The sequence below is a fragment of the Vicia villosa genome, linkage group LG3, assembly GCF_029867415.1.
Source record: "Vicia villosa cultivar HV-30 ecotype Madison, WI linkage group LG3, Vvil1.0, whole genome shotgun sequence".
Taxonomy (NCBI): domain Eukaryota; kingdom Viridiplantae; phylum Streptophyta; class Magnoliopsida; order Fabales; family Fabaceae; genus Vicia; species Vicia villosa.
Window position 1 is genome coordinate 33,185,930 of NC_081182.1, and position 70,302 is coordinate 33,256,231.

Sequence of the window (70,302 nt, forward strand, 5' to 3'; positions counted from 1 at the left end):
GGATATTTATCCGGATATCAATATTTGAATACGCCTTTTAGAAAAGTCCGAAGATTATAATTCAAACTGACAACATTTGTTCATAGTTGTTTCTTAAACCCTTTCACTCATATTCATATATTCTATATGTTCATTTTTAAGTGTCATTTTAGCATAAAACTCTTCAACCAAGATAGTAAATTATTAGAGTTATTTTTTTTCATTATATCCTCATTTTTTTTTCTCTTCCTAAATAAATTTAATCATACACTCTCTCTCTTCTTCCAATAACTAATTGAGAAAATAATTAATTTTATGGAAAATTTGAAATGGAGTTATTGAGAAAATAAGGGTATAATTATCAAATTATAACATTAAACTATAAAATATGATACTTAAATAGAAACAAAGATTATTCTAAAACGACACTTAAAAGGAAACGGAGGGAGTAACATTTTTCCTTAAGCCTATCAAAATTTCTTGCATTCATATTCATTAATTTATGTTATGGGTAGTATGCAAAACCCAAAGGTGAAAGGCCCAACGGTAGAAGTGCGCATAATTGGTAGGTTTTCTCCCTTCTAGAAAGAGATGATTTCACCCAAGGGAATCGTGGTCATATTTCACTGCATTATAACTTATAATCCACTGAACATATCCAAAATCATTGTCCAAGAAATTCAAGTTTGTTCCAAGAGGAAAGATGGCATGATCTACTTCCCTTGTCTCATTATTGCCTTATGCAAGAGAAAAGGAGTTTCTGAGAAATTCACATATGAGATCAGTCATCCACAAGTTGGGTTTGAGAAGGAAGCAATCATGACTTTGTTGAGGCCAAAGGGTAAGACGAGACAAAATGAAGCACGCTATATGATGTCGGAGGGTAGTTCTTCGTTTAACAATGAAGAACTCTTGTGAGGGAATTTTGCTACAAATACAAAATGACCAGCGAGAGTTCTTCTGTTTAGTGAGAGACCAGCATACATGGTACAAGAGAGTGTAATCCCTTCATAAGGGTGGTGTGATGAGTAGGCCATTAGTATTCCTTGAGCATATCTTATGGGAATTACTGAATGAAGAAGATGAAGACAACCAAGAGAACCATTCCAAAAGGACTGAAAGATCAAAAGAAAGTTGGGTGAAAAAGGACAAGATGAAAAGAAAGAAAAAGGTGTCCTTTAAAACACAACCAAAGAAGAGTTTTGGCGTGATTAAAGACGACTCCCCTACAAAGAAGAATAATGTTAACAAAGTCAAGAAGGTATAGAGCCATGTTAAGAAAGCTATTGAGGAAATGAGTCCAATGAACGCATTCAACATAATTGAACCTGTTGTGGATGACCAAGATAACGATGACAAAACCATTAATGAATTGATCAAGAAGGTGACTAAGGATTGTGAAAATACGCGTAAGATTGAATCTATTAAGGAGGAAGGGGTTGAGGAAGATGAATCTGTAGAAACTTGTTAATTCTTTATTTTCATGATTGGCGTTATGTTTGGTAAAAATAACTTATAGAGAAACATGTTGAACAAAATGTTCTATGAACTAGAGCAACATGTCGAGCGAGATGTCCTATGCAAGATCATACGACATCGCATCTATGAACAACAGTTGGACGTTTGGAATTTGTAAGTTTGTTACTGATGCAAAATATTCTAGGTATATTATGCAATCCTAGGTGGAGCTTAATTTGAGGATAAAATATTTTATTTGTTTTCAAGATGTATTCTTAGTTTCTAAATATGGATATTATTTGGGAAACTAATTATGATTGAAGCCCTATCTTTATGGAGAAAGTATTGGAGATTTTTCAGCAGTGCCCTGCTGCGAATTTGAAGCTTAATTCAGTCCATACTATTATTTTAAATAGAAAGCAACAAACATAATCGGGAACCTTTCTAATATCATCTTGATAGAAGAGTAGGACTGACTCATTTGAGTAATAAGTTTTGTTGATCATTCATACTCCCTCCATTCCTTATTATAAGCAAAATTCCACTTTTTAGATACATTGAATCATTAATGTATTAGGAGTATATGTAGTCTAGATACAATTTAATGTATCTAAAAAGTGGAATTTTGCTTATAATAAGGAATGGAGGGAGTAAGCTTTTAGCATTGAGTAACTCTGTGTAATTTAAGTGTGTCTTCTCAAATTTGTAAACGATTATCACGGTTGTGATTGAGGGGGTTGAGAAGGGTCTCATACCTAGGTGATTCTTAGGTAGAAGTGTAGCACGGGTAATGATTAAGTGAGAAGGCAGTAAACCAGAGGTTGTTTTCATAGGACTTTGAATTGATACTATCATAGTGGACTTATCTCTGGCTTGGTAGCCCGCAGAATAGGTGTTGTTGTACACCGAACTGGATGAACAATTATGTGTGTTCATTTAGTTTTCAGTATTGTTTTATTTGTATTTATGTTAACCCACATTTTGTGAGTTAATACATACCTTAATCTTTGTCTTTATTAGGTTATAATTTACTTTTTATTTATTATTTTATTGCATTTTAGATGTTTTTATATGAATTAGGTTGGAGCACAATAGGTGCTCCCTTTTGGTGTTTTAATGTGTTTTTGCTTGTTTTAAGGTTAATTCGGTCGAGCTGAGGAAAAACTGTTGTCGTCTATAATGAAGAGCACAAGCTAAATGAAAAAGGACTTAGAAAAAGAGAAATTAATAATGAAGCAAGTTGAATTCAATGGCAAACATGGAAGGAATAAATCATTGGAGGGAATATTTGTTGTGCTGGAAAAGAGGAAAAATACCATTCAAATTCAAAGGATAACGCTTAGAAGCACTACAAGACAAAATTCTAAAAAGCTGCCCCACTGCTGTTACTGCTGCTACAACTTTGCTATTGCTGCTATAATTCTGCTGCTATTGTGATAGTCTGCCACCAAATACTTTGTCCCCACATGCCTTGTACGAGATTCTTTGTTGACTAAGTATAGGAAATGTGGTGATGGGTTTGATGTGATTTTCTCATTTTAAGCCCATGATCCAATACAAGAAACTCTAGCTCAAGTCTATAAATAGGACCTTGATGAAATTGAGAAGAAGTTGAGCATTCTAAGAGAAAATACAGAAGATACAAAGTGTGAAGAAGTGGAGAGTTGATAGAGTTTTCTTCTTCTCACCCAGTCCTATACGTGTTGACGAGCTCTAGCGCGACTGGAAGCGTCTCTTGAAGATTATCCATCTCAAGAAGCTTCTAAGTTCCTCTTAGGTTTATATCTCTTTTCCTATTTTGTTTAGAGATGTTGCTTTTGAGAACCATGCTTGTAGTTTCTACTCAGCTCATCATGAGCTAAACCTTTTGTAGTTGAGCAATGTGAAGTTAAAATTAAGTAGTTTTTATGTTACATGTTGTGTGGTTTATTAACTTTCTTTACTATATGTTAACTTGTTATAAATATTTTTCTTTGTCTGGCCAACTTAGGAATAGATAACAATTTGTTGTTGTGAGAGATCTAACAGTAAGTGGTTTTCTTGATAAAAATGGTTGAATGAGTAAGATAGAGATATTCACTTACCTAGCTTGCATAGATATAAATAGTTGCAACTATTGAGGATTTCAAAATACAAATAGACGTATATTAGGGTTATAAGTGAGGCTTAGAGATTTGCTCCCTTTCCCTTTATATGCATGTTTTGATGTTGTAGAGATACACCACTTGATCACTCTAACCTCACATGTCACAACACTGCTTATCATTATACACATTCACTTCTAAAATATTAATGGATTATAGCTCGCCTCAGTCACTCTTGATATAGTTCCACTCTTAACTTGGCATTATTCTAAGATCTGTTTTACTTGAACATTGAACTTAGCAACACCATTATTATTTCTCTTTTTGCTCATGTATACTTTACAACTTCTTGTATGAAAATCATTATGCTTATTACAATCCCTGTGGGATTGATACTTTTTCTTATCACTTGCTACTAATTTGACCGTGTATACTTGCACGTACATAAATTAGCCCACCCAAGAAAACAATTGCTAAGAAACCAACTGATGGTGCACCAAAGTCACAAGGCAATGATGGAGAGAAATATAGCAGAGCTAATAATTTTGTGAGAATTAAAACATGTCATTTTTTAATAGGGGCCAAAAAAAATTTTTGGAAATTTTATAGGGACCAAAATCATGTTTAACCCTATTTTTATTCAAGAACTTATTAGGTTAATTTTAGTGCACTTTTGTTGTTTTTAAGTAAGTTGTAAAAAGTTCAATAGGGTCTCTCATTTGTGAGTTTTTTATGTGTTTGTTACATGTATTGGATGATGACTTCTGATAAGTTTTGACACAAAAGAACTAGAACAACACCTTAACCCCAATTTTGAGATGAGAACAAAATGCAATATAGGTTACAAAGAATGGATATTCACAATTTTAACGAATATGTGGCATCAATAAACCATTCTCCCATTTAGGACTCGTGAAAGGCATGCTCTGGCAACACACCCAGACTTGTACGAACCTTTCCCTAATTTGGTTGAGAATCTTTCATTTTAGAGGCACGATGGCTGTCATACTTGATCAACCAAGTAGACTCCCCCCTTAATGAAACATCATTTTTTTAGCTTTTCTGTCACTTTAAAAATGTTTGTGGTGGAATAGTAGAAATACCTCTCTGTAAAGATGATTTCATGTCTTTTTATTGTAAACAGAGATTTAATTCAAAGCTTCAACCTTGAGCTTCAAGCAAGGCACCAAAAATCGTTTAAAATCCCTAATTAGTTCCCCAAACTACATTAAGCTCTGACTTCCATTAGAGATATGTAGGCATGAGGCTCACAAGGAATCTCAGCGAGCTAATAAAATACCAAAAATAGTCAGTTTGTCTGTCTTTCTTTTTTTAATCAATTCAATTCCTTCTCCTAACATAAAGGAGAAATTTTCCCAATCATTAGCAGTAAACACAATCACAATAACACAGAGAAGGTTCCCGTAGAGTACTACGGATATGTAGGGTGCTTAAACTCTTCCCTATGTATAACCGACCCCCCGAACTCCAGAATTTCTAGTCTAGGTGAATCCCCACACTTAGCAAACTCCTAGGGTTAATTTGAGATCTTTTTCCCCTCTCCTACTCGTTAGGACAATTAAAAAGTTCGTGTTATATCGTAGGAAGAACTGAAACAAAATTCATCCCGCCCCGGGCGCATTCTCCGTCCAAATTTCGCGTGAAGGGTCTAGCGTGTCGTCCTCCCAAGTGAAACGGGGAGGTAAAAAACGACACCACAGTATCGTCTGACACTAGTCAAACTGCCCCATGACGTGCTCCGGAAGATAACAAACAATGATGGTCGAACAGGAAGCCAACCATCCAGAATATATTGTAACGTCATCCTACGGAACCGTCTCACGATGATCAACGTAGCAGTCGTAGAGGACGTCCTCGAAAGCCAAGCAGTCGAGATAGTTTCTGTGCAGATTCGGCATCTGGTTCCCTCTGAGGGGACGAAGGCACTAGTATGCAGCATGACCTCAATGTATCCCGACACTTCTCCCCGACCAATGATCATAAGGAAGTGTTGTAATATCCAACCCTAAAATGTAAATAAAACACACAGGAAACAAACATTATCACGAATATAGAATGAATAAATTTGAGAAAAACAAGAAGGATATAAGATTATTGTCACTAAGAGTGAACATGTGTCTGCCACAGTCCTTGCCTTGGCATCCCTCTCCGAGTCTATAGTAGTTGTATGCCAGTTTTTCCGGTCCCCAGTTGTATTCATGGATCCGTGCGGTATCTGATAAGTACCTCGGGTGAACGGCATATATGTACGAGGAGCTCGTGTCCACAAACAGCTGAGTGCTTACCAAAAATAGGAAGTAACATCTCGACACTCGTTGTCTGTCTATCTCCACCTCAAATGGGTCACTAGGAGCCTGGTGTGCTGCAAGGAGCTCGACATCATATCTACAGGTCAAGAAGTGAAACTTCACCTACGCGTCTCAGGTCCTCTCCACCTCCTCAAGTGCATCCTCTGGATCAGCCCTAAGCTCCTCAATCAGATCCTCCCTCGCTTCTTCCTTTGTCATCCTACTGTGACCAAGGAGGGTATCCCGTATAGGTATATGCAGGAGACATGCGATGCCGTCCAAAGTGATGGTAACCTCACCATGACGCAGATGGAATGACGATGTCTATGGGTGCCACCTCTCTACAAATGCCATTAGTATCTCGTTGTGTATGATGGAGTACCCAATCTTTGAGGACATCCTAGAACCACGACTTTGTAGGATGCTGCTGTCATACCCCAAAATTTGCCTCCCATATTCCATCTACAATGATTCAAAATTCAAGATCCACTCCCAAAGGTTATTCATTCAAAAGTCCAGATGATCCACAGTCAACTGGTTTGACCTAAAAGTCAACCATAATCAGAGCATAGTCAAAGCCTCCCAATTTTGGTCAACATCAAGTATATGAAGCATAACCATCATTTGATCAAAGATTGATCATGATTCCATTAATAGAAACTCAGAGATGAACGAATACAAAAAGGTTCAAATTAGGGTTTCTTAGGAGAAAGTCAACCCAACTTTGACTGGGCATAACTTTCACATGGAACATCAAAAATTCCCCACTCAAAGCCTAGTTTGAAGGAAATTGGATTCTCTACAACTTTGTCTCTCACAAGCCAGTGCTAGAAATGATTCATTTGAGAGATACAGTGCAAAAGATTACAGGTCATTTTCAGGCACCCTTCAAAAGCAGTTTTTTGTCAGAGAAGATATGATCAAGATAAAAGCTCCAAATGAAAAATATGTTCCAAAGTGGCTTGTAGAGGACACTTTGAGGTTTCCAAAAAGTCTTAGAACTCCCTCATAGCTTAAAAATTGAGTGAGATATGATTGATCAAAGTTGGGTGATTTTGGAGGACTAAATGTGAAAAGAGAAGGTTCAAATTGAGAAATTTTGCAAATGGGCCTATGGTTTTATGATACAAACTTGATCCACAAGCTATCCAAACAACATGCCACGAATTTCACCCTTTATTTAATTTATATATAATTTTATTTCATTTTTTAAATGATTTAAAATAGTTTAATTAAAGAGAAAATCAAATTTTCTATTAAAGAGGTGCATATGGATTGATTTTAATCAGCATTTATGGCAAAATACAATTCAATTTCGTGCATATTGATTTGAGAAAAAAATCAACACAAAATAGGGCCAAAATAGAAGGTTTCTATTTGAAAACAAAATCAATTTTCACAAGAATGGCAAGATTGGATGCAAAGGCTTTGGGCTCTTTTTGTTGACCTAATTTTGTTCCCTATAAGTAGTAAACACGAGCCAATGGAATAGGGGAGGAGATTCTGCAGAAAAAACCATCATCAAGAACACAAAAAAAAATCACTAAAAACTTCAATTCGGTTTCGGAGATTAAGGAAGAGTTAAAGGATTCTAAGGCTTGTTACACGTTCCTTGGAGAATTCTGAAGCTATTGGGATACTCACACTACACCAACAACCCCAGAACATTCTCCTATAAGCCGAGGTAAGTGACTCTAAACTTTGAGTCGATTAACATGATTCACGCATTTATATGTTAATTGGTTTATGTATTATGCTTTGTGCAATTGCTGTGAACGTTTCTGGGTCGGTTATTCCAAGCTTGTGCGTCTTAACCATGTTCTGCCATTAAAGGCCGTTTGGAGTTTTAGGGTTTTCGTTTGGGGCTTTTGGGTTAGAGGTTAACTTAGGCTAAAATAATACCATGGTTAGACTCGTGAGAGGTAGACGATGAAGGTTAGGGGGTCGCGCCATATTTATAACCGCACAGGGGCTATTCGCTATTTCATCAAGTTGGTTTTGCTACGAACGAAAACCATAGCCATATCGTAGCTATTTCATTCTGGAAGTTGCAGGTCAAGCGAGGAAGATGAATGCGTGGCATCATCGTATTGGTTGTTTTCAAATTCGCGCGCGTTTTCCAGTTACTGTTTTGGTTATCATATATATTATTTTGAAAGCGCACTTTGAACGCGTATGCATCCTAGTTGAGTTGGCAAAGAGGGGTTTTGACCCAGGGGGCGTGGGTTCAACACCCAGCTCCCACATATTTTTTTCTGAAATTCTTTTCCCTGATCCCATGTTGCGCCTGCCACATAAGACCACCATATACTTCAAAAAATCCAACCATTAGATCATCACTCAGCCAAATCCAAAGGCCTTAGAATGAATCCCTATAATATGCACCCTCAAAGCTGCCACACTGAATCTAAATCCTAATTAGCCTAAATAATTTTAATTATTTATTTTGTTTTAATTAAAATATCTTTTAATATATATTAATTGTATAATAATTATTTTTTATAAATAAATTATTATACGATATTTATATTAAAATGCCAATTTATTGTTCGTGCCGATTAAATCGATTAATCGCTATGGGCAATAATAATTTTAATTAAAATTTTATTTAATTAAAATGCAATTAATTTCTATTCGGTTAAATGGTTTCGACTATCTTATTAGTCGCGATGATTAACCTTTCTATTTTCCACACTTCAATTCGTTACTCTTTTTAATCGAATCAATCGATTGCGAGGGGTAATGATACAAATTAATTATTTAAAATTATTAAAAAATATCCTAATTCGTTATTAGTGATAATCAAGTCAATTGATTAAAATTGGTAACGATACAACTTCGAATCTGTTAACCATGGTAATTGAATCAATCGATTATTGCGGTTAATAGTGCATACTAAAACCAGGGTTGTACAGGCATTGTTTCAATTCCTAAATAACAGAGATATAAGGATGTTAATCCCTTGTCAACCCCTTCGAGCCTAAAGAAGTAGGAGTTTTCCTTCATATAAAATAAAACCCTTAATACATAACCTGGGATAGGGTAGTTGCTCAGTTAACGTAATTATTCCAAGTTGTTCCTTTGAACATAATCACCGATGGTTCCCCGTCATCATTAAGTCCGGCAGTCAATATCCGCAAAGAAAAAGAAAGCAATGCAAAGGCCTGCTGAGTCAAAACCTATTAAGGAGACTTAGGCAAAATTGGGGCATCCCGCTGACTGTAGTTTTAAAACAAACAGTTCAGGTAAAAGTTAGGGATAACAAAGTCGAAAAGAGGTCACTATGTACCTTCGACAAAAGGAAAGATATTACAAAAAAGGAGAATGACTACCTTTGCAGATAAACCTTTGGTTTTTGAACCATCATAAATGTCAATGTCATAATTCCCCAAATTATTTTGGAGACTAAATGCATAGTTAACTGAGCATAGGACTGGAGAACATCACGAAGAGGGGGATGGGTACAAATAAACTTTGAGCCTCTATCTTTTGTTTCTTTAAACCGTGAACCAGGCCACGTTACAACCCTTAAAAGTCCTAACTGAAGCATGGTTAGTGCGAAAGCATATCGTTACCAAAGGTATCCCGACTCCTTAAGGTCTACTATAACTCTTGAGTTGATATCACTTTCTTACAAAAAAAAAAACTTTGTTTTACTCAAAAATGTTTTTAAACTTTCAAGACAGACATATGCATTCGCATCTTATGAATTTCATTACAAAGTACACTTGTCTATGTGGATTCAGATGTTTAAACATCAGAGAGAAGTTGCATGGGGCATGGCTAATGGCTAAAAATCCTACTGACTGACGAAGTAGCTTTAAAAACTCGTCAAAAGAAGAAACATCCCTTACACATGACTGGGATGGCTAATGTGTACACATGGCATAACTCGTCATCATACCATTTACATGGGGCAAATCTAATCAAGATCCATAGAATCTCTCGAAGACGCTGAATAGCCCATGGGGCAAGCCCATTACCTGGGGGCACGTTGCAAAGATCACTCACTATTAGATGGGGTCAATACCACTCTCACATCCTTTCCAGGAACCTTTATAGGATATTTCTCAATCTGTCCATATAGTCTTCTTTAAGACATGTTCAAATACTTTTCACCCTTTCTAGGAGCCTTTTTCAGACAGTCTTTTAAAGACCCACCTTCTTATCCTTTCTATTTTCAAACCCTTTCAGACAGTCTTCTCTAAGACATATTCCTGTCCAAGAACCTTTTCTAGGTAGTCTTCTGTAAAACATCTCTTAACTTTTTCCAGTTAGTCTTTTAAGACATATTCAAACTTCTCTTACGCTTTTAAGAACCTTGTCAAACTTTGTTTAAAGTACAGAGTCTTTTCTAAGACAGTTCACTCTCCTTTCTAGGTTGATCTTCTTCAAGATGTTTTTCCTAAATTTTGTTTAAAACCCCACATTCCATAAAACAGTCTTTATCCTTCATAGGAATATTTTTGACCCTCTGCACAAACATATCCTTTGAGCTTTGTTTAAAGCACAGTCTTATTTAAGACAATTTCCCATTCTTTCCAAGGACCTCTTCAGGTAATCTTATAAAAAAGACATCATCTCATTCTGAGTACTCAGCAAATCACTGTCCGTCACAACTCATTCTGAAAAGCATCTGCTTCACATCTAAATCGACACCCAGCATTGAGGAGACCTTGAAATTGGTCTAATCAAAGACAATCATTCCTGATAAAGACCCTTGAATGAGGAAACCACGTTCAGAGGGTTTTCCTAAAACGGGGGCATACAATCAAGGATCCTATTGACTAGGGGCATATCTTTCAAGGATTCAAATACTGGGGCAATGCATATCAGGCAAGACATGGTGAAACTCGAGTTCTCTCTAAAGGTCCTTCATTCAGGTTAAGGGGCACGTTTCAAAATTTCTGATAATCGGGGAGTCACACTAGTATCATACAAGGAGCATTGCTGCATAATTGATCTTCCCACGCCTGTACTATTTACATCCCGCAGTGTGGGATAAGCATACATGCATAATTCTCATTTATTTTGAGAATCTCATTACATGACACATGCATCATGACATTGCATAAAACTAACGCTGCCTTTTCAGGTCACTCCATAATTCAAAAGGATGTTATCATCCAAATTACAGCACAGATGCGATCGTGTCCACGATTCAATCTTAACACACACAGATACAATTCCAAATACCTCATTCCAAGTCTTTCTTCAAAGACAATCCAGAAGCAACCAAAGAATTTCTTACCTCTCCAGGTAGTCTTGTCCAAGACAATTATCCTAATCTTTCCAAGCAGTCTTGTTTAAGACATATCCTAACCTTTCTAGGTAGTTTTGCTTAGAATATTACATTGTTAGAACAAGATTTGTTCTTATCAATTATCTTAGTTTTGATGATAACAATAATATGAATTTTGCTTAAGATAATATGGTACTCTAATCCAATGCAATTTCCCTTTCAGGAAATATATAAAGAGTACGCATAATTCAGCGCTCAGAAGATGTGTCTCAAATGGTTCAGCATGCAACATCAGAACATGGTCTGGCAAGACATCAGAAGATGGTCGAAGCAGAATCAGAACATGGGTCTATGGAAGCATCAGAAGAACATGAGATCAGAAGCACTGAAGATCAGAAGATGGTATCACGCTCTGAAGCACTTCAAAGATCAGAAGATCAGAAGATGCTATGCACCAAGCTGTTTGACTCTGATGATATTCAAACGTTATATTCACAAACATCAGATCAGAAGGAAGTACACGTGGCAGACTATGCTGACTGACAAAAGGAACGTTAAAGCTACTAAAGGCAACGTCAGTAGACACAGCGTGAACAAGGCTCGAGGTAGTTGACAAAAGCGTATAACATTAAATGCAATGCTGTACGGAACACGCAAAGCATTAAATGCACTCAACGGTCATCTTCTCAACGCCTATAAATATGAAGTTCTGATGAGAAGCAAGGTTAACGATTCTGCACCAAAACAACTTATATCAAACTTGCTGAAACTCTGTTCAAATCTAAACTCAGAATCTTCATCAACTCACTACATTGCTGTTGTAATATCTTAGTGAGATTAAGCTTAAACTGTAAGAGAAATATCACAGTTTGTGATTATAGCTTTTAAGAAGCATTTGTAAACTCTTGAATAGATTACATTAAGTTGTAAGGAACTAGAGTGATCGTGTGATCAGTATACTCTAGGAAGTCTTGGCAGTTGGCTGAGCAGTTTGTAACTAGAGTGATCAGGTTGATCAGTAGACTCTAGAAAAGTCTTAGGAGTGAACTAAGCAGTGTTCCTGGAGTGATCAAGTTGTGATCTGTAGACTCTGGAAGACTTAGTCGTGGACTAAGTGGAAAACCATTGTAATCCGTGCGATTAGTGGATTAAATCCTCAGGTTGGGGTAAATCATCTCTGCGGGGGTGGACTGGAGTAGCTTCGTTAACAGCGAACCAGGATAAAAATAATTGTGCAATTTATTTTTATCGTCCAAGATTTAAAGTCACACTTATTCAATCCCCCCCTTTCTAAGTGTTTTTCTATCCTTCAATTGGCATCAGAGCGCCGGTTCTAAGGTGCAAGCACTTAACCGTGTTTAGAAAAGATTCAGGAAGAGAAAAACGCTTCATTTAAAAGATGGCTGGTGAAACTCCGACAAATCCACCTGCATCTACATCTGGCTCTGCTGAGCAATACAACGGTAACAATGGTTATACAAGACCGCCGGTATTTGAGGGTGAAAACTTTGAATACTGGAAAGATAAACTGGAAAGTTACTTTCTTGGTCTAGATGGTGATCTATGGGATCTTCTGATGGATGGTTACAAACATCCTGTAAATGCCAGAGGCGTAAAGCTAACAAGGCAAGAAATGAATGATGATCAAAAGAAGCATTTCAGGAATCATCATAAATGCAGAACTGTTTTGCTGAATGCTATTTCTCATGTTGAGTATGAGAAAATATCAAACAGGGAAACAGCCTATGATATATATGAGTCCTTGAAAATGACTCATGAAGGAAATGCTCAAGTCAAGGAGACAAAAGCTCTTGCCTTAATCCAGAAGTATGAAGCCTTCAAGATGGAGGATGATGAAGACATTGAAAAGATGTTTTCAAGATTTCAAACTCTTACTGCTGGATTGAGAGTTCTTGACAAAGGATACACCAAGGCTGATCACGTAAAGAAGATCATCAGAAGCTTACCCAGAAGATGGGGTCCTATGGTGACTGCATTCAAGATTGCAAAGAATCTGAATGAAGTTTCTCTGGAAGAGCTGATCAGTGCCTTGAGAAGCCATGAGATTGAGCTGGATGCAAATGAGCCTCAAAAGAAAGGTAAATCTATTGCATTAAAATCTAATATCAAGAAATGCACTAACGCTTTTCAGGCCAAAGAAGAAGATCCTGAAGAATCAGAATCTGAAGAAGAAGATGAACTGTCCATGATTTCCAGAAGGGTAAATCAACTCTGGAAGAGCAAGCAAAGGAAGTTCAGAGGCTTCAGAAGTTCAAAGAGATTTGAACATGGAGAATCTTCTGATGACAGAAGATCTGACAAGAAGAAGGTCATGTGCTATGAATGCAATGAACCAGGACACTTCAGGAATGAATGTCCAAATCTTCAGAAGGAGAATCCCAAGAAGAAGTTTCATAAGAAGAAAAGTCTTATGGCAACCTGGGATGAGTCAGAAGATGATTCAGAAGATGGGCAGGCCAACTGTGCGCTGATGGCGACAGAAGATGACGGATCAGAATCTACATCAAAATCAGATTCTGAAGAGGTATTTTCTGAACTTACTAGAGATGAGTTAGTTTCCGGTCTAACTGAACTTCTGGAACTCAAGTCTCAGATTAGTCTCAAATACAAAAAGCTGAAAAAGCAATTTGAATTTGAAACAAAGAGGCTTGAATTGGAAAATTCTGAATTGAAAGATAAACTTTTAAAATTATCCAATGATGTTGGATCTCCTTCTGATTCAGAAAAATCCACTCCTAGTCTAAACCATATTCTGAAAGAATATGATTTAAGTTTCAGGAAGTTCTTATCTAGAAGTATTGGCAGAAGTCAGCTAGCTTCTATGATATATGCCGTATCTGGAAACAAAAGAGTTGGCATTGGTTATGAGGGTGAAACCCCATACAAACTTGAACCTGTTGATGAAATGAAAATTACATACAAGCCATTGTATGATCAGTTCAAGTATGGCCACTCTCATGATATTAGGCACACTTCACATGCACAAAGTTTTCACATAACACACACCAAGAAGCATGTGACACAACCTAGGAAATATCATGAAACCCATATTAAAAATTATCATGCTGTTCCTCCTATTGCTTATGATGTTAAACCCAAGTTCAATCAGAACTTGAGGAGAACTAACAAGAAAGGACCCAAGAAAATGTGGGTACCTAAGGATAAGATTATTCCTATTGCAGATATCCTTGACTGCAAAAAGGACAAAGCACAACATGTCATGGTACCTGGACTCTGGATGCTCACGACACATGACAGGAAGAAGGTCTATGTTCCAAGACCTGGTGCTTAAGTCTGGAGGAGAAGTCAAGTTTGGAGGAGATCAGAAGGGCAAGATAATTGGCTCTGGAACTATAAAGTCTGGTAACTCTCCTTCCATTTCTAATGTACTTCTTGTAGAAGGATTAACTCATAACCTCTTATCTATCAGTCAATTAAGTGACAATGGTTATGATATAATCTTCAATCAAAAGTCTTGCAAGGCTGTAAATCAGAAGGATGGCTCAATCCTATTTACAGGCAAGAGGAAGAACAACATTTATAAGACAGATCTGCAAGATCTTATGAGTCAGAAGGTGACTTGTCTTATGTCTGTTTCTGAAGAGCAGTGGGTCTGGCACAGGAGATTGGGTCATGCTAGTTTGAGAAAGATCTCTCAGATTAACAAACTGAATCTTGTCAGAGGACTCCCTAATCTGAAATTCAAATCAGATGCTCTTTGTGAAGCATGTCAGAAGGGCAAGTTCTCCAAACCTGCATTCAAGTCTAAGAATGTTGTTTCTACCTCAAGGCCATTAGAACTCTTGCACATTGATCTGTTTGGACCAGTCAAAACAGCATCTGTCAGAGGAAAGAAATATGGATTAGTCATCGTAGATGATTATAGTCGCTGGACGTGGGTAAAATTCTTGAAACACAAGGATGAGACTCATTCAGTGTTCTTTGATTTCTGCATTCAGATTCAATCTGAAAAAGAGTGTAAAATCATAAAGGTCAGAAGTGATCATGGTGGTGAATTTGAGAACAGATCCTTTGAAGAGTTCTTCAAAGAAAATGGTATTGCCCATGATTTCTCTTGTCCTAGAACTCCACAACAAAATGGAGTTGTAGAGCGAAAGAATAGGACTCTGCAAGAAATGGCCAGAACCATGATCAATGAAACCAATATGGCTAAGCATTTCTGGGCAGAAGCAATAAACACTGCATGCTATATTCAGAATAGAATCTCTATCAGACCTATTCTAAATAAGACTCCTATGAATTGTGGAAGAATAGAAAGCCCAACATTTCATATTTCCATCCTTTTGGATGTGTATGCTTTATTCTGAACACTAAAGATTATCTTGGTAAGTTTGATTCCAAAGCACAGAAATGTTTCCTTCTTGGATATTCTGAACGCTCAAAAGGCTACAGAGTATACAATACTGAAACATTGGTTGTAGAAGAATCAATCAATATCAGGTTTGATGATAAGCTTGGTTCTGAGAAACCAAAGCAGTTTGATAATTTTGCAGATTGTGATATTGATATATCAGAAGTTGTTGAGCCAAGAAGCAACGCATCAGAAGCAGAGCTTCTCAGAAGCAAAGAATCTGAAGATCAAGTATCAGCTTCTCTGGAGGATCTGAGTATTTTTGAAGAACCGTCTGTCAGAAGATCATCTAGACTCATCTCTGGTCATTCAGAAGATGTCATTCTTGGAAAGAAGGATGATCCAATCAGAACAAGAGCATTCCTTAAGAACAATGCAGACTGTCAATTAGGTCTTGTATCTTTGATCGAGCCAACTTCTGTTGATCATGCTCTAGAAGATCCAGACTGGATAATTGCTATGCAAGAAGAACTGAATCAGTTTACAAGGAATGATGTTTGGGATCTTGTTCCTAGACCAGATGGATTCAATATAATTGGTACAAAATGGGTCTTCAGAAACAACCTCAGAATGAGAAGATGAGAAATTCTTACGTTTGAGTATCCTTTGAAATGAGTTTTTTTTTTGAAGTTCTGATAGAAATCAATTAGAAATTGTGATTCAGTTATTACTAACGTTTCAGTGTCTAAGTTGATTCAGAATCTCTATAAAAGCAAAACAGCTATAACTGGCTATCCAGATGGTAAACACGTGTTCACTATTTCTGGACAAGCGTGCGTGCAGTTGAGGGGACGTCTACTTAGGTAACTGTGCAAATCACGTCTTTTGTCATTATTATCTCTCCTCATGTCACGTAACATTAAATGCTTTTCATCATTTACTCTCTTTCAGTTTTCTTTTTATACTCTTCAAACGTTTCTTTTCCCTCTCATATTTCTCTCTCTCTGCATTCGGTTTATTTTTCGTCTCTCTCTCTCTTTTCATATCATAAACCCTAGCAGTTTCCAACATCTGAAAATTCATCATGAATCCATCGTCAAGCTCTGGGAATCAAGACAATGATAGGAAACAGAAGAGAAAGGCATCTGCTGAACCAGAAACCAAACCTAAAAGAGTTAGGATCTCCTATGACCCTCTCAAAGTGTATCAACCCCTTGACGGTTCCCCTCATTCAACCCATTCTTCAAAGACCTCCACCACCTCTTCCTCCTCATTCATCCTCTCGGAACCACCTTCTTCACCATCTGATATCTCCTCTCCTTCAACCCTTCCATCAGATATTTCTTCATCTCTCTCATACCCTTTTCCCACAAGAACACCTAATCCCTATAGTGTTGTTCTTCCCGACTCAAGGTTCACTGTCAACCCTCCAACCCCTACCACTCAAACATATCTGGAGCTTTTACATGCTGATGTAAATGGCTGGTTGGAGATCCTAGGTGCTGCTTACCTTAACCATCTGGATATGTATGCTTTGAGCAACCTCTGGGATACCTTTCTTCAGGACTTTCTGGTGAAGGCTACTGACACTAAGAGAAGGATCTTGTCTGAAGCTCCTGGTCCTCGTGGTCGTCAGTTGGAAGTGGGTGAAAGCAGCCACCACTGTCTCATCAGGAACAGAAGCGTTCTTGAAGAGAAGATACCTGCAGATGAGTTGGAAGAAGAAAATCTCTGCAGAGATATCGTGGTATGGAAACCCCGGTCTTCTGTGCTCTGGTTTCCTGTGCTGACTGGAGATTTTCAGTGGCTGTTCAACTGGTTCAGAATGAACCCCTCTGAAAGAGCACCTCACATGGTCTTTCCAGTAGTGGTTTATCGTGCTGGAGATGCTGGTCCTACTCCTCCAACCAACCTAGCAGCTATTCTTCAAGCATTGGAAGATGGAACTTCTGAGCTGCCTGAACCAATATTTGCTAAGGCTACCTCTGAGTCAGACTCAGATGAGGAAATGGAATATGCACAAGCTGAAGATCTTCCAGAAGATCACCCTGCTGAGATTGCTGTCCCTCTGGGCAGATATACTGGTGCTTCTTCTTCTGGTGAAACCTCAGCTCTGATGGAGACCTTGGAAACTCTTCATCAGAATCAGGCTATGCTGGCTTCTCGTTTGGACGCGCAAGAAGCAGCCAATGCTGAGTTTCGTTCCTTCATGACAAGGCAAGCTACAAGCACTGACGGGATTCATGATGTTCTGGCGCGGATTTTGCGTAGGCTAGGATCTTAGTCTTTTGGTCTTTGTAGTTTCCTTTCCTTGTTGCATCTGTTTTTCCTGCATTCCCTTTTTGTAATCCTTTTTGATTATCAATGAAAAACTTTCTTTGTTTTACATTCCAGTGATTCTATTTGTCGTTTTATGCATCTGAATCTTTTTAAATATTCTTTTTGATGTTATGACAAAAAGGGGGAGAAGATAAATGATAAAAGATAAATGATAAATGATTTGATTAAATCTATCAGTTACTGGGTAAAGCTCCCACACATTCACTAACAAGAACTGCAAGTTCTATATGGTTTAAGTGTTTTGCAGGTACAGAGAAGTGAAGTGAATCTTCAGAAGCAAACACTAGAAGCAAAACCATAAGAAGCGTTATTCTGTAAAAGGAATAAGCTCTTGGAAACTGAAGCAAGCTGAGTGCTGTCAAGCTTCAGGAATCAGAAGCACGATCAGAAGCACTGATAATAGAATTTGAATATCATTGTCTATCCTGTTCTGACAAAATTCTATTTGCTCTGATACATATAATGTTATGGCTCTGATACATTATTTGCTCTGATACACGTTTTTAGCCTAAATGCTCTGATACATTTGGCTCTGATACATATCATGTATTTGGATATACATTTTATGTTCTAACTCGTTCATGCTGACTTTTGTCGTTTAGTTTTTGTTCTGTAACATTTCAGGATGTAGAGATGCTCTGATGATGCTCTGGTACATTCAACAATGTTCTGATACAAATCTAGCATGAAGTGATGTTGGTAGACATTCAAAGTTCTGAAGCTATCCGAGGGAAGCAGAAATCAGAAGATGTGAATGTTCTAAAAGATCCAGAAAACTCAAGTTCTGAAGCTGTCCTGAATGGAAGCAGAAGTCAGAAGCTGTGAATGTTCTGAAGATCAAAGAAATTCAAGTTCTGAAGCTGTCCTAGATGGAAGCAGGAATCAGAAGCTGTGAGTGTTCTAAGGATCTAAAGAAATTCAAGTTCTGAAGCTGTCCAATGGAAGCAGAAGTCAGAAGCTATGAATTCTCTGAAGACAGAAGCTTATATGATCGTCTCTACCGAAATAATCAGGGAAGTCTTTTATCAAAGTTCTTCGAGTATTTATTTCAGGGGGAGATTATTTATCTCAGGGGGAGATTGTTAATCTCAGGGGGAGACATATTCATATGCTTATGCTATAGCTGTGTAATTTGTCTTTTGCCGTCTACTCTTTCTGATCGCAAATTCATATCATTTATATATGTTTTTGTCATCATCAAAAAGGGGGAGATTGTTAGAACAAGATTTGTTCTTATCAATTATCTTAGTTTTGATGATAACAATAATATGAATTTTGCTTAAGATAATATGGTACTCTAATCCAATGCAATTTCCCTTTCAGGAAATATATAAAGAGTACGCATAATTCAGCGCTCAGAAGATGTGTCTCAAATGGTTCAGCATGCAACATCAGAACATGGTCTGGCAAGACATCAGAAGATGGTCGAAGCAGAATCAGAACATGGGTCTATGGAAGCATCAGAAGAACATGAGATCAGAAGCACTGAAGATCAGAAGATGGTATCACGCTCTGAAGCACTTCAAAGATCAGAAGATCAGAAGATGCTATGCACCAAGCTGTTTGACTCTGATGATATTCAAACGTTATATTCACAAACATCAGATCAGAAGGAAGTACACGTGGCAGACTACGCTGACTGACAAAAGGAACGTTAAAGCTACTAAAGGCAACGTCAGTAGACACAGCGTGAACAAGGCTCGAGGTAGTTGACAAAAGCGTATAACATTAAATGCAATGCTGTACGGAACACGCAAAGCATTAAATGCACTCAACGGTCATCTTCTCAACGCCTATAAATATGAAGTTCTGATGAGAAGCAAGGTTAACGATTCTGCACCAAAACAACTTATATCAAACTTGCTGAAACTCTGTTCAAATCTAAACTCAGAATCTTCATCAACTCACTACATTGCTGTTGTAATATCTTAGTGAGATTAAGCTTAAACTGTAAGAGAAATATCACAGTTTGTGATTATAGCTTTTAAGAAGCATTTGTAAACTCTTGAATAGATTACATTAAGTTGTAAGGAACTAGAGTGATCGTGTGATCAGTATACTCTAGGAAGTCTTGGCAGTTGGCTGAGCAGTTTGTAACTAGAGTGATCAGGTTGATCAGTAGACTCTAGAAAAGTCTTAGGAGTGAACTAAGCAGTGTTCCTGGAGTGATCAAGTTGTGATCTGTAGACTCTGGAAGACTTAGTCGTGGACTAAGTGGAAAACCATTGTAATCCGTGCGATTAGTGGATTAAATCCTCAGGTTGGGGTAAATCATCTCTGCGGGGGTGGACTGGAGTAGCTTCGTTAACAGCGAACCAGGATAAAAATAATTGTGCAATTTATTTTTATCGTCCAAGATTTAAAGTCACACTTATTCAATCCCCCCCCCTTTCTAAGTGTTTTTCTATCCTTCATACATAGCCTTTATAGGAACCTTTCTAGGTAGTTTTGTTTAAAATGCTTCGTATCCTCTATAGGAATCTTTCTAGATAGTTTTGTTTAAAACGTATCGTATCCTTTATAGGAACCTTTCTAGGTAGTTTTGTTTAAAACGTATCGTATCCTTTATAGGAACCTTTCTAGGTAGTTTTGTTTAAAACATGTCGCGTCCTTTATAGGAACCTCTATAGGTAGTTTTGTTTAAAACATGCCATATCCTTTATAGGAACCTTTATAGGTAGTTTTGTTTAAAACATATCATTCCCGTTATAGGAACCTCTATAGGTAGTTTTGTTTAAAACGTTTCATATCCTTTATAGGAACCTTTCTAGGCAGTTTTGTTTAAAATATCTCACATCCTCTATAGGAACCTTTCTAGGTAGTTTTGTTTAAAACGCTTTCAAATCCTTTATAGAAACCTTTTTAGAACATACTAGGTCCTTTCTAGGAACCTTCCTAGGCAATCTTGTCTAAGACGTATCATAATCTTTCTAGGCAATCTTGTTTAAGACGTGTTATAACCTGTATAGGTAATCTTGTTCGAAACGTTTTCATATCCTCTCTAAAAAACCCTCCTCAGGTAGTCTTCTTCAAGACATTCCTTTTTCTAAAGCCCCTTTTCAGGTAGCCTTCTTCGAGACATTCTTGTTTTAAGTACCTTTTGAGGTAGTCTTCTTCGAGACATTCCTGTTCTAAGTACCTTTTCAGGTAATCTTTTTCAAAAACAATTTGGCATCCTTCTCAGTCTTCTTTAAGACATTTTACGAACCTTTTTGGGTGGTCTTCTCTAAGACATTCATTATCCTCTCCAAGAACCTCTTTAGGTAGTCTTTGTAAAACATTTTCAGCCTCTTCAGGTAGTCTTCTTCAAGACAAATTCTCATATCCATTCCAGAAACCTCTTCAGGTAGTCTTATGTAAGACATTACTTCTTCTCTCCTCAAATACAATCAAATGATCAAGGTCAGAAAAGCATATGCTTTAGACAAGTATCCTGCCAGACAAATGGGTGGCATCCATAAGCCCATCTCCCACAGAGCTCTTTCCCTACGCAAGCAAATTTCAGGGCATTTCAGTGTCCAATCATCTTCTACCTCTTCAGGTTTAAGAAGATTGAACAGGGGCAGCTGTCATACCCCAAAATTTGCCTCCCATATTCCATCTACAATGATTCAAAATTCAAGATCCAGTCCCAAAGATTATTCATTCAAAAGTCCAGATGATCCACAGTCAATTGGTTTGACCTAAAAGTCAACCATAATCAGAGCATAGTCAAAGCCTCCCAATTTTGGTCAACATCAAGTATATGAAGCATAACCATCATTTGATCAAAGATTGATCATGATTCCATTAATAGAAACTCAGAGATGAACGAATACAAAAAGGTTCAAATTAGGGTTTCTTAGGAGAAAGTCAACCCAACTTTGACTGGGCATAACTTTCACATGGAACATCAAAATTTCCCCACTCAAAGCCTAGTTTGAAGGAAATTGGATTCTTTACAACTTTGTCTCTCACAAGCCAGGGCTAGAAATGATTCATTTGAGAGATACAGTGCAAAAGATTACAGGTCATTTTCAGGCACCCTTCAAAAGCAGTTTTTTGTCAGAGAAGATATGATCAAGATAAAAGCTCCAAATGAAAAATATGTTCCAAAGTGGCTTGTAGAGGACACTTTGAGGTTTCCAAAAAGTCTTAGAACTCCCTCATAGCTTAAAAATTGAGTGAGATATGATTGATCAAAGTTGGGTGATTTTGGAGGACTAAATGTGAAAAGAGAAGGTTCAAATTGAGAAATTTTGCAAATGGGCCTATGGTTTTATGATACAAACTTGATCCACAAGCTATCCAAACAACATGCCACGAATTTCACCCTTTATTTAATTTATATATAATTTTATTTCATTTTTTAAATGATTTAAAATAGTTTAATTAAAGAGAAAATCAAATTTTCTATTAAAGAGGTGCATATGGATTGATTTTAATCAGCATTTATGGCAAAATACAATTCAATTTCGTGCATATTGATTTGAGAAAAAAATCAACACAAAATAGGGCCAAAATAGAAGGTTTCTATTTGAAAACAAAATCAATTTTCACAAGAATGGCAAGATTGGATGCAAAGGCTTTGGGCTCTTTTTGTTGACCTAATTTTGTTCCCTATAAGTAGTAAACACGAGCCAATGGAATAGGGGAGGAGATTCTGCAGAAAAAACCATCATCAAGAACACAAAAAAAATCACTAAAAACTTCAATTCGGTTTTGGAGATTAAGGAAGAGTTAAAGGATTCTAAGGCTTGTTACACGTTCCTTGGAGAATTCTGAAGCTATTGGGATACTCACACTACACCAACAACCCCAGAACATTCTCCTATAAGCCGAGGTAAGTGACTCTAAACTTTGAGTCGATTAACATGATTCACGCATTTATATGTTAATTGGTTTATGTATTATGCTTTGTGCAATTGCTGTGAACGTTTCTGGGTCGGCTATTCCAAGCTTGCGCGTCTTAACCATGTTCTGCCACTAAAGGCCGTTTGGAGTTTTAGGGTTTTCGTTTGGGGCTTTTGGGTTAGAGGTTAAATTAGGCTAAAATAATACCATGGTTAGACTCGTGAGAGGTAGACGATGAAGGTTAGGGGGTCGCGCCATATTTATAACCGCACAAGGGCTATTCGCTATTTCATCAAGTTGGTTTTGCTACGAACGAAAACCATAGCCATATCGTAGCTATTTCATTCTGAAAGTTGCAGGTCAAGCGAGGAAGATGAATGCGTGGCATCATCGTATTGGTTGTTTTCAAATTCGCGCGCGTTTTCCAATTACTGTTTTGGTTATCATATATATTATTTTGAAAGCGCTCTTTGAACGCGTATGCATCCTAGTTGAGTTGGCAAAGAGGGGTTTTGACCCAGGGGGCGTGGGTTCAACACCCAGCTCCCACATATTTTTTTCTGAAATTCTTTTCCCTGATCCCATGTTGCGCCTGCCACATAAGACCACCATATACTTCAAAAAATCCAACCATTAGATCATCACTCAGCCAAATCCAAAGGCCTTAGAATGAATCCCTATAATATGCACCCTCAAAGCTGCCACACTGAATCTAAATCCTAATTAGCTTAAATAATTTTAATTATTTATTTTGTTTTAATTAAAATATCTTTTAATATATATTAATTGTATAATAATTATTTTTTATAAATAAATTATTATACGATATTTATATTAAAATGCCAATTTATTGTTCGTGCCGATTAAATCGATTAATCGCTATGGGCAATAATAATTTTAATTAAAATGTTATTTAATTAAAATGCAATTAATTTCTATTCGGTTAAATGGTTTCGACTATCTTATTAGTCGCGATGATTAACCTTTCTATTTTCCACACTTCAATTCGTTACTCTTTTTAATCGAATCAATCGATTGCGAGGGGTAATGATACAAATTAATTATTTAAAATTATTAAAAAATATCCTAATTCGTTATTAGTGATAATCAAGTCAATTGATTAAAATTGGTAACGATACAACTTCGAATCTGTTAACCATGGTAATTGAATCAATCGATTATTGCGGTTAATAGTGCATACTAAAACCAGGGTTGTACGCCCAAATCCTAAAACACTTCTTAAGACCTTTCAAAACCACAATACTAAACTATGGATTTTCATCCTCATCAATTAGACAATTCAAAAACACTTTTCAAAACACAAACAATTTCAAACACCTTCAATTCAAATTCTAAGGGCGTACAACCCTTCCCCGAACTACGTTGACTCTGATTCTCCATAAGGAGATACGTAGGCACTTGGCAACAAGGCGAGTCCCCTTCCCTAAAATCTCAATTTTAGCCCTATTCAATTCCTTAGCTATAAACCTTGCCATAACCTTCATCTTTGAAATGTTAGCCTTTAGGAAAGGGTTGAGGGTGCCTAACACCTTCCCTCGACCTGAATATAGTATCTTACCCTGATCTCTATACCGCGTAGGATTTCCTATTCGCCCTTCAGAATAGGTGGCGACTCTAAATCTTTAATTTTTAGGGCAGGTTGCTACAGCTGCATAGAGGAAAACTTTTTCCCGTGGTTGTAGAACTTCTATGAAGCCTTTTCCAGAAAATTTCCAAAGAAAACACTATTAATAACAAGCAAAGTTAGAAATACTAAATTTCCACTTAGGACAAAAAATTAATAAGTCTAAGAAATGTTACCTCTCTGTTTCAGACATGTATGGCTGTATGATCTGCATACCCTGTCAACAAAGATAAATCTGAAGGACCCCCTGGGTAGTCCACATGCGCATCAACATCCTCGTGCAACAGGTCAACGCCATCAGGAAATGGAACGGGAGATCCAGCATCGGCCGGAGGTGGCACATGGGTAGCAGAAGTACCACAGAGACGTCATCGGGTGGAGGGTGTATGTTAGGAACTCTAACCATCATCCTGACGCTTCTGGGATGAAGAAGTGGATGTGGAAGGCCCCTGTCCATTATGCTCTGGGTGAGTCTGCTTTGTGGCCCTATCACTCACCTCTGTTGGAACTGAGGTGTTAGGTACATCTGCTGAAATGGAGGATCCATCTGTCACTTGTGAGATTACCTGCATCCGTGCACGTCGCACAGAGGTATGTTGTGCAACCCTTCCACGTATAAGTCAGTCTGATTGGTCGGCCATAGCGTCTGCATTATATTACAAATAAATTCGGATTAGATACAGTTAACTTATAAATACAAAAGGAAAAAAATAAATTTAATTCTGTATGTGCAAATATGAAAATCTTCTGTAGATACATCTACGGAAACACCCAACATTTTTAAAAACTGGAGTTGTTCTGTAGCTGCATCTACGGAACTATCTAACTTTTATTTGTTTCGTAGATGCACCTACGGAACGTTCTGAAACTCTATTTTGACGGCTTGATCGTCTGTTTTACACATCAAAAAAATATTTACATTGTCTCTAAACTATGTTTCTAAAACTATTCAATCACTTCTACACTTGAAAATTAAATTCTAACTCTATTACAGAAAATATTCGAAAATAATTCAAAAAGTCGAAAACTTACCGATTAAATTGAATTTTGAAGGAGACGGAGTCTGTTGATTGTTGATGTTCCCTGACGAACTCATGAGAAAACAATGAAGTTTGGTGGAACTTTAATTTTAGAGGTTTAGAGAGTTTGAGAGGGTGAAAGTTGGAATGAGAAGAATGAGGGAGGAGAAGAATTTGGCGCGAATATAACATCAAGTTGTTTCGTAGATGCATAACTGGAAGAATTTCGTAGATACACTTACGGAATAAATGAACTTTGACAAAAAAATGGTGTTTCCAGAGATAAATCTATAAAAACAGAGAAATATTTTTTGCAACGCACATAGTGCATAAGAGACTCAAGAGATGAATTAAGAGTTTTGCTTATACAAAGGCCTAATGCTCAAATCAGGTAACTTATTGTGGTGGAGGGATAATTGTTGGAGTGTAGAATAAAATTTTCATGCCCATATGATGAAACAACCCATATTTTATATAATTTAGTTTCTACTCTAACCTTTTTTCTTAGAGGATTGTTCAATACAACTTCATGTTTATGTCAAACCCTATGAGTTTCTAAAGTCACTTCTTTCGTTTCATCTAAATAGTAAAATCCAAAGCTGAGTTTCTAAAGTCACTTCTTTCGTTTCATCTAAATAGTAAAATCCAAAGCAATGACTGTGTAAATTATTTTCACACCGTAAACCAATGACAATTATGTATGATAAATTTTAAAATGATTTGGCATTTTGAAATATTCTAATTGAGTGAATGTGTAATAATTATTTACAGGACAGTACATTGCCATTAAACTCTTATTCAAATACCTCATTTTTTTAAAATTGTTGTAGTTGAAGTTAATACAATTTACCTGGTTTAGATAATTCTATCCAGTATCCACGGATAATTTTATCCAAACAAATATTTATATGTTTATTCAGAACACTATTTTATCTACGCAATAATTTCTCACCCGTTTTTACAACTTACGCTCGCAGTCAAAGAGTGCTAACAAACCATCTCTCAATCTCATTGCTCTAACCATTCTCTTGTTGGCTCTGCCTTATGGTTTACCATTGACCACCTTAGACCATGTATGTTATGTGCAGACTTTAATTACTTTATTCATAAAATAATACAAACAATATTTTATTTTTTGTGATCTAATTAATTTTTATTTATTTTATCTACTGACTTTTAAAACTTAGATTACATCTCGTACTAGTTCTTTTGATTTTTACCGTATTTACATAGATTTTTCACTCTCCAATGTTCAAAGTTAGGCTTCCATGATATGTTTATGCAAAATGATATTTCAAATCAATCCAACATTAAGTTTCCATTGGTGTTACATTCTTACAGTAAAGATGCTCACAATTCGATTCTGCATGATAGATCCTAACATATTGAACTTAACCGTCATTTTGTAAAAGAGAAATTAGATGATTAAATTGTATGTTTACCACTTAGAAATTAGATGATTAAATTGTATGTTTACCACTTCTTAGAAATTAGATGATTAAATTGTATGTTTACCACTTCTGATCTCTGGTCAACAAAATGTAGATATATTAACCAAAAGTTTGGTAAACCTCATCATAGTCTAAACCCCCAGCTGCCATTTGGTATCTGTGTGAAACAGGGAGCCTTCAATGATCTAAACCTGTTTAGATAATCGCCGATGGTCTCAGTGAACCTTCTTTTAGATAATCGTCGATGGTCTCAGTGAACCTTCTTTTAATGTTCGACAACTCTGGAAACATCTGTTTACATCTATTAAAACCTAAAATGTTTCGTATATTCAACTTAAGATCATTTTGATTCTAAACAAATTAGATATTTGAAAAGTCCTCACAGCAAAATTTGTATATAAATATTTTTCCTAATGTGCTACCAGAACTAAATTCACTTCTATGGCGTTGCTGCCCCACATTGGAAATTATGAACCAGAGTATATATCATGAATTTACAAAACAGTTGGAATGAAAACGTTAGTTAGACAGTAGTTAAGTTTGGATTTTCAGATGTACCTCTTTCTCCAGTTTAGAATTTTCTTGAGACTGCACTGCATCATATTCCAATGATGAATGATTGTAAAGGACCTCTTAGAAACCTTTATAGAAGTGAATATTATGAAAAACAAGCTGAAAATATCATAACTTATTTTTATACTCTTACAAACACATTAACAAGTACTTAAAATATATTCAAATAAACTCTTCTATACTTCTCCTTTGATACATGGCACTAACACATAGTGGGTGAGTGGCTAAGATCATTCAACGAGAGGATTGAGCACCTGGCCAACAAAGAGGATCGTTCCTGTCAAGTCTTCTCTTATCACAAATAAGAAAGGACGGTCAGCTACAAAGTCTATTGGAGATGGAACACGCATACTCCTTAACAGTACTGTTGCTGCTGTGGCCGCAGCAGCTTCTGTGCCTTCTTCATTCACTTCAATGAAAGACTTATGAAATATATTAGAAACACAAAGGTTTTGACCCTGAAGAGAGTCCACCATTTTCGTCAAACCTCCCGTAGAGAAAGGTAGAACCACTCCTAACTCTTTCAGTACATCAGAAGTTTCAAGCCCAAATGAAATTTTGAATCTTGGAATCCTGAAATCACCTACTTCCACTTTCTCAGAAGGGAGTTTATGATCAAGTAACTCAGATTCAGAAGCCACTTTCTCAACCAAAGCTGACAATCCATCTTTTGCATTCGGAAGAAAAAAATACATAGAGAATTGACGCTTATCTTCACCTCGCTTATAAGGAAGACCAAGGACTTTAAAATCATTGAATTCTCTAATAAGCTGCTTCTTCTTGCTGGTCATGAAGGGAACCTTGACAGAGCTACCATTCAAAAGATGAAAATCGTTATCTTTCGTTGAAGAAGCATCAAACTTGTCACTCCATGCTCCTTTAAAGTATAATGCATTAGCAAAGATGAGCCTGGTTGAGCTATTGACTGATCCTTCAGGAAGAAGTTCTTTAATGAGGCCATTAGTCTCTTTTTCAGCCCATAAATTCACTTCATTGCTCACTTCAACAGCCTTCAAAACCATATCAAATTTAAAAATCAATTCACTCATAATCAATTCTTGCCAAGCAGAACCAAACACACAGTTAATCAATTTAGAATTAATCAATTTAAAATTGTTAATGACCAAAAGTCTGAACTATGAAACCCTAACACAAAATTGTTCGAGAAGGTGTTAAGAGGGAGATATCAGACATACATACCTTGTTCTGGAAATCGACGGATGACAAATTGGCTTTGAAGTCAGTAGACACGATTTCTTTGAAGGAAGGTTGAAGCGATAGGGTTTGTTCAATCCAGACACCGTCGATGAAAGAGAGGAGAGGTCCGCCGGCGGGAGCGGCATCGGAGAGGACGACGGAAACGAGCTGAGAGGTGAGGGAGTTGAGATGATCGGTGGATTTGGATTTGAGAAATTCAAGAAGCTGTTGTTGTGTGGGACCGTCGGAGCCAGCAGCGATGATGCTAAGAACAACTTGGAGCGAAAGTGGAGATAACACGACGTTCTTATCTTGATGAGATACTTTGGAGAACAAATGGTTGGCGATGGTGAAGGAAACGTTTGTTTGGTGGGTTATTGATTCACGGAGATCCATTATTTCTTGTTTTGATTTTTAAACAGATCTAGAACTTTCGAGCACTATTACTTTTCTGAGTTTCTCAATTTTGAAATTGGTTATTTAATGCAACTATCAGCGGTAGTTTCTGTGTGTATGTGCCACTGTGTTGCAGTCGGTGCTGGCGCGTTGTTCTCTTAGATCGACATTTCGTCTTAATGCTTACCGACTAAGTTTGGAATTTGATACTGTCAATGTTTTGGGCTTTTCCGAACCAGCTGTAAGCTTATGAGATTTTCTCTTCACACCCTTATTTATTTATTTTTTGGCATTTTCTCATCGCAATTTTGTTATTTCTTACTAGTCGTGAAATTTCTAAAATATTTCATGTTTTTGAAGATATATTTTTGGATGCATTAAATTTTATTTTTTAAAAATAAAATTTGGAGATATGTCTATGAAATATTTTTAAGGGTGTGTTTAGATGTGTACCTCCGAACTAAACTATTTCAAGAAAAATCAAAAGCAGAAACATTACAGAACCATTTCAACACCAATACCTACATTAGCATTGCATTAAATAAAAATATTCATTACATAGATAGTCACGAAAATAAATTTAACATTACATAACCATTTCAAGGAGACGTTGCAACATAATGATTATATAACCGACGGATCTGTGAATATTCGCATCCACTTCAATCGGGCCATTTGATTCATAACATAGAAAAATACTCCACATAACCTTTAAATCTACATCAGTCCTCCCTTCGATGCTTTCTTATTTGATTCTCTTTCAAGCTCCATCAATTTTGTAAACTCTATCATCCTCTCCAAAAATTAATCCAATCAAGTTTCTGCCTCATTTGTTGAATGTGACGTCCACTCGATCGATGTTGCTAAAATTAGACACCCAGGTTTCAAATAAACCGGAATAAAATGTAGGCCGTTTGAAAGAAAGCTATGCACATGATGCGTCCGAATAGGTTTTTAGGTGGACCACCTGGCAATGGAAAAAATGTCTTCAAGAACACATATCTTGTCAGATCAATACACTCATCCATATGCACTTGTTATAATGTGGCTCATTTTAGAGAAGCACGGTCATTTTGAAAATGGTGCTTTACCGCTAGGACAAGGAATAAATGCGTCTTGAATTGATTAAAAAAATTTGGACATGTATAACTTCATGTAAAATTCCCTATGCGTTATCAACTCTTTCAAAAGTGCAACACGGATAAGTTGGTGATTGTCCTCTCCTTTACCAAGCAATTCAGATTCAATTTGAAAACCGCAATGACCATCATCCCCAAGATTTACAATACGCTCAATGTTTTTGTACATAAAAAATGCATTTCATCGATGAGTTCAATCCCAGACATCGGTGGTGAAAGAGGTGGTGAAGGTTTACTAATGCGAGCACCTTTTTGAACATTTTTTTTGTTGAGATTTTGGAGTTGAAAAATCTTGGAAATGTGACTCAACATGTTCAAAGTACGATGAAGACCGCTTTGTTAAATTGTCATCTTGAGTCGATTTTACCTTTTAGGAGCACCTTTGATTTTACCCGATTGCGAATGAGGTTTCAAATATGTAGTTACAGAGGCAACATATAATTCTTTTATGGATGAATTTAATATACCAATCTATGCATCCATAATTTCTTCCACCACCACACTTGGTTTGACCTTTTTTATGTCTTCTCCTTTGATTTGTTTGGTGCCTACCGCGGGTTTTAGCCGACTCCTTACATTTTTTGTAATTTGATATCGACAAAGTAATGTGTATGATGTGGCAAACAGCTTTGCAATCAAATTCATTAGTGCGGTGTCTCGATCGGTGATAATTACATTCGGCATGTTTTCTTGATCATTCAACAAAATCTTGCACACTTCCAATGCCCATGTAACATTGACCTCTTTTTCGGATTTCAAAAATGCAAATCCCACTGAAAAAGTCTTCTTCGTAGAAGTAACACCAACAATTTCAAGAAGCGGAAACTTATACTTTTTGGTCTTGTACGTTGCATCAATAATGAGGAGAGTAGAAGTAACTTACAAATTTTATATAAAATAATAACTTTTTTTAAAATATTTCGATATATATTATATAACTATTAAAAAATGTATTGTTGAAAGAAATATTTTATAAAATGGGAAAAATATGTTACTAATACAAATATTTTTATAAATGGAAAATTTATATTGTTGATACAAATATTTTTATAAATGAAAAAATATATTATTGATACAAATACTTTTATACACAGAAAAAAATATATTGTTGATACAAATATATTTTATAAACAACAAATTTTTAAATACGGGAAATTTTTTACTATTTTAAGAAAAATAAAAAGTAATTTTAAAAATGTATAATTAATTTTAGTGTGTTTGATTATTTTTTAAAATAGGTTTGATTAGATCTCTAAAAGTTAATTTTAAATTAAAATTTATATACGGAGACAATTTATAATTGATTCTAATATTTTTTAAATTTATAAAAATACTAAAACAAAAATATCAAAGTGACTTTAAGATTTAGAGTTTAAAATAGCCGTTTTATAATCAATTAAAAATAAATGAATGCTTAAAAAATATGTATACTTTAAAAACTTGATAAGTGTATCTTTAATTTTTATTTTAATAAAATTAAAAACAATTTTAAAGTTGTATAATTAATTTTAATGTGTTGGGTTATTTCTTAAAAAAATATTGACTAGATCTTAAAAAAAAATTAATTAAAATTTATATATGAAAAAAATTTAAAATTGTATAATTAATTAATTAAAATATTTTATATATGAAAAAAATTATAGGCAGAGCTTTATTATCTCTTTTAAAAATAATAAACTTTTTTAATTAAGTAATTTTACCCTATTTTGTCCTTATTATTAATCTAAATATTTCTATATACAAAAAATAATATTTATGATTCAAATAATTTTTATTCAAAAATGGTATACGGGAATAAATTTATCATTGATCTAAAAATAATTTTGTATACGTGAAAAAAATTTATTATTGATCAAAATATTTTTATATATGAAAAATGGTATTTATGATCCAAAAATATTTTATTCAAAAATGGTATACGGGAAAAAAATTATTGTTGATCTAAATATTTTTAAATACAAAAATTTGTCATTGATCTACATAATAAACTTTATTATCTCTTTTAAAAATAATAATCTTTTTTAATTAAGTAATTTTACCCTATTCTGTCCTTATTATTAATCTAAATATTTCTATATACAAAAAATAATATTTATGATTCAAATAATTTTTATTCAAAAATGGTATACGGGAATAAATTTATCATTGATCTAAAAATAATATTTGTATACGTGAAAAAAATTTATTATTTATCAAAATATTTTTATATATGAAAAATGATATTTATGATCCAAAAATATTTTATTCAAAAATGATATACGAGAAAAAAATTATTGTTGATCTAAATATTTTTAAATACAAAAATTTGTCATTGATCTACATATTTTTGCAAACGAAATCTAAAAAAACTAATATTTATAATTCTAAAATAGTATATGCAAAGAAATCTATTATTGATTTAAATATTTTTCTATAAAAAAATATTTATTATTGATCTAGATTTTTTTTTACCTTCTATTTAAAATGAATATATTATATAAACAAATACGCGTACGAAACTAATATACTAATATCCATGTGTAAGCACGAGTCTGTTACTCCTTAACCAATGTATTTAATTGTATAAATATATAGATTTATTTCTATGTTAAATATGGAGTTGAAAATTGTTAGAGTTTAAATGAAATGAAAGAGACTAATTCCCTTGCACCGTATAAAATAACTCTTAAATGAAAGTTAGTTTGATTAACATTATTTAGAGAGTAGATAAGTTTGAATTTTACTGCTTTCCCCACTTCAAAACTTTCTTGAAGACCAATGGAATGCTTATTTGCGAAGGACCTCTTCCATACTCCTCTCATCCCCTTAACACATGACCGTCATTTGTGGATCATATCCAAAACGATATAGTACGGTACTATTTTCATCATAAATCTAGTTGATAAATGAGAAAACAAGTTATTTATTCATCTTTCATGATTCTAATAGATTGTGGTTGGCTAAGATCATCCAGCAAGAGGATTTAGCATCTGACCAACAAAGAAGATTGTTCCAGTCAAGTCTTCTCTAATCATAAATAAGAAAGGATGGTCAGCTACAAAGTCTACTCTTGGAACCCGCCTAGGCCTACTACGCCTAGATAATATTCTTGATGTGGCCGCCGCTGCTTCTGTGCCTTCTTCATTCACTTCAATAAAACACTTATGAAATATATTAGAAACATAAAGATTTTGACCCGCAACAGAGTCCACCATGTTTGTCAAACCTCCTTCAGAGAAAGGTAAAACCACTCCTAACTCTTTTAGTACATCAGAAGTTTCAAGCCCAAATGAAATTTTGAATCTTGGAATCCTGAAGTCACCTACTCCCACTTGTTCAGAAGGAAGCTTCTGATCAAGTAATTCAGATTCGGAAGCCACTTTCTCAACCAAAGCTGGCAATCCATCCTTTGCATTCGGAAGAAAAAAATACATGGAGAATCGACGTTTATCTTCGCCTTGCTTATAAGGAAGACCAAGGACTTTAAAATCATTGAATTCTCTAATAAAATGCCTCTTCTTACTCGTCATGAAGGGAACCTTGATTGCGCTACCATTCAAAAGGTGAAAATCGTTATCTTTCGTTAAGGAAACATTAAACTTGTTATTCCATATTCCTTTAAAGTATAGTGCATTAGCAAAGATGAGCCTGGTTGAGCTGTTGACTGATCCTATAGGAAGAAGTTCTTTAATGAGTCCATTAGTCTCTTTTTCAACCCATAAATTCACTTCATTGCTCACTTCAACAGCCTTCAAAACCAGATTATACAAATAGATCAATTGAATTATCTTCACACATTACTTACGTTGCTAAATTAGTTTGATTTTATAAAACAGTAAGGAGATGAGAATTGTTTTCATGATTTTTTTTATAGAAATTTATACTTATTGCTTCTATAGTACTAGAACATATAGACATACCTTGTTCTGGAAATCAACGGAAGACAAATTGGCTTTAAAATCAGTAGACACGATTTGTTTAAATGAAGGTTGAAGAGATAGTGTCTGTTCAATCCATACACCATCGACGAAAGAGAGGAAAGGTCCGCCAGCTGGAGAAGCGTCGGTGAGGACGTCGGAAACGAGTTGAGAGGCGAAGGAGTTGAGATGATCGGTGGATTTGGATTGAAGGAAGTCAAGAAGCTGTTGTTGTGTGGGACCATCAGAGCCAGCAGCCATGATGCTAAGATCAAGTTGGAGCGAGAGTGGAGAAAACACAATGTTGTTATACTTATGAGATTCTTTTGAGAACAAATGGTTGGTAATGCTGAAGGAAACGTTGGTTTGGTTGGTAACTGATTCGCGGAGGTCCATTATTTCTCTTCCAAGTATTTCAAGTTTAAAGTTGGTTATTTAGTGCTTACTATTAGTCCATTACTTGTAGTTTTATACTATGTAGTGTGTGTATGTGCCACTCTCTTACAAACTAAGTTTCCCCTTGATGCTTACCGACTAAGTTTGAAATTTCATACTGTCTACTTTATAGAGTGCATTTTCCAACTCTGAAACTTTTTCCTTTTTTCTTTGACAGACTTAAACTTCATGAATAGGGGCCTTAATGAGATTTTTTGTTTGAGAAAAGAAGTTTTCCATTGGAAAAGTGATTTTATGAATACTATTTTCTTATTTCTCATTGCACCCCTTCAAACTTTATTTGTGTAAAGTCACTGAAGTTACAAAGTTATCGGAGCAGTAAAGTCACTAAATCCAATCCAATTCTCATTTTCATCTTTTTTGAATATATTTATTTGTGTAAATTCTGATTTTTTTTTCCGGTTGTTTTGGTTCATATCATTACACATTCAATTGACTTCAAAAGTTATAGAACAGAAAAATATCATGTGACATGCACACTGGCGGGACTTGGAATTATTTTATGAGGGGACCAGAAAGATACATATAATATATCTATTTATAACTAATTTGTCATCAAACAGAAATTGGTACAATGTTTAATTATCCTTCTTTTAACTAGAGAATCACTTTCAAACATCTAAAAACTAAGACACCATTTTAACCAATAAAGTAAAAAACATAAATTTTGGTCAATTAGTTAAACACTTTCGAATTTTGAAAAATGCAGTAAGTAGTTCATATGTTCTAGACTTTTCGAATTTACAAAACCGAAATGTTCAAATATTTGTTCCAATGAAAAAAAAAATCATTAATCACTCGGGAATATGAAGAATGTTAGATGAATATACAAAGATCAAATTTCACAGCAATACATACTTCAGTTATCTTTTCCTGCTCCTCACATTTAAGACCAAAAAATTTATATCAAAGCTTGGGAGTGCATCAACCTTACCAATAACAGCGTGCTCCTCACATTTAAGACCAAAAAATATATATCAAAGCTTGGGAGTACATCAACCTTACCAATAACAGCGTGCACTCTATCAAGCCATTTGTATCTTTTTTTCACTATTCTTTCGAAATGGTGATAACAGCCAGTGGCGGAGCCACGTTGGGACAGCGGGTGGGGTGGTCACCCCAATATTTTAACAAATATGTTATTTATGTATAATACTTAAAATGTGAAATGGCCTCGTGGTTAAAGCTTTGTTTTACAACTTGATGTCTCCGGTTTTACACTCAGCTTGACTTGACATGATATTTTGCAACTTAATTTCAAAAGCTTAGAACTTAACCTGATATTTTGCAACTTAATTTCAAAAGCTCATACCACTACAATCTTTTTTTAGTAGAAATGCATAAAAAAAAATTTATATGGTTCTAGTATTAGTACTAAAACTATATATATATATATATATATATATATATATATATATATATATATATATATATATATATATATATATATATATATATATATATATATATATATATATATATATATATATATATATATATATATATATTATTTTATCAAAAATAAAACTATTTATCCTAGTTTTAAATTGTTGATGTGTTGTAATTACGATTATTGGGGTTGTTATATTGCGTATTGCGGCCGTTGCAACATGATTTTTAGTTGAGTGGTGGTTGAAATATATTAGTATTGTTTAAAAATATTTCATGTTAATATTTTTCATTTTATAAAAATAGAAAGTAAATTGAATTTTGAGATTCTGAAATTTTGTATTTCGACGGAAATACTTGAAGAACCATAAGCAAAATTGTTTGATGTGATTTCCAGAGTAGTCATCCACAATGACAAGAGCGTAGACAATTCCACCTAAATTTATGTTTCTAGATGGGGCAAAAAGGTCTATGTGAAGCATCTGTAAGGGCTGATCAATAGAAACTATATTTTTCGATTTAAAAGAGCTGCTTACTTGCTTCCCTTTATGACATGCATCACGTAATTTGTTCTTTTCAAAACGCAAGTTTGACAGTATGTCAACAAGATCTTTGCAACAAACTTATTTAAGTGATCTATGTGGATGTGTATTGTTCTCCTATGACATAGCCAAAATTCATCCTCATTACTTAGGAGACATATATCATTTGAAGGAATCTTGTTTAAATTTGTTAGTTCAATGGTTTTGTGATTGACATTAGTTTTGCTAAAATATGGTTCTTAACTGATGTTGAAACATCTTAATCAACTGTCAAGACAGGTTTTGCTGTCATGAGTTTTGACAGATGTTGTGACATCCTATACCAGAACATCATGACAGTGCAGACTGATTTTTCATCCTTGAAGATTTTATTGAAAAATATGAGATTTTAGAAGATTGAGACACTCATACAGGCGCAACCAATCAAGGAGTTTTTAGGACAAATGCATATTTGATTTGGTTTCAGAAAAATGATCATTGAGACTTTTTTAGAAAACTAAGATTTGATTTGTTCCTATTTTGTGCGAAGATCTTGCAACTGATTGAAAAAGGAGAATATTGGATTTGTTTCAGAATCCAAGCCCATACTGCAAGATTCTGTAAATAAGGACTTGTTAAGCCTAGTATAGCAAGCATTCACAAATAGAAACCGTGAGTGCAAATAAGAGTTGGTGTTTTGAGAGTCCTTTAAGGTTTTGTGTGTTTTTTTGTGTGTCACTCATGTATTTTCTGATACATTGAGGTGGACTGGTTGTTCCCACTCTTGAAGCTTTTAAGCAAGAGAGTTGAGTATTTTTCTTGATTGAAACTTTTAAGAAAAATCAAGTATTGTTTATTTGAAACTGTAATCTTTCTATTTTTTCTGTGAAACAGTAACTGGGATTGACACTTTTTTTATCACATAGGTGATTGGAAGTGAAAAGGAATTTCTCATATCTGTATGGTGATTTCTAGGTAGAAGTTACACGGGATAGTGATTAGGAGAAAACTCGTAAACTTGGATTGTTTAGGCTTTGAACTAATACTATTATAGTGGATTTCCTTTCTGGCTTTGTAGCCCCCAAATTAGATTAGTTATACTGAACTAGGTTAACAATTACTTGTGTTATTTATCATTCTGTAGTGTGTTTCAGTTTTGATATATTTGTGTTATTAGTCAACAGATGTCATAACATTTGTCTTGACATTGTGTGGTGTTAGAACATTAGTCTTGACATTTGTATTGTAAGTGCCAGAATTTTAAAATTCACTGTGTAGAGTTTCATTTGATTTTGATTTTATGACCCTACAGCCAGAAGAATCAAATGTCATGTTGTTGCCTTTGTGACACAATTGACTAATGTTGAGCAAATCATGCTTAAGTCCTTTTACCAAGAGGACCTCCCCAATCCTTGGATTAGGGAACTTACTGATGGTGCCAAAACCTAGTATTTTTTCCTTATTATTATCTCCAAATGAGACAAATCCTCATTCTTTAGGAAAGAAAGTGGATAATAAGGTTTTGTCACCTATCATATGCTTTGAACAACCACTATCAAGATATTATTTAGTGTTTGAGACGATAAAAAATTCCTGTAGAGAAATCGTTAGTTCTTAACTTTATATATAAATATCATCTTGGGTCCTTGTTTGTTAGTTTCATAAACATTTTTCTTTCTTGTTTTAGAGACATATGCATTTATAGAGTTAGTTGTTATTTTGGCTTTGTGTTCACTATGTTTCTAATAGAAGTATGAAGGGGATGCTCTTCTTTGCTTTCATGACTTTTCCTTATAAAACAAATCATGGCGAAGTGACCTACTTTATTGCAGTATTTGCGTTTTAATTTTTTACACTGAGATGTATTCTTGGTTTTATATATGTTCTCAAAGTTCTTGTTGTTCTTCGGTTCGTAAACTAATTCGGCTTGGTTATAGGAGGCTTTTTGATTTCCTAACAAGAATTCTAGATTATCTCTCCCTTTGGTAAATTTGACAAGTGTTTTCCAAATATTTCAAACTTCATTTTTTTAAATTGTTGCAGCTATCACACGTGTCAGGTTCATTATTTGAAGTGGAATTGTTTTGATTGAAGTTTTCTTCCTTCTCTCTAAGGCGTTCTATTTCCTTTTTACTTTTTGTTCGTTTTAACCCGAGCTCGAAAATAAAGAAACCATTGAATGGCATTCTAATCAGACCATTCCATGTGGAGACGATAATTCCCGGAGTAATACTTCCAATCTTTTGCTTGTCACGTTAGTGCGTCAACACCTCTAGCCTATAAATAGAGGTCCATTTCCACATTTCAAATCATTCAGAATTGTGTTTTTGACACTTCTCGCTCTTACTCTCTCTCTCTCTACACTTTTATTTTACTTTCCCTCACTAATATTTTAGTCAAAGTGCCTATTCAAGAAAGTTCTTTTGTGAATGAGGATAAGTTGTAATTCCGAAAGGATAAAATTGTAAAATTAACCAAGGGAATTGTTGTCTACAACTTGGTTGAATATTATCCATTTAGAGATTGTTTGGGTTAGAAGCTAAACTTGTAAAAGCTTTTGGTTTAGGGATTGTGTGATCAAACCCTTGTTTAGGTTTGAGTTCAGCCCGTGGTAAAATCTCATAGGTTATTAGTTAGCCCATGGTAAAACCAAGGCCAGGTTAAAGCTTAACCCGATATTAAAAGCTTGGATAAGTTTCGAGGTTAGGCTAGTATTAAAATTTCTTAGGTTATTGGTTAGTACGTGATAAAACCAAGGTTTAAGGTTTGTGAGCTCAGCCCGTGATAAAATCTTACAAATTTTGTTTAGAAGCTTGAAGACTAACCGCTCCAAAATTCTCGTGGAAATAAGACTAACTTCTTCTATCTACTACATGGAAAGGGGACTAACTGCTTCGATCTTCCGTTAGGAAGAAAAGACTTAAAGTGCTAAATTCCCGGTCTTATTTTTTGTTGGAATTCAACCATTTTCCTTGTATAAGGAGGTTCATGATTATTACATACTAAAAGCTCTCAACGTTATTTGGATACTCTCTCAAGGTCAATTCTTCAGGTGAGAAAAACACTATAAGGGGGGTTGAATTATGTTGACATTTTCTTCTTTTCCTTCTTAAGATCTGTTATCACATTCTGGCTCAGAATCTGATTCAGAGTATGATTGATAGCAGCGGAACATCTTGAACAAAAGTAAAGTATAAAGCAAGAAAACACATAAGAAATTTATCATGGTTCCTCCTACAAATCAGGAGTATTCCAGTCCCGTTGCACTTCCAAGAGATTTTCACTATAACCGAATATGATTACAAGTTGCTCAAGCACACAAGCAAGCTCAAACACACAAGCAAGAGACTTCCAATGCCCAAATACACAAGTAAGGGACTTTAATGCTCAAGCACACAAGCAAAAGCCTTATGATTTCTCCAGCACAAAAGCAAGAGAGTTTTACAAATGTTCAACAACACAAGCAAAAAACTTCGCAAATGCTCAAGTACATAAGCAAGAAACTTCACAAATGCTCAAACACACAAGCAAGAGACTTCACAAGTAAGGCACACAGGCAAGAGACTTCTAACAATCATTCTAATAGATAAATAACAGTGATAGAGTGATAGTTACACTTGATATAAAATCAGAGGTGTAAACAAATTACAACACAAAAAATATAAGACTTAAGAACTTTTAAGAATATACAACAGTAAGAAGTTCTAGGTTAGCTTGTGCTCTTTGTTTTGACAGAGTAACTTCTCCTTTTATTGTCAATGTGCAGTGTTGTATTTATCTCCAAATCTTCATATAATTTTATAGAGTTCCATGAAAGAGTCTTTGGATAAAATCTTCAAGCACAAGAGAGTCGTTGTAGAGAGGCATCAACAGATTCGTTGAAAAAAAGGAATTATCAGTTGCGAACGTACAGGCTTCTGCACCTTTCTTATAAGTTATTTTAACACCCCGAAAATCTATAGTAATTATTTAATTAGTTATTGAATGAATTTAGCGTGATTATATGAGTTCTTATGAAGTATTTGATATTTTGGTGATGATATGTGATGTTCATGTGTGTTATGAGGATTATTGAGAATTAAGAGTATTTTAGAATATTTAGAATAATTAAATGGGATTATTTTAATTAGTAAAATAGAATAATATTGGTAATTAGAGATGATAAGGGCAATATAGTCAATTCAAGGAGCTAAGTGAGGGAAAAAAGAGGAAATCCATATTAGGGGTCCAAGGGTTAAACGAGGAAGAGTGTGTGTTAAAGTTCATTCTGTGCAATCGTGAGATTTTTTTTGAAAGAACGCTTTGAATAGAAGCTTGGGCACAAGGAAGAACTCATAGAGGAATTTGTAGAACGCGGAGAGGAATTAGAATCAAGCTCCAAATCTAAGGTAAGGGGGGTTTATCTTGATTATTATTATAATTGGCTTAAGTGTTAGGTAATTGTAGGATTGCTTTGGGGTTTTGGTTTATGATGAATAGATGATGATGTGATAAATATTGATGAATTAGAAGTGTTGAATTATGATAGAATAGTATCCATAATGTGGAATACATAGGGATGTTATTGGATGATGAAATCTGGTATTTAAAGGATGTTTAAGGACCTATATTGTGTTGGAATCGCACAAGGTTTGGGACTAATTATGCAGGAAATCACAATAGGAAAACCCTGTTTGCATGGATTCGTCGGGTGAATTGACCCAGTCGTCGGGCGAATCGACCCAGACGTCGGGCGAATGGACTCGTCCAAGATGCGTCGGGCGAGCGAGTAGGCCAGTGGAAGCAGAGGCTATTAAATTCAGTCGCCGGGCGAATATACCCTCTCGTCGGGCGAATGTTGCTTGAATAAAAAAAATTGTAAGATTCATAACTTGAGTTTTATGACTTCGATTGACGTGCCGTTCGAAGTGTTGCGAAGCTAGAGTAATAATCAATAACTTAGTAAAATAAAATGAACCATAAAAAACAGAATTATAGGAGTTATAATGTGATGAGATGATGATGCTTAGTGATTATATACTAAAAAGCGTGGTTTCTATCGTGAATTGAGTTAATTATGCCTTGTTGTGAAGTGATGTATGTTTATATGATGATCTTGATGTTATGATGTGCGTATTATGAATATTGTGATGAGGAAAGATTAATATGATGAATGATGATGCGTTTTGACTAGTTGTGGTCGTATCTTGTGTGTTGTTGCGCATCATGCATTCATAGCATTTATCGAACAAGTAGTCCAATGAAGTTTTGCAGGATGATGATCCGAGGAAGTTAGAAGGACGATCTGTTCCAGTGATGAGCTCAATCCTATAGTGTGGATTGAGTGCAAATTGTGATGTGCTCTGGTTCCAAGTGATATGTTTGATGAATTATTGAATTGTGGTGCTTTGATGTGAGGGATTAGTGATTGTCGTTATACTATAGATGTAGTAAATGATGTCATGATGTTGTTGTTGTTCCTATGCCATGACTATTATATCTAATACTTATGCTTTTTATAATGATCGCAATTTACTCACTCTTTCTGCTTGAAAATGTTGCCTCGAAATGTAGGTAACTTGCAGGTGATCAAGATTAGTGCAGGAAGCTTAGGAGGTAGCTTCGGAGTGCACTTAATTAGTTTCCGTTGAGTCCAGTGGCTCTTGCTTTGATATGTAACATCAGGCTTGGGATCGCTTGATTGTGAAACTTGAGTACTTTTATGATTTTAAGGATTTTGTATTTCTTTCATAAATTGCGTTTTAGACCACGATGTGATAACACACGAAGTATGATGAATCTATTGATATTGAACTATCTTTCGTTGTATTGGAATTATTTTTATAAAGATGTTTTGAGACTTTTGTTTTTTGCTGCATATCCCTAGGTGTTTTGCAACTCGTGTTATGAAGCAGAATTGATTGTTATATGATATTCTATGAAGATGTGATGCCCTTTTGTGGAGTTTAAGTTGTTTTGTTTTTTGTTAATTTATTGCGAAAGTATATGTGGGTTAGAAGAGTGTTACATTAGTGGTATCAGAGCAGGTCGGCCCGTCCGGCCAGGTTATTGAGTCTGCAATTTGATGGTTGAATACTGTCAGTAGATTATTGTTAAGTGCCAAAATGTAGTTATTTTGTATATATGTTTTGTTGCACTTATCGATACTTTTTGTTAATACCGTTTGAATAATACCCCATTTTGTGTATAAATACGTATACTTTGTGAATAGATATAATTTCATATACTTTTATACTTTTTGATAGTTTTCTATTCATTTTGTAGGTATCGAGGCGTATTTGGAGCATGAGCAATAACGTGTCGAAGACACGGCTTCAAACGCGCGTCTTTGAGCATCGAAACCAACTCGTCAACGAATAAAGCTCAAAACCAAAGAATAATAAATCACCAATTTGGTTGATATGTTGTCATTGTTAGATAGTAAATTGAATAAGTTTTCCAACGCTTCGAACCGGGCGCAAATCAGAGTTACGGTTCTCAAGTTGCGCCATTTTTACTAAAAGCTATTTTTTCAATTCAGTAGGTTGGGCGCGATGCGCGCTCCTGCGCGCGACGCGCGCTGTACCAGATCCAAAATTGCATAAATAGGCGGAAATCAGATTTTTTAGGTTATGTTTTGGGTATTTTTAAACCCCAACTCATCCTAGGTCATTTTTGGGTAGATTTGGCTTGGAAACACCATTGGAGCTTGCAATCGGATGATCGGAGGTCGAATTTCTCATCAATCGGAGTTGACAAACCAAGAAATGTTTGGTTCCTCTTCTTCTCTTCTCTTTGTATTTCTCTTTTGGTGAGTTTGTATGTAAATACTCTAAACCCATGGATGTTTTTTACTCTTTGTACTAGTTGTATAATATATTTGCTTTACAAATCTTAATGGGTGTTTTCTTGATCTTTTTGCTTGAATGCTTTAGATTTGTGTTGTTGTAGAAATAGACATCACAAATCTTGATTAGGGGGATATCTGTTAGCTTTTGATTCTAGACATAGGATTGAGGTTAACATCCACATAATATCTGAGTTTAATGTCTCTGTGTTGTTCGATCGGTTGAGACATCGTCGAAAGAGCAATATAGTTGAATTCCCGTCGGTGTTGCAGAAATGGACATTGATGTGAGGGATATGTGGTAATTCTGACGAGTATTGTAGATTGAGTACGGCGGAGTGATAAATCTAAGTTTGTGAGGAGTAGTTTAGATTCAAACCAAATAAGCTATTCTCTATCAAGAATGAATTTATTTTATGTTCATATGTTATATTTTCCTTGTTTACTTAAAACCCATTTTAACCCAAACTCATAACTAAGAATCCGGTAAAGCGGCAAGCAACAAAAGTTTTGGAAATATTTATCCGGGAAATTATCGTGTCCACAGAGAGTAGTGCTACCGAATCGCCGTTCGACGGATTCTTAGTTATGAGTTTGGGTTAAAATGGGTTTTAAGTAAACAAGGAAATACAACATATGAACATAAAATAAATTCATTCTTGATAGAGAATAGCTTATTTGGTTTGAATCTAAACTACTCCTCACAAACTTAGATTTATCACTCCGTCGTACTCAATCTACAATACTCGTCAGAATTACCACATATCCCTCACATCAATGTCCATTTCTGCAACACCGACGGGAATTCAACTATATTGCTCTTTCGACGATCTCTCAACCGATCGAACAACACAGAGACATTAAACTCAGATATTATGTGGATTTTAACCCCAATCCTATGTCTAGAATCAAAAGCTAACAGATATCTCCCTAATCAAGATTTGTGATGTCTATTTCTACAAGAACACAAATCTAAAGCATTCAAGCAAAAAGATCAAGAAAACACCCATTAAGATTTGTAAAGCAAATATATTATACAACTAGTACAAAGAGTAACAAACATCCATGGGTTTAGAGTATTTACATACAAACTCACCAAAAGAGAAATACAAAGAGAAGAGAAGAAGAGGAACCAAACATTTCTTGGTTTGTCAACTCCAATTGATGAGAAATTCGACCTCCGATCATCCGATTGCAAGCTCCAATGGTGTTTCCAAGCCAAATCTACCCAAAAATGACCTAGGATGAGTTGGGGTTCAAAAATACCCAAAACATAACCTAAGAAATCTGATTTTCGCTTATTTATACAATTTTGAGTTCTGTCAGCGCGCGTCGCGCGCAGGAGCACGCATCGCGCCCAACACGCGGACTTGAAAAAATAGCTTTTAGTAAAAATGACGTAACTTGAGAACCGTAACTCCGATTTGTGCCCGGTTCGAAGCGTTGGAAAGCTTATTCAATTTCCTATCTAACAATGACAACATATCAACCAAATTGGTGATTTATTATTCTTTGGTTTTGAGCTTTATTCGTTGACGAGTTGGTTTCGATGCTCAGAGAAGCGTGTTTGAAGCCGTGTCTTCGACACGTTATTTCTCATGCTCCAAATACGCCTCAATACCTACAAAATGAATAAAAAACTATCAAAAAGTATAAAAGTATATGAAAATATATTTATTCATAAAGTATACGTATTTATACACAAAACGGTGTATTATTCAAACGGTATTAACAAAAAGTATCGATAAGTGCCACTATTTACAAACACAAAATAACTATATTTTGGCACTTAACAACTCTCCCCAACTTGAATTTGTTTGTCCTCAAACAAGGCCAAACACTTAAAGAATCAAAAGTAAAAATCCAAAGAATCAAGAATCAACAAGATTTGGAAAAACGAAACAATTGTACGGTTCAAACAAAAACGCACAAACAAAGTAAACACTTACCACAATCCTACAACGAACATGAAAATGAAACGAATCCTAAGTACAAAAATCATACAAAACATTCTAAAACAAAACAAGCTCAATCACGAATCACGCCTAGCAAAAACTCATCGGTAGATGAAAAACACCGAAAGGTGAGGACTTTGACACACACCCGACAAACTTGCAAACAAAAGACAAAATTATGCATTCATCCAAAAATAGTATTGAAAATGGAACGACACGAATCACAAGGGCTTTCAAGGTTGTAATGTAGCTCGGTTAACAAACAAGTGATAAGTCCTAAAGCTAATCGAAACAAAAACTTGCCTAAACCTAAGGGAGTAATTACTTCCACAAAGTTTCAAACAAAGGAATTTCAATCAAACTCTCTTCTTCATCACAAGTTTCACACCAAACACAAAACTTATTAAAACAAATCTTATTCCAAACTCTTTTTGTTATTTTCTTTTTTTAAACTTTTTCTCTCTCTTTTTTTTTCTTTCTTTTTCTATTCTTTCTTTCTCACATCCTTTTTTATTTTCTTTTTCTTTTCATGACCTCATAACAATCACATCATAAAGAGGCAAACATCCTCTCCCCAACTTGAATCCAACCACAATATCAAGTGAATATTCTCTACTTTCTAAGGCAAGGTAAAAATCCAACCAAACATCATAGGTGAAGGTCAAGAAAATAAAGAATCAAACATCCATACACAAATGAAAACCAAACGCTCATAGACAAGCATTAAGCAAAAACAATATGGATATTGACAAAAAGGCTCAAAAGGGGGTACTAATAGTCACACACTCACAAGGTGAATTGATATTTGGCTATGGTAGTTGTGCTCAAAATCAAACAAGTGTCTTGATCACTTTCGTGCATTCACAATCCATCCAATAGCATTTTTTGAGTGGAAAGATGCTAGAAAACACATTGGAGCTGTCAAATGGATGATTCGGGGTTAAATCCTTCATCAATCGGAGCCGACAAACCGTGAGATTTTTGGGTTTTTCTTCTTTTCTTCTCTTTGTGGGTTTTGTATATATATACTTTGATCTCATGTATATTTGTCGCCCATGGCGTTGTATAAAGTTTCTTTACAATATAAACTTGTTGTTTTTCCTGATTTTTTACATCTTGATGTTTGGGTTATGTTTGGTGGGTTGTTTTGCATCTTGATGTTAGGGGTTTGTGTTGTTGTAGAGATAGACCTCACAAATCTTGATTAGGAGAGATAATCATTAGTTTCTTGATTATAGAGATAGATGAAGAGTTAATGTTCACTTTGTGTTGGTTCGTAATGCTACCGGGTTGTTCGATCGGTGGAGACATCTTCGATCGAGCAATATTTTAATTTAACACGGTAAGCTACCGTATGTTTGATTGGTGGAGAAATCGTCAACTAAGCATACGATAGAACTCGTGGAGGTGTTTGGATACGAATGCCGACAACGGGCAACACGTGAATGGTTTAAGGAGTATAGTAGACTGAGTGCAACTTGTCGATAAGTTTAAGTTTGTGAAGAGTAGATTATATGCAATACTTGATAGTTTCTTCTATTTGAAGAATGTATTCTTTTTGTGTTGATATTTACTTTTCCATTTCATATTTAAATTCATTCAAAACCAAACTCATAACCAAGAATCCGTCGAACGGCAGTTCAGTAGCACTAATCTCTGTGGACACGATAAATTCCCGGATAAATATTTCCAAAAATTTTGTTGCTTACCGCTTTACCGCTCCAACAAAATGGCGTTGTTGCCGGGGATTGGTGTTTTTATTGAATTCGCATTGCGATAGTTTCTTTGGTTTTGAGTTTTGTGAATATCGTATATTTGTGAATTTCCTTATACTTGTATACTTTTGTATAGTGGATTGTATAGATACTTGTTCTAATTTTGTTTGGTGGACTTATTAAACAAGTTGAACTTGGATAGTTCTTTAAATTCAAATCTTCACTTTTTAACTTGTTTAGTTAATTTCACCAAACTTTTGTAAAAATTGTGTTTTTACTTATCGTTACGTGTTTGTTAATACATGTTGTTTACGTATTGTTGTATATTCTCTTGTTTCTTAATGTTTGTTCGTGTGTGGTTAGGATACTTTCTTTAGGTTCGCGTTGGGTGAAAGCATTGGCGGGTCGTGGAGAAAGCTACTACCCGAGCACAATAAAGGCGTCGAGCTTACGATGTAAAACAAGCGCTTGTTGGGAGGCACCCCAACGGTTTTGACTTTTATAAATTTTGTTAGTTGTGTAAAATGAGATGTGTAGGTGTTAAGTGGAGGCTACACCAGTTGTGCAGTCTTCTGGACTGGTTTTTGCTTTTCAGGTGTAGCGCGCGTCGTACGTGAAGAGGGCGCGTCGCGCAGCCTGGGAGCTGAAAAGCTTGGTTTGGCAGAACATAGGGCGCGTCGCGCGGTCTTGAGGGCGCGTCGCGCGCCTTGTAACTTTTGGCCAATGAATTATTTTTAATGGTTCACTTGGCTAGCCTTTTTCCCACTTACACCAAGGCTTTATAGTATAGTATTTTATAGTTTTATTTTTTTAATTCTTTTGTTGTTGTTTAGACTCAAATTTTAGGCCGATTACCTGGAGTCGCATTTGGTAATTCTCCGATTGTGATAGATTCAACATGTCGTTAGTGCGGTAATGATTGTTCAAATTTGTACGTAGCAAGGTACTCGTTTATCGCTTTCTATAGCATAACATGTTTTTGAGACTTTTCATTTGTACAAATTTCATATTACTCATTCTTTTTGCATAACTTGCTCATGACTTGAATCACAATTAGTTTTCCCTTTTTACCATAAATGTGAGGTGGCTTTCCATTGTATATATATGCGAGAGACCGACAATTCTTGTTTTAACTGGATATTATTATGTTTAATCTTTCATTTGTATTGATTTTGTGAATGCACGAAAGTGATCAAGGCACTTGTTTGATTTTGAGCACAACTACCATAGCCAAATGTCAATTTACCTTGTGAGTGTGTGACTATTCGTAACCCCTTTGAGCCTTTTTATCATTGTCCATTTTGTTTTTGAACTTGAGACATAGTTCACATTTTTGATGGATTTTGATTATCGTTTTTCTTGAACCCTTAACTATGATGTTTAGTTGTATTTTTACCTTGCCTTAGAAAGTAGGGAGTATTCACTTTATGTTGTGGTTGAATTCAAGTTGGGGAGAGAATGTTTACTTACTTTTTGGTTGATTGATTATGAGGTTGTGAAAAGAAAATAAAAAATGTGAAAAAGAAAGAAAATAAAAAGAAAGAAAAAAAAAAGAGAAAAAGTTTGAAAAGGAAAATAACAAAAAGAGTTTGGAATAAGATTTGTGTTAATAAGTTTTGTGTTTGGTGTGAAATTTGTGATAAAGAAGAAGTTAGATTGAAATTCCATTGTTTGAAACTTTGTGGAAGTAATTAGTCCCTTAGGTTTAGGCAAGTTTTTGTTTCGATTAGCTTTAGGACTTATCCCTTGTTTGTTAACCGAGCCACATTACAACCTTGAAAGCCCTTGTGATTCGTGTCGTTGCATTTTCAATACTATTTTTAGATGAACGCATGATTTTGTCTTTTGTTTGCAAGATTGTTGGATGAGTGTTCAAAGTCCTCACCTTTCGGTGTTTTTCATCTACCGATGAGTTTTTGCTAGGCGTGATTCGTGATTGAGCTTGTTTTTTTTAGAATGTTTTATATGATTTTTGTACTTAGGATTCGTTTCGTTTTCATGTTGTCGTTGTAGGATTGTGGTAAGTATTTACTTTGTTCGTACGTTTTTGTTTGAACCGTACAATTGTTTCGTTTTTCAAATCTTGTTGATTCTTGATTCTTTGGATTTTTACTTTTGATTCTTTGAGTGTTTGGCCTTGTTTGAGGACAAACAATTATTCTAACTTTTGTGCTAATTTTGGTGTGAACATATTATTCTAATTTTTCTTTTTAATAAATGCAAGTGTGGTCCTAGGTGTTATTTCAAGAACAAGAAGTCAAAAACCCCCCACTAGAGCTGAAAACTAAGTTGTTAGACCATGCGAAAAGGAAATCAAAAATTAAATTTAGCCTGGCTAACTTGACAGAAGAGTTCTGTCGTGACAGGGTGTGTTAGTAATCTAAAGAACACACGCAAATAAGATTGTGCCTTAGGTCTGAGTTGTTCCTGTTTTGGGACAAGTCCCTTGAGAAGACTTTTGAGTTTGGAGGAAGGTTGGTTCTGTTAGAAAAGGGGTGGTTACTTGAGGATTGTTATGTCTGTCTTTGCCTTTCGCATCACCTAAGGTAATGGTTCAAGTTTGGGGGTGTGTTAACCCACATTTTGTGAGTTAATACATACCTTAACCTTTTTCTTTACTAGTTATTAGTTTACTTTTTAATTCTTGTTTTAATATATTTTAGTTGTTTTTGCAAGTTTATTTGTGCTCCCTTTTGTTATTTTTAAGTGTTTTTCAGCTTGTGCGGTATCAGCGTTAGAGACGAGTTCTGTCATGACAGGATTTCTGGAACACCATCCATCAAACCTTGATCTAGAACATAAGGCTGAGTGGTGATGCTGACGTGCCAGGGATTTGAGAAGAAAATAAGGTTGAGTTGGAGAGGATGAATGGATAAGAATGAAATGCTACAAGACAAAGGAGAAAATGAATGGATAAGAATGCAACACTACAAGACAAAACTCTGAAAAGTTGTTTTTGGTGTGCTGCCACACTGCTGATACTGCAATTCTGCCACAGTGTCATGTTGTCTCCCATGTGCAGTGTACTATCATTGTACAAGACAAGAGAATATGCTTTATTCTTTGGGCTTAAGTTAATGGATCATTTTAAAGGCCCAAGAACCAGAGAGAGACAATATGCAACTGAGAAAACTCTATAAATAAAGCTGCAATGCAATGAAGAAAAAGGGTTATGAAACTTGGAAAATTTTGCATAAGTGAAATTAAAGAGGAGCCAATGTTCCCGTCGAGGAGAGGCGTGGCGGAAGACGTCACTTGATGATTAAAAAATTGCAAGTGATTAAAGTGTCATACTTAGGTTTATCATTTCTATCTTCTTACTTAGGAATGTTTAGCTTAAGATCTCTCTGTGTTGTTCTTATTTTACTCATTATGAGTTAAACTTGTTTTGTTGGATAATGTGAAGTTTAATGAATTAGTAACCTTTTGTATGGTATGAATGAGTTGCCTTGATATATTTTGTTCATGTGAGTTTATGCCATATGTTTATTTCATGGTTTGACTAGCTTAGAAGTAGATAACAGCTTGTTAATGTTGAGAGGTATTTAACAAGTAAATTTCATGACAAATGTGGTTGAAAATAGTAGGATAGAGATATTCACTAGATTAGCTACTTTAAAGATAAAGAGTTACACTCATAGGTGAAATTCATAATGAACCCAGACATGCACCAAGGTTACAAGTGAGGCTTAGAGACTTGTTCCCTTGCTTTGATGTATATGTTTATGATGTTGTAGAGATACACCTCTAGATCACGTTCTAACCTCATATGTCACGATACTACTTATCAGACTCATACATTACATGAATTCATTAAATGGAACATTGTCCAACATATTCTTTCTACGTGTTAATCCTTGATTATCTTTTTTGTTTTTTCCACTTTCTTAACCAAGTGACACATACAATTATTTTATTACCTTTGCTCATGTTTACTTTACAACTTCTTGCATGAAGATCATTATGCTTAATAAAATGTTTGTGGGATTGATACTCTTTCTTATCACTTGCTACTAATTTGGCCGTTTATACTTGCACGTACATAAATTAGCCCATCACTCATATTATAGGGCCTTTGACCGGCGCGGGGCAATGGATCTCAGATCTTTGGCCGGCACGGAACAAATAATAATAATTAATAATAAATATTAATAAATAATAATAAAATAATAATGATAATAATAAAAGTTCTCAAAGACCAAATTTATTATAAATAAGTAAATGTGTCCACTAATAGAATAAGGTTAAATTGGTATTAAAAATTGTTCTCAACCAAAGCTGGCAATCCATCCTTTGCATTCAGAAGAAAAAAATACATGGAGAATCGAAACTTATCTTCGCCTTGCTTATAAGGAAGACCAAGGACTTTAAACAAGGGATCAATTTTCTTCCATTGCAATGAATTAGCTACATGGCGAATTTTTCCATCACACACTCTTTCATTTGCATGTCATCTAGTATTATTTATGTCACTAAGATTAGCAAACAATCTCTTGAACCTTGGAGTTATCGGTAGGTACTACATCACCTTAAGCTTGACAGGAACACCCTTGCTAGTTGCACCATCGTCGTCATCAACACCATTGTCCTTTTGTTTGTAGCGTGGCACCCCATACCTCGGGCACTCGTTCATGTTTTCAAACTTTTTTCTATATAAGATGCAATCATTACAACAAACATGTATTTTGAGATAGTCCAAATTCATTGGAAACAATATCTTCTTGGCCTCATAAGTACGGTTTGACAACATGTTACCTTCAGGAAGCATTTCTTTCAACAATTCAAGTAATTAAGTGAAACTTTTAGCCGTTCTCCCACCTCTTACCTTACGATTAAATATTCATAAATCTTAACACATCTGACAATCTTGTAAAACCTTTACATCCTGGGTACAACGAATCTTCCATGTCTCTTTGCAAAGTATCTACCATATTAACTTTCCTAAAAGCACCGACTCCAATATCACGAATGATGTCTTCTAGATTATCAGTCATACGTTCATCATCTTCAATTGTTTGTGACAAAGGTCTCTTTTTTGTTCCTTCACCATGCCATACCCATTTCGTGTAATTTTGAATAATTCCATCACAACTACAATGATTGAATATAACATCCCTTGCATATTTTTTTCGTATTATAGCATTTCATACAAGGACACCAAAAAATCACATTGTTGTTAGGAAGGTTTTTTTTTCGCGAAATCAAGAAATGGTAACAATCCCTAATCTATTGGCTTTCATCCAACTACGATCGATAATCAAATAAAGCTTATGAAAATAAAATAAAAAAAGAGTACACAAATATAGCTTCTCAACAACAACAACAACAATAAAACAATGCGCGGAGAACAAGAAGAACAACAATAATGGAGAACACACCAAGAACAACCGTATTCGAGAACAACAAGAACTTATCGCAGAGCTCATTGAAGAAGAAATGTTCTTTCGTTGGCTAAGCTCCATGGAGAAGAAGTGTTCTTTCATTGGCTAAGCTCCAGAAGAAGTGTTCTTTCGTTAGGGCTCGAAAATTGAATTAGATGGACACAGGAGCCAAAATTAAAAGAAACTCTATCTTGGTTAAACTTAAAAAATCGAGGTAGATTAACCGACGTAAAATATATAAAAAATGCGCCTTTTTAGTCGCCAAAAGAATAAAAAATTAGAGAGTGTTTATTTTGGTTTTAAAAAAAATCAAGGTAAAATATCCGACGTAAAATCTAGAAAACATAATGACGCCTTTTTGGTTCCATATACAACATTAAATATTAGGAGTTGGGAATCAAACCTCAAACCCTTAGCATATATTTATGTCGGATTTATAAATATCCGAAGTAACTGTTTTATTAATATATTTTTTAAAATAAAACAATTTGTTCCTTTTACATGTACCCGCGGTTTTGTTTTGTACGTCGTGAAAGTTACGCCATGAAAAGCGTTATTTGTTGTAAACATACTTTTGAACGCAACCTCGGAAGCTTCTGACTAACACAAATACTTCTAACTATTAATAACTTCTAACACCCATGAGAATAAGAAGTAAACACCTATAACTTCTCACACCTAAATATTTCAATTAATTTATTTTATATTTTAAAATAAATATATTTTATAAATATTTTAGGAAAATTAAATTGTTTCACCAAACACATAGCGGAAAATAAAATTCACATGAATAATGCTCCAAGAATAACATTCCCAAGATTATTCTTTTAATCCATGAACCCAAGACACCCATAAGAATGAAAGTGAGATTTTGCATTAGTTAGAGAGTATAGTTAAGTTTGGATTTTCTGATGTACCTCTTTCTTCAGCTTAGAATTTTCTTGAGGACTAAAAGCACTGCATATTCTAATGATGAATGATTGTAAAGGACCTCTTAGAAACCTTTATAGATGTGAATATTATGAAAAACAAGCTGAAAATATCATAACTTATTTTTATACTCTTACAAACACTAACGGAAGTACTTAGTTAATATAAAATATATTAAAAGAAAACTCATCTTCTATACCCCTCCCATTGCCTTAATACATGACAGTTACATGTGGATCATATCCATAACGATATAGTAAGGTACTATTTTCATCATAAATCTAGTTGATCAATGAGAAACGAGTTGTTTATTCATCTGTCGTGATTCTAATAGATTGTGGTTGGCTAAGATCATCCAGCAAGAGGATTGAGCACCTGACCAACAAATAGAATTGTTCCTGTCAAGTCTTCCCTGATCACAAATAAGAAAGGATGGTCAGCTACAAAATCTATTGGATAACTTATACTCAAATATTGAAAAACTTCTGATGTAACCGCAGCAGCTTTTGTGCCTTCTTCATTCACTTCAATACATAACATTTCATGAAGTGGTGCATTGTATTTTCATGAACCATTGCAAATATATATTAAATGATATTGTTTCATGAAGAGTTGCAACTTATGAAATAGACATTTGCATGGGCTATAAATACAAGTTTGTTATTTCGGAATCAACACACAAAAATCATTATCCTCTGATATATTTTCCAGACAGCTTCCTTGCATTCGAGTTTCTTCACCGGTCTTGTGCAGACTCGAGTAAGGCTGAATTATCCTGGGTATTCAGGCCGTTCCAACTCTAAGACAATCGAGAGTGTGCTTGAAATACTTTTAAGGAAAGTGATTCCGTTCGCGATTCAGCCTGGATCCATTCGATCTCTCCGATATTTCTAACAATCTTAAAAGTATTTATTCTTCAATGGCTTCCGACGCTGCAGTTTCAAGCATCAAAGTTATGAACCAGGATCTTGTCAAATTGGATCGCTTTGATGGAACAAATTACACCGGATGGCAAGACAAGATGACATTCCTTCTGACTGCCCTGAAGATTCAATATGTCTTAGATCCTGACTTAACGCCAATTCCAGAACCAACAGATGATGATTCTGACGAAGTCAAAAAGGAACGCAAGAAACGTAAGGAGGACGAATTATTGTGTCGTGGACATATCCTAAATACATTATTTGATCGTCTCTACGACCTCTATACGGACAATCCCTCAGCGGTTGAGATATGGAAAGCCCTCGAGTTTAAGTTCAAGGCCGAAGAAGAAGGTACGAAAAAGTTTTTAATTTCTAAATACTTTGATTTTAAATTTATAGACGGCAAACCAATTCTTCCCCAAGTGCACGAATTGCAAGTCCTGGTGAACAAAATCAAAGCAGTGAAAATAGACATCCCAGAAACCTTTCAAGTTGGTGCAATCATTGCAAAATTGCCACTTTCGTGGAAAGGCTATAGAAAGAAACTGCTGCGCAGTTCCGAGGATTTTTCCTTGGAGAAAATCCAAAAACATCTTCGAATCGAGGAGGAATCGAAGGCAAGGGAGAAATCAGAATCTGCAGGTCTTTCCAAAGCCAATGTTGTGACCAACAAAGAAAGAAAGAAGCATGATGGCAACAAGCGTCATCTAGGACCAAAAAAGGAACACAACAAGTTCAAGAATTCTGGGGGTCAAAAGGGTCCAAAGACCGGATGCTTTGTTTGTGGAAAACCTTGACACTATGCTCGAGATTGCAAGCACAACAAATCAAAGAATGAGATCAATGTTGTTCATTCAAATGATGACATAATCGCTACTATGAGCGAAATTATGGCAATCAAGGGCAAAGTACAAGGTTGGTGGTACGATACATGTGCCACGGTGCATGTCTCCTATGACAGGGCTGCATTCAAAACCTATTATGAGACAAATGATGGGCAAGAGGTACAAATGGGAAATGAAGTACGATCTAAGGTTGTTGGAACTGGATCGGTTGAACTCAACTTTACTTCCGGAAAGAAAATTACTCTTGTCAATGTGCTTCATGTCCCCGACATGAATCGGAATCTTGTTAGTGGGGATTTATTGGGAAAACCTGGTATTAAATCTGTTTATGAATCGGGAAAACTTATATTGACCCGTAATGGTGTATTTGTTGGAAAAGGATATTCCGCTGAGGGAATGATCAAACTATGTATTACCAACAATATGATTAATGAAATTTCTAATTCTGCTTACATGCTTGATTCTGTTTCTTTATGGCATAATAGATTAGCACATACTGGTATTAGTTCAATGAAGAGACTAATTAAATCTGGAATGATATCATGTAACATCAATGATTTCAACAAATGTGAATTATGCGTTAAATCAAAGATGATTAAAAAACCTTTCAAAAGTGTTGAAAGAAAGACAAATCTACTTGATCCTATACATTCAGATTTGTGCGAATTTAATGACATGTTAACCCGTGGGGGAAACAGATATTTCATCACATTCATTGATGATGCTTCTAGATACACATATGTATATCTCTTAAAGCATAAAGATGAAGCTTTTAATGCCTTTAAGATTTATAAAGCAGAAGTAGAAAATCAATTAAGTAGAAGTATAAAAGTCCTTAGGAGTGACAGGGGCGGTGAATACTTCTCTACTGAATTCGATGCATTTTGTGAAGAACATGGCATAATACATGAATGTTCGGCGCCTAGAACACCGCAACAAAACGGCATAGCCGAAATAAAGAATCGAACATATCAAGAGATGATGAATGCCATGTTAATGCATTCAGAATTACCTTTCAATTTGTGGGGCGAAGCTTTACTATCCGCTTGTCACATAATAAATAGAATCCCTTTGAAGAAAACTGGTATTTCTCCATATGAGGTATGGAAAAACATGACACCAAATATTGGTTATTTCAAAGTGTAAGGGTGTGTCGCTTACTACAAAAGTATGGATCCTAAGAGAACCAAGTTGGGTCCTCGAGGGATAAGATGTGCTTTTGTTGGATATGCACAAAATAGTAAAGCATATAGACTTTTAAATTTAGAGTCTAATATCATTGTTGAATCCCGAGATGTAGAATTCTTTGAAAATCTTATCACTAAGGATAAAGAATCGGAGTCGGCCACAAATAAAGAATCTTGTGAAGAAGATTCTTCTCGGATTGTAGAAATACAACCTGAAGGCACTCCTCGGATCATTGAATCACAAGCCGAACCTAGGATAAGCAAAAGAGTCCGGAAAACAAAGAACTTAGGACCAGACGAAATTGATTCTCAATCCATTTCATTTTATCTGGTCAAAGGAAATAGTACAAAATTCGTTCAAAGTATTCCGGTCATACTTCAAGTAGGGGATGATCCTAAAACTTATAAGGAAGCAATAACTTCCAGGGACTCCTCCTTTTGGAAGGATGCTATCAAAGATGGAATGGATTCAATTATGTCCAACCACACTTGGGAACTTGTCGACTTACCAAAGGGATCAAAGCCCATTGGATGCAAGTGGGTGTTTAAAAGAAAATATCATAGTGATGGTACTTTAAACACTTATAAAGCAAGATTAGTGGCAAAGGGATTCAGACAAAAGGAATGTATAGATTATTTTGACACCTATGCACCAGTAGCAAGGACAACCACAATTCGATTGTTGTTTGCCTTAGCCTCTTTGAATGATCTTATAGTTCATCAAATGGATGTTAAAACAGCGTTCCTAAACGGAGATCTTGATGAGGAAATCTATATGGAACAACCATAAGGCTACGTACTTCCTGGAAATGAACTAAAGGTGTGCAAACTTGTCAAATCTCTATATGGATTAAAACAAGCACCAAAACAATGGCATCAAAAATTTGATTCTACAATATTGTCAAATGGATTTATTCCTAATTCTTGCGACAAGTGCTTATATACAAAAGTGCACAACAACACGGTAATATTTTTGTGTCTCTATGTTGATGACATGCTAATAATTAGCAACAAAATGAATGGAATTTTAGAAACAAAGAAGTTTCTAACTTCCACTTTCAAGATGAAAGATCTTGGACTTGTTGACACAATTTTAGGAATAAAAGTCAAGCGAAATAGTGGGGGTTATGAACTTAATCAAACACATTATATTGAGAAAATGCTTGATAAATTCAAACACTTAAAATTCAAGGAAGTAACCACTCCATTTGATCATGTAGTCAAGCTTGAAAAGAATGATGGAAGAGCAGTGGCTCAACTAGAATATGCAAGTGCAATCGGATGTCTTATGTACTTAATGCAATGTACCAGACCTGACATATCTTTTGCAGTTAGTAAAATGAGTAGATTTACTAGCAACCCGAGTAATGAACATTGGAAGGCAATCACGAGAATTTTTGGCTATTTACTGAAAACCAAAAATCTTGGTCTTCATTATGGTAAGTTTCCTGCCATATTAGAAGGATATACCGATGCGAGTTGGATATCAAATGTTGGAGATCATAAATCTGCAACTGGTTGGATATTTACACTAGCTGGAGGAGCAATTTCTTGGAGGAGCAAGAAACAAACATGCATTACTCTTTTGACCATGGAATCAGAGTTTGTGGCTCTCGCTTCCGCTGGTCAAGAAGCAGAATGGTTGAGGGATCTCCTTTTGGAAGTTCCATTGGCTAAGGATAATGTTTCAAAGGTTATGATACACTACGATAGCCAAGCCACTCTAGCAAGAGCATTCAGCGAAGTGTATAATGGAAAGTCTAGGCATATAGGACTTAGACATTCGTTCGTGAGAAAATTGATTAAGGATGGAATCATTTCACTCACGTATATACGAACAAGCTATAATTTGGCTGATCCGTTTACTAAGCCACTGGCCAGAGACTTAGTAAAAACAACCTCGAGAGGCATGGGGTTGAAACTCCTTGAGTAAGAGTTCCGACAACGGCGGCAACCCAATCTTATGTTAACAGAACATTAACTTCAAGATTTTCAATGGGTAACAACAAGTCGTTGATTTGGATAATTGTCGAACATTTCGTGATAATGTTGACTTTAAAACGAGGGTTGAGTTTACTTTAAAAAAAAACTCTTAATGAAGTTCAATACCAAGGGTACGTGTCTTGTGGAAAAGGACACAATATCAACTTCACCTATGTGAATTTCGAGATGGTGCCGTCTCAAAGTGAGAGTTGGAGTTTCTCTCATGAAAAATTCATGAAACAGGATAGCACATGGCCATAAATAAGTGCTAAGCGAGTTATGCAGAGGAAGAACCTTTAAAGAGTGTGTGTAAGGCGAAACCGGTCTAATCATATGGATTCATGGTTTAAAAGCTTTGCTACCTAATATTCCGATTAAACTTTGTGTTGTCCTCACTAAGGTTAAGTTTTAAATCGAAAGATATCTAACTGTATTAACACTCTTTATATTAAATTTCTGGAATTATTAGATTTGTCATTATTAGAACAAGTGGGGGATTGTTGGAAATTATGAGCATTAATTTCATCAAGTTATGTTCCAAAATGGCAAATGTGAGAATGGCAATAAATGCTTCATAAATAGTCCCACATAGAAAGTGGAGCAAACTTTAAAAGCATTTATAAAGTACTTGGAACAATGTACATTCCAAAAGGAGCCAAAGAGGATAAAGTGCCACATAGTCATATGTGGTGGTCTCAAGCCTTATGCCACTTGTCTCTACCAAAAATACCCTCGCCGGTGTCGCCACCGACGACACCGGCTCCGGCTCCGGGACTGGGTTCGAGGGCGTGGGCGTAGAGGCGCTAGTGGCGGCTTGTAGACGGCACTTGAGCACTTAGGCACGTCGCATCGGAGCGATCGGGCTATTCGCGACGTTAATGAGGCGGCGCCGGTGGCGCTCCGGCCGCCTCCGGCGGGCAGCCCTAAAGTTTGATTTTTGAATTTGAATTCGAAATACATAACATTTCATGAAGTGGTGCATTGTATTTTCATGAACCATTGCAAATATATATTAAATGATATTGTTTCATGAAGAGTTGCAACTTATGAAACAGACATTTGCATGGGCTTGTGCAGACTCGAGTAAGGCTGAATTATCCTGGGTATTCAGGCCGTTCCAACTCTAAGACAATCGAGAGTGTGCTTGAAATACTTTTAAGGAAAGTGATTCCGTTCGCGATTCAGCCTGGATCCATTCGATCTCTCCGATATTTCTAACAACTTCGACTTGACTTGATGATAAGGAAGCATGCGATCAAGTAACTCAGATTCGGAAGTCACATTCTCAACCAAAGCTGACAATCCATCTTTTGCATTTGGAAGAAAAATATACATGGAAAATTTACGCTTATCTTCACCTCGCTTATAAGGAAGACCAAGGACTTTAAAATCATTGAATTCTCTAATAAACTGATCCATCTTGCTTCTCATGAAGGGAACCTTGATAGAGTTACCATTCAAAAGGTGAAAATTGTTATCTTTGGTTAACGAAACATCAAACCTGTCATTCCATATTCCTTTAAAGTATAATGCATCAGCAAACACGAGTCTGGTGTAGCTGTCTATTGATCCTTGAGGAAGAAGTTCTTTAATTAGTCCATTAGTCTCTTTTTCAGCCCATAAATCCACTTCATCCGTCACTTCAACAGCCTTAAAACCATGTCAAATTTAAAAACCAATTATACAAATAGATCAGTTGAATTATCATCACACATGAGTTTGATGTTAGTAAACAATAAGGTGATTAGAATTGTTTTCATAAATTATTTTATAGAAATTTATACTTGTTGCTCTCTATAGTATTAGAACTAGAACATGCTTGACATATTAGATATAAATTACATACCTTGTTTTGGAAATCTACCGAGGACAAATTGGCTTTGAAATCAGTAGAGACGATTTTTTTTAAATGACGGTTGAAGAGATAATGCTTGTTCTATCCATACACCGTTGACGAAAGAGAGGAGAGGTCCGCTGGCAGGAGCAGCATCGGTGAGGACGTCGGAAACGAGCCGAGAGGCGAAGGAGTTGAGATGATGGGTGGATTTGAAGAAGCTGTTGTTGTGTGGGACCATCAGAACCAGCAGCGATGATGCTAAGCACAACTTGGAGCGAAAGTAGAGATAACACGATGTTCTTATCTTGATGAGATGCTTTGGAGAACAAATGGTTAGCGAGTGTGAAGGAAACGTTGGTTTGGTTTTTAATTGATTCACGAAGATCCATTGTGATAAGAGGGAAAATGCAACTATTCCAAACTAGGGTTTTACCTTAAGAGCATAAACGCAAAACGCAAAAGGAACAAAAGAATTGATGAATAATTTTCTTCTTGCCTTCCTCCTCAACAAAGGTGGCTTAAATACAAGGTTTACCCTAATGGGCTACTTAAAAGGGTTAGGCCTAAAAACAGATTTTTTTGCATTTTGAAAATGTATTTCTGAAGTATAGGGGCGTTTAAGGGTTTTCATCAGAGTTCACCAAAAAGATAGGAAGGTGGATAAGGAAATTCTCTAATTAATATTATTTAGGAATATAATCCTTCAGCCAAGTGGGCTGCTTCTTTGTGCAAATGGGCCTTTTAACACATTGTTTCTTGTTTCGAACCGTAAACAGAAGTAAAACTTTGGAACACTATAGCTCTTCTGAGTATTACAAATTTGAAGTTGGTTATTTAATGCTACTATTAGTCAACTACTAGTAGTGTGTGTATGTGCCACTGTGCCACTGTGCCATTCTCTTACAAACTAAGTTTCTTCTTGATGCTTACTGACTAAGTTTGGAATTTGTTATAGTCTACTTTACAGAATGTGGTTTCCAACTCGGAAACTTTTTCCTCTTTTCTTTGACAGACTTAAACTTCTTGAACGGGGGCGTTAATGAGAAACTTATCTTTGGGCTAAAGAAGTTTTCAATGGGGTAGGGGTGACAAACCGACATGTCTATCCCGTTTAGGCCTACGTCGCAAAAGTTCAAAAAAAATAGGGTGGAACGAAGTGAACATAATTGAGAGTTCGGATTTAAAATCTTATTCCGTCTCGTGCAAAAGTGCTGGCAGGACCGGAAATACCCGCGAGCACTAAGGCTTAAAATTGTGTTAATTCATATGCCCACAAAAACTCAAAAAAAACATTACGAAAGGGTCACATGAAAGAATGAAGACCTAACGGACCGGACCCATTTTGTCACCATTTTGTCATCCCTAATTGAAGAAATAATATCTTAGAACTATTTTTTTTTATGGTGAACCATACTTACACCCCCTTAAACTTTTTAAGAAGTTCATTGTATCCTTAAATTCATCTCCTTTGAATATCTTTATCATGTAAATTCTAATTTTAATTTTTTTTTTAATGAAAATTTAGAATAGGTGGGGTGGATGTAGTGTCCTTGACCTTAGGGTTTAAAGTGCACTCACAAAGTAATTTAGAGTTATCTCGATCCAACACTTTCTCCTACCATGACTGAGGAAAGCAAATAGTGAAGGTGATTTTAGCATAGGGAAGCAACGTTTTGATACATCATGACATGAATTATGACCCTTTTTCCGCAATTAATAATTCATAAAATACAATTTTTTGTATTTGTTTTAAATTATTTAAATTTATTAAAATAGTTTTTTTTTAATAAGTCCTAAAGCTAAACATTTAAATCAAAAGACTAATCTCTCAAACATTGAAAGCACCATAATATACAGGAAAGGAAACTCTTCTAAAAAATTTAACAATATTGCGTGTCCAATATTATATCAGAATTCAGACTTCTCATTAACTTGAAAAAGATTCTCATTATTTTATTATCAAAATAATATTATTTAAAATATAAATATAGCGCCTTCATTTATTATTTTCATCCTAGAAAAGGAAATAAATTTAGGTTTAATTATATTCATCTATTATACATCTATAAAAATTTAAGGGTTAATAGACATTTACACCCCTGTAATGTTAGCAAATTTTGCTTTTTTCCCCTCCGTTGCCAAAAACAGGTTTTGGCAACGGTTTTTTCAAAAAAATCGTTGCCAAAACCTGCATTTGGCAACGGAGGGGGAAAAGCAAAATTCGCTAACATTACAGGGGTGTAAATGCCTATTAACCCAAAATTTAAATACTTAGAACAAACATTAATACCTTTTGATTTGACTATTTAAAGGCTTGCTGCAACTATATTGATTTGATATTTAATAAGGCTGATATGTCACTCCCTCATTTTTTCTTACTCATTTTTATTTTATTTTATGTTAGAATTTTTTGGATCATACATGTAATAAATTAATGTATTAGGACTATTATTTAATTAGCCAAATTAAAATGATCTATTTAATGTAAATTTATGGCTAAGGATGTAATTGTCATGAAAAATATTGTGTAGATACCAAAAGTCTTATTTCCATTTTTTGTGATGGGTAAAATTGGAATAATAAACCTTGAATAATCATGACATTTCATGGAATGGCAAGAGATTCTAAACTTGAATAAACATGACTCTTCATGAAAGGGCATGTGATTCTTATAAATAAGGGGTTATGGTCCCCAATTGTAGACACTAAGAAAAGAAAATATCAGAGAATATTTATTCTCTTTATATCATTGAAAGAGAAACTATCAAGATCGTCATCTTCTCATTGAAATTTATGGATCCTAAAGGTACGCTTCCATTTTTTATTTCATCTTGAATTGAGTATAGGTTCATAAAGTCTTGATTAATTAAGAAAATTTCCAACATTTTAATCTCTAATTAACAATTTAACATCTATTTAACTTCTTCCAAACGTGGGAAACCATATTTGAACTCAAAATTAATTACTTGGACAACCAAGAGTCTCACAACTTTCGATGTTTATAATCAAATGCATTATAACTTTGTGCATATCACACAACATCTTTCCAGCCCTTGCTTAACTCTCTCTGCGTCCAATCTTCCTCCTTCCATCTTCGATTGCCCTTTTTCTCAGCTTTACTTGCTTTGGTTATATGATGCTTAATTGTTTGAAATTGTTAATCTATAACTAACGTCATGTTTTTTCGTGTGATTGTTTTAGCTTTGTTGAATTTTTTCAGAAGCCTTCCCCACAAACAGATGAAAACATGACTCAAATCGCTGAGAACAGATCGAAGTCTCCGAAAATGCCCTCCACAATGCAACTCTGGTCACCTCCACCATAATGCCTCCGCCTCGAGCGCCACCGCGTCGAAAACTGAAACTCGCCACCACATTGTCGGAATACACTGTGATGATTCTCCGATACTAATTTGTGCGACAAATTTGAGTTCTTATTATTTCCCTATGTTTTTCAGCTATTGCAATTCTTAAGCTACTTTGCGGTTTTATACTTAACCTGGAATGAGTTTTGTTTTCAATATTTGATGAAGAACATCAATATAATTGGGACTACCACCTGTTTATCCTTAGTCAATTCTAAAGATGAAGTTTTAGAGGCTTCATGAGCATATTATATATTTTGAATGAATTTTTTATATAAATTCATACCCATGTATCTCTTGCAGTTAAGTGGTTGGATATACAAACAAAAGGAATATGATTCGTTCAGTGTTTGAGGAATATATGGTTCATACTCTTTATGTTTTTTTCTAAAGATGTATCTTAACTTGATTGTATGTTTAGGTTATTGCTCCATATATTTGGATTTTATGGAGAAATCAAAGAAGTGTGAATTGTTAAACTTCCTGAAGTAAAAGCCCCTTTTGCCCCTGGAAGCTTTAGAAGCTGATCTCATCTCATCCTCAAGGTTGCAATAATAAATCTAACAAAGTTACTTAAATAGAACTTTTGTGTTATATATATATATATATATATATATATATATATATATATATATATATATATATATATATATATATATATATATATATATATATGGGTTAATAGTCATTTGCCCCCCTGCAATAGTAGCGATATTCGGTTTACCCCCTTTTAAAAAAAAAAATTGTTTTACCCCCTATAATATTAAAATTGTACGTCTTTTGCCCCCTAAGAGAGAAAATTACCCCCCTGTAAAATATATTTTTTTGATTTTACTCCCTGGTTTTTACACGTTTAGGGGGGTATCCAAATATTACAGGGGGTAAAACAAAATTTTTTTTTAAAAGGGGGTAAACCGAATATCGCTACTATTGCAGGGGGCAAATGACTATTAACCCTATATATATATATATATATATATATATATATATATATATATATATATATATATATATATATATATATATATATATATATATATATACACTTTATACTTTGTACTTAAGAAAGAACAAGTAGTACTACAACTTTATGTGTTCAAATTCATCATTTAGTTGTGCAACATTATGATCAAGGAATAATTGGTGTTGTTTTTGTACATCTATATTTTTTTTTCTAAGGATAAACTAAATTGTGTTTATTATGAATCCCGGAAGGTATTAGTTTCACATAAATTTTCAATATTTCTCTAACTGTTTTTGAACATTTAATTGGTTCAATGTAAAGAAACACTTACATTTATAGATTTTGTATTTTGTAAATTGGGAAATTTCTATAGATTATGTTCGACGGACTCCATCAATACGAAGAATGACCTGTCAAAAGGGAGCAGTAAGTAGTTTACCATTGCATATCCTTTTATTTGTGCACTTCAAACAAACACTCATGGAAGGTCTACAAGTTCTGACTCTAATTTTATATCTAATCTATTAATTTTTATCTATTTGAATTTGTGAATAGGTTGTTGAAGTTTCCACATCAAAGAAGACTGGATGAAAGGTCATGCTAAGTGTCATTTTGTTGCAATTGATATATTAACTGGCAGGAAACTTAAAAATATTGTGCCTTCTCTTAATTGTGATGTATGAATATTGATTTTTGTTTTTTTTTTAATTTTTTTTTATTTATGTAATTGTTTTTTGGTACACTGATGATGTCAGAAATTAAATCTGTATATTTGGAACGAGATCAAATTCAATCTACCAGTTTGAGGGATGAATATTTCCACGTATATTTTATTTTTATTTTTTTTGGTTAAATATGTTTTTGATCCCTATAAAATTATGAAATTTTGTTTTGAGTCTTTATTTAAAAAATGACATGTTTTGGTCCCCACAAAATTATTATGCACGTAGTTTTAGTCCATACTATTAAATAGATGTGTATTTTTTAATGATTATTTTACAGACAAGTTTAAAACACTATAAAAAATCCCTCAAAAAAAATACTCAAAATTTAATTTCTAAGTCGAGGTTTACATTACTTTAATCATTATCTTTTAAAATTTTTAAAATTCCTATTTAATTCTTCTCATTTTAAAAAATTCTATAATTTGATAAATAAATATTTTATAGTATTCTTAACACATATGAAAAAAATTTAAAAGTGTAAGAATAATTAAACAGTTTTCAAAATTTTAAAAAAATAACAAGGATTAAAACTGTATGCATAAAAACTTGTATAGATTAAAATATGTCTTTTTTTATAAGGACGAAAAATAAAATTTAAAATATTTATAGGGACTAAAATATACTTAACCCTTTCTTTTTTTTACATTTAAAAGGACAATAATAAACTCGCATAATTTTCTATTCATTTTATTGTTATACAAAAAAAATTTCTTTATCGTTGGGATTAATGTAATTTAGAGAACGTATAAAGTAACTATTTATTACTCCATATGTCCCAAATTATTTGTCACAATGACTTACTTCACACATATTAAAAAATAATAATAAATAAAAGAGAGAACGTATAAAGTAACTATTTATTACTCCCTCTGTCCCAAATCATTATCTTTCAATTTTATAATGAAGAATCTAAATTTTTCATGGGTTTCAATCTTTTAAAATTTGAATATAAATTTTCTAGATTTTAATTTTAGAACAATGAATCTAAAACTTCAAGGGTTTCAATTTTGAAAAGAATAATCAAATATTTGAAGAAAGAATTCAGAAAATGAACAATATTAAATTTGGGTTTCATTCGGTTGGCAAAATCGGCTATGGTATGTCGGGTTGACCCACACACCCGTCAAAAATGTGGGTTAGGTTTGAATTTTGGGTCTGTTGCCGGCAAAAGTCCCTTGTCAAATCCGTTGTCCGCCAAAGTCTGTCTCTCGTCTATCTGTTTAGTTTGTTCTGCTGTAAACCCGCCTTCTTTTAGTTAATTCTAGTCATTTTAATTCTTGATGGCTTTATTTTATACAGTTATTTGTGAATATATGTAATATTTTTAAATACAATTTGTTTAAAAAATTGTTTTAAAAATAAGTTAAAAATCTAATTGAAATGTAAAAGAAAAAACTTCTAATGTGAGAACAATTTCTAAGGAAGATGATGAATGTTTGAACATCAAAAATCTTCTTGCTACTAGCTAGTGTATGTTATAAGACTTGATAAGCCACCAACAGTTGTTTAGTCTTCAATTTGACTCCATTAGTGTTTGGTCTAAGTTGTGTGTAGGACATGCAACTAGGAGCCTCTTGAATCTTTTATATGCATCACCCAATAATTCACCTCCCCTCTACTTTAAAATGGGGATTTCATATATTTTTATGAGGAAAATTGAAGCAGGAAAATATTCATTCAGAAAATTTGTTTTTATCTCTTCTCAAGTGGTGATGCTATCTGCTAGAAGTGAGTAAAATCATTCTTCAATTTCTTACTTTCCTTGGTATGCCCTTCTATCTTCAAAGTAGTACTCATTGTCAAAAACCTTTGCAGATGTTTATTTACATCTTCATTGACTTTTTCTTTGAAAAGGCTAATCTCAAGTTGACGGATGATTGTCGGATAAAATTGAAAATTTGGAACATTCATCGGTTAATTTACTATAGTGAGTCTACCTCCTGGTGCATTTATTCTTCCATATCTCCGAGTAGTCTTTCGGGTGCTGATGGATTTATAGGCATAGTTTGTTCTACTTCATTTTCTAATTTTGTATATGATTGGTGATAATTTATCTCCTCTTGTTCTTCGGGTTTATGCAAATGGGTTTTCCTGAGCTAAGCGCGTAAGGTTCTCTTGATTTTTGCGTCAAAAAAAATTAGCTAAGGGTTCTCCTCGTATACAAATGTTCGAAACAGGTTAGCTATAACAAAAATAAAAATAAAAGTGTTAGTCGCAGAGCAACACAATTTCAATTAAAATAAAACTATAAACTCTATAATCTTTGGCAGTCCCCAACAACGGCGCCATAAACTAAATCAATAAATTAGCAAGTGTATTTATCTGTCAAAGTAGTAATATCGGGAAGTCCCAGAATATCAATCTCGAGGACTGCATTATATTTTAGAGTTTTAGTTTCAAATCAATTAAATAAAATTAATTAGGGATTTTGTGTTTGTTTTTGTTGCAAAAGAGTAAAATAAGAGCAAATTTAATAGAATAGAAAATAATATGAGAAAAACATGCGAGTAATGAGAGTTTGATCCTAAGTTCATTTGATCTCCTAAATTAACCTTGTAATAACTTATTTCATCTCTACATATTAGTGGATCTTAATGGTGTTTATTCATAAGTCCTCAATGAAAAACTTTTAAACATTTAAATCAAGTCCTAAGTCTATAGTAAATTATAGATGAATGTAAGCATGAGATTGTCAAGAACATATCATTTTCTATACAATATCACTAGTCCTAGGTGATATCTAATATAAAATACTTCAATCAAATGTTACTGTTGAAAATCCTTCCTAATGGTAACCGTAAATCATTCTCAAATTGTCAGAGAGAGAAAGCATTAAAATCATAAAGAAATAAATTGTGTAGAGAATAAAAAATAATCATTACAAATATTACTTTAGAAAAGAAAAGCAATTTAAGAACAATAACTCATCCTTAGCATTTGGGGGTTTAGATACGTATAACAATAACAAAATACATGATAAAAGTGATCAACATTAAACAAAGATTACAACAGAAGAATCTTCAATGCAGAAATACTTTGAATTTGATGCTCCCCTTTTTTTCTATGATATTTGCCTTGTTCAAAGATGATATTTTTATGTCTCAATGCATGATAGATCAAGAAATTAGGTTTTCACCATTGAAACACATATTTTGGGCTTTTTTAGTGATTTTGGACGTCCATACGCATATGGATACGCGTCCCATGCTGCCATACGCATATAGGTACACATATGGACAAAAAATAAAATTTTTGAAGCTTCTAAACGTGTATAGTCAGAGGGTAAAACACCGAGTTATCCTTTGGTGTCTTCGTGAGAGTTGTAGCTTTTGATGTTAGTTTTCATTAACCATCAGTCTCACGTCATTCCGAGTTACAATGTTTTAGATATAATCAAAATACCATATGTCTATCATGATGTAAAACGTGTTGAAAAGTAAACTTGGTGAATCTTTTTGGAAATTCATTGCATTTCTTTTTCGGTTATTTCTTTGACTTCCACCAACCTACAAAATACATTAATCTTCTCAAAAGATCATATGACACATAGAACATTCTTAAACATTGAAATCATCATACCATAGATAAAGTCTATAAAATCCTCGAAAATTGATATGCAAGCACTAATATAACGTCAAATCTACTCAATGTCGGCCCAATACATGTTGAGGCCTAAGGTAACTTTTAAAATAAAATTTAATATAAAATATTTAAAATTATTTATTAAATTCAAAATTAATAAAACAAAGATAAACACTTTATTGTTAAGTCTCCTTGGGTCGGGCCTGAATTTACTACTAAAACAAAGATAAAACATAGTAAAATTAAAATGATGATTAATTACTCCATTCTTGTTAAGTCTCCTATTAGCTTTGTCTCTCTCTACATTCAACAATGGTTTTAACTTAACTTTCTTACAATGGCTATGGTTCAGGTAAGCTCTCAAAATCCATATCAACAGTGAAAGCAAAACCTTATCTTTTGTCTAAGAAAACACTTTCAAAAGATTGAGCTTTAATTAAATTGTCAAAAACTAATTCAAATAGATAAATCCTTTATTTTTTATTTTTTTTAATTATTAATTTATAAATTCTTAATAACTCGTTTACAAATAAATACTGATGTCAGGTATTGAACCCTAGATCAACAACTTCTTCCTTTATTACTTTAGAAAACAACCGGCTAGATGCTAGCGGGACACACTAATTCAAATAGACAATAGGGACTGTACTGCTGCTGTAAATGTTGAATAACATGTTTTAAATTGTTGGCATAACTTATCAAACTCATTTATGTTTTAAATTGTTGGCATAACTTATCAAACTCATTTACACTTAATACTTCTTGTTTTATTATAAGTCATGCTTGGAATACTGATTTGAAAAGTTGAAATGGAATTTGACTTATTTGAATTAGATTCCAAATTTTGTACTGTAGGGATACTGTTATACGGTCATCATACGGACTTATTTTATTTTAATTTTTTAGAGTTGAATACATTTTTTATGCTCTATTTATTTTAACCTGTTTAACGGCGTTGCTACTCCAAGTCATGCCAAGAGCATTTCCAATGATAGAAATTATTTTGGTTTTGTGCTATGTAAGCAATTTTTAAATAATTTCAACTATTTTTATTTCAATGATAATTATAAATAAGCAACATATATTTGATTCTGTCAATTTATATTATTTTATTTGTACTATAATTTAATGATCAATTTTTAATTGAATTGGTTAAAAGTAATAATATTTAATGTTAAATTATTCACTTTCAATATTATTTTATGAAGCTCAATCTCTTAAATTTAAACAACTAATATTACTACATCAGTATACTTTATTGGTTAAAAAAATAAGCAACGAAACTTAAAGGATAAAGAATCACTAAATTCTCTCCATTACAGATGTTCTAATTAACTGAAGTGCTAGTTTGGTTTAGCTTTGAAAACATAAAACGTGAGTTTTGGATGTCAAATTCAAATTAAAACTTTTTTTACTTTTCAAAGCGCTTTTCATTTTATACTCACTTCAATTTTTGAAGTATGAAGTAGAATTGATTCTAAATTTGTATATTCACGTTATTTTATTTTTTTTAAATTGAATTTTTATTTAATAATTTGTAAATTCAATGTTATTGTCTATTATGATGAGTAATTGAGTATAAAATTAATTTTCAAATTTTCAATACAATTCCGCGCTTTATTCTATATTTATTATTAGAATAATGCTATTTGACCTGAATGAATTAATCACAAATGGATCACAAATTATTGCCCAGCCAATGAAAATAGTTGTTGGCCAAAAATTATGAGAATTGTCATTCTTATTTTTTATTTCAGAAACAGACATTTACTTTAATAAGGCAATATTATTATTTTATGTTCTTTTTAATTGATATCAAGAGTGA

At 34.5% G+C, this 70,302-nt stretch overlaps 1 protein-coding gene, 1 long non-coding RNA gene and 1 pseudogene across 3 annotated transcripts; 1 reads left to right on the forward strand and 2 right to left on the reverse strand.

Moving 5' to 3' along the window:
• Positions 1–27,309: 27,309 nt before the first annotated feature.
• On the reverse strand, positions 27,310–34,290 carry LOC131660899 (serpin-ZX-like). 2 transcript variants are annotated; one of them, XM_058930258.1, is made up of 4 exons: positions 33,898–34,290; positions 32,968–33,726; positions 29,704–29,718; positions 27,310–28,276 (listed from the first exon to the last, which is right to left on the reverse strand). In XM_058930258.1, exons 1-4 carry the CDS (start codon positions 34,288–34,290, stop codon positions 27,497–27,499), a joined length of 1,947 nt encoding a protein of 648 aa, XP_058786241.1. In that variant the 3' UTR covers positions 27,310–27,496. The 2 variants fall into 2 exon arrangements, with proteins under 2 accessions (XP_058786241.1, XP_058786240.1); XM_058930257.1 differs by lacking the exons at positions 29,704–29,718; positions 32,968–33,726; positions 33,898–34,290 and adding an exon at positions 28,467–29,033 and having other exon boundaries at positions 27,352–28,276.
• Positions 33,417–34,476, forward strand: LOC131660900 (uncharacterized). The gene is made up of 2 exons (XR_009301067.1): positions 33,417–33,540; positions 33,966–34,476. It is a non-coding gene; the product is annotated as an uncharacterized LOC131660900 (long non-coding RNA).
• A 24,682-nt stretch (positions 34,477–59,158) lies between these two features.
• LOC131655353 (serpin-ZX-like) lies at positions 59,159–60,317 on the reverse strand (annotated as a pseudogene).
• Between the last annotated feature and the right edge of the window lie 9,985 nt (positions 60,318–70,302).

What these genes read in the sequence shown, in the direction of transcription:
- LOC131660899 (XM_058930258.1), bottom strand. Translation starts at nt 34,290, where the DNA reads ATGGACCTCCGCGAATCAGTTACCAACCAAACCAACGTTTCCTTCAGC. An exon ending in CCGTTGATTTCCAGAACAAG is followed by an intron (nt 33,727 to 33,897) that starts GTATGTCTATAT and finishes CTGGTTTTGAAG; the next exon opens with GCTGTTGAAGTGAGCAATGA.